Source organism: Cynocephalus volans, chromosome 13, assembly GCF_027409185.1.
Source record: "Cynocephalus volans isolate mCynVol1 chromosome 13, mCynVol1.pri, whole genome shotgun sequence".
Taxonomy (NCBI): Eukaryota; Metazoa; Chordata; class Mammalia; order Dermoptera; family Cynocephalidae; genus Cynocephalus; species Cynocephalus volans.
The window spans coordinates 75,918,591-75,990,679 of record NC_084472.1 but is presented as its reverse complement, the minus strand read 5'-3'; the positions used below and the strand labels follow the sequence as shown (position 1 = coordinate 75,990,679).

Below are 72,089 nucleotides of genomic sequence, written 5' to 3'. Positions count from 1 at the left end.
ATCTGATCTTTGACAAAGGCACCAAGCCTATTCAGTGGCGAAGGGACTGCCTCTTCAGCAAGTGGTGCTGGGATAACTGGATATCGATATGCAGGAGAATGAAACTAGATCCATACCTCTCACCGTATACTAAAATCAACTCAAAATGGATTAAGGATTTAAATATACACCCTGAGACAATAAAACTTCTTAAAGAAAACATAGGAGAAACACTTCAGGAAATAGGACTGGGCACAGACTTCATGAATACGACCCCAAAAGCACGGGCAACCAAAGGAAAAATAAACAAATGGGATTATATCAAACTAAAAAGCTTCTGCACAGCAAAAGAAACAATTAAAAGAGTTAAAAGACAACCAACAGAGTGGGAGAAAATATTTGCAAAATATACATCTGACAAAGGATTAATATCCAGAATATATAAGGAACTCAAACAACTTTACAAGAAGAAAACAAGCAACCCAATTAAAAAATGGGCAAAAGAGCTAAGTAGGCATTTCTCTAAGGAAGATATCCAAATGGCCAACAGACATATGAAAAAATGCTCAACATCACTCAGCATCCGGGAAATGCAAATCAAAACCACATTGAGATACCATCTAACCCCAGTTAGGATGGCTAAAATCCAAAAGACTATGAACGATAAATGCTGGCGAGGCTGCGGAGAAAAAGGAACTCTCATACATTGTTGGTGGGACTGCAAAATGGTGCAGCCTCTATGGAAAATGGTATGGAGGTTCCTCAAACAATTGCAGATAGATCTACCATACGACCCAGCCATCCCACTGTTGGGAATATACCCAGAGGAATGGAAATCATCAAGTCGAAGGTATACCTGTTCCCCGATGTTCATCGCAGCACTCTTTACAATAGCCAAGAGTTGGAACCAGCCCAAATGCCCATCATCAGATGAGTGGATACGGAAAATGTGGTACATCTACACAATGGAATACTACTCAGCTATAAAAACGAATGAAATACTGCCATTTGCAACAACATGGATGGACCTTGAGAGAATTATATTAAGTGAAACAAGTCAGGCACAGAAAGAGAAATACCACATGTTCTCACTTATTGGAGGGAGCTAAAAATTAATATATAAATTCACACACACACATACACACACACACACAAACCGGGGGGGGGGGAAGAAGATATAACAACCACAATTATTTGAAGTTGATACAACAAGCAAACAGAAAGGACATTGTCGGGGGGGAGGGGGGGAGGGAGAAGGGAGGGAGGTTTTGGTGATGGGGAGCAATAATCAGCTACAATGTATATCGACAAAATAAAATTTAAAAAAAAAAAAATAATAATGCAAAACCATATGTTCCCACTAGAATGGGCTAAAATTTAAAAGACTGATAATATTAAATATTTTTAAGAATGTAAAACAACTAGAATTCTCATAAATTGCTGATAGGAGTATAAAATGGCATAATCACTTCGGAAATCAGTCTGGTAGTTTTTCCTAAAGTTAAATTTACATCAACCTATGACCCAGCAATTTATTTATAGGTATATAACCAAGAGGAATGAAAACATAAGCCTCCAAAAGACATATATAAGAATGTTCACAGCAGCTTTATTCATAATAGCCCCAGACTGGAGACAACCCAAATTTCCAAACTGGAAAATGAAAACCCATGATATAGTTACAATATGGAGTACTGCACAGCAATTAAAGAAATGAACCACTGTTACATACAGCAACGTGGATAAATCTCCCAAACATTTTTCTGAGCAAAAGAGTTCAGATACAAAAGAATATATTAAATGGTTCCATTTATACGAATTTCTAGAACAGGCAAAGCTAATCTATGGTGATAACAGAACAGTATGTGCTTCTGGGGTGGTGGGGTGGTGGTAGGATTGAACTGGGAAGAAACACAAGGCAGCTTTCTGGGGTAATGAAAGTGCTCTGTATCTCGACAGGGGCATGGTTATTAGGTATACAGATCCTTTCATTCAATACTTCAATAAAATTGTACCTCAGTAAAAAATGATTATAGAAAAGGCAAAAGTTTTAAAGTAAATAGTATTTTAAAAATAAAAATATAGAAACCCAATGATACTTGCCACTTTCGTATAAAAGACCAAAAAAGAAACTATATATTTCTATTGCTATAAATATGTATATCTGCAGAATTAAAAACAGTATTTTTGCATTAAAAAAAAAAAAATTTAAACTTTATTTCTCAACATAAGCTCCATCAAGTTCACGACACTTTGGCAAGCCATGATACCAGCCGTTTAGCTTATCCCAAAATAACCGAGGGTCCTGGGAATTTAACCATGTCAATGCAGTTTTTTTAATATTATTAACAGAAGAAAAATTAGAACCCTTTAAAGATTTTTTAAGGTTAGGAAACAGAAGTCAGAAGGAGCCAAATGAAGACTGTAAGTTAAAAACCTAATGATTTTCTGTCAAAACTCTTGCAAAATTGCCCTGTTTGATGAGAGGAATGAGCAAGAACATCATGGTGGTGGAGAAGGACTCTCCGGTGAAGCTTTCATGGTTATTTTTGTGCTAAAGTTTTGGCTAACTTTCTCAAAACACTCTCGTATGAAGCAGGTGTTATCACCCTTTGGCCCTCCAGAAAATCAAAATGCCTGAGCATCTCAAAAACTGTTGCCATGACCTTGCTCTTGACCAGTTCACTTTTGCTTTGACTGAACTACTTCCACCTCTTGGTAGCCACAGCTTTAATTGTGCTTTGTGTTTGGGGTCACACTGGTAGAACCACGTTTCATCTCCTGTTACAATTCTCGGAAGGAATGCTTCAGGACCTTCACTCTACCTGTTTAAGATTTCCATCAAATCTCTCCTCTTATCTGCAGCTGATCTGGGCACACAGTTTTGGCACTCGTCAAGTGGAAATTTTGCTCACCTGTAATTTTTCAGTCAGAATTGTGTATCCTGAACCAACTGAGAAGGCTGTGGTGTTGGCTATTGTTTTTGCTGTTAATTAATTGTTGGTCCTCTTCAGCTAGGGCAAAAACAAGATTAATTTCTCCTCACGAGTTAATGTGGATGGTCTGTTGCTGCAGGCTTCATCTTCACATATGTCTAGTCCCTTCTTAAAACTAGTTACCCATTTGTAAACTGCTGATTTCTTTGGGGCATCGTCTCCATAAACTTTTCATAAAGCATCAGCGATTTCACCCAAGCTTCACCATAAATCTGATGTTTATTCAATTCTAGCAGAATTTATATTTCTCTGATAGGGGCTCTTTTCAAACCGTTGTATCATCCTTCTTAGTGTCTCAAACTAGATCCTGTTCAGATATAACAAGTTCATATGAGTTTATTTTGGTGCAAAACAATTTTTGCAACCCATGCACAGCAAATAATACGACAGGAGACACTCCACCAGGGCTGTTAAGCCCATGGGCTCTGAACGAGACTGTCTGGATTCAAATCTCGGCTCTGTCACATAAATATGAACTTCCTATGTTTCAATTTCCTCATTTATAAAATGAGGCTAATAATAGTACCTACCTGACAGAGTTACTTGAACCCTGATTTTTAACCACTGGATCTCAATTTTTCCACACATATAAAATGAGATCTTCTTATCTTAAAAATAAAACTCCTAATTAAAAGGAGAATAAAATTAGATGCACATTCACACATATTTTACAGTTGCAGGCTTCAAGAATCATTGATTCTCACCTTTGGGGTTTTAACTTATGCCTTGCAAAGTTACTTATGTGAATGTCTTATCTTGCTTAAACTGCTTTTTCCTTAGATTGAGGGGCAAAAGCCATTCACTGAACGACATGCAGCTTCTGTTAATTCCAGTATTCCCATGGAAGTCAGTTTATGATTTTATAATTTTTCTGACCTAACACAGCCATACTATCTACATTTTACTAAGGAGAGTTATCATTTGCCACCTCACCCCAACCTTTTATTTTTCACCTTATTGGTAGCATCACAGTGCCATTTCACCAACTCCACCTGTCCCCCTTTTTACTCCTTGGCAGTAACTACTTGTCACAACAAATGACAGGCATGGAAAACAAATGTCATTGCTATTGAAATCCATAGGTACGTGGTTCTCTCCCAAGTGCTATAAGCTTCATTCCCTCTGTTATTTTGTCAGAACTCACTGTATCAGAATTTCTCTTCTCAGATAGTTTAACATGTGGTAAGCCGCACTTTGGGCTCCATTTGTTTTGACTGAGTATTGATTTCTCTATTAAAAATTGTACCTTTTGTGGAAAGTCTTCTCCCTTGGGGGCAGTTCATGTAGACCTGTAAATCACAGTTTATGATCAAAGTTATGCCAATCAAACTCAATCTTGGGGGCTTTGCATCTTTGCTGGCATGATGCAAGCACAGAAACAACTGGAATTAATTTATTCCAGTGGTGACTCCTGGACAAGGTCATTGAATAGTTTTGTTTCTGAAGCTATCTAGTTCTTATCCTTTCTCAGACTTATTCTTCAGTGTTTCTTCATATGCTTCTAGTAAATTTCTTTTTTGTGTGTTTTTTATTTGTTTGTTTTGGGGGAATGGGTTGTTTTTTGTTTTGTTTTGTTGCTTTAAGTCCGTATTGATTTTTGTCCCTTGCAGCAAAAGGATCCTAACTGATACAATTTGTATTGGTTCTTGGCCCCACATTAAAGATAAAAATCCTCCCAGATAATGTGACTGTGCTCTTCCTCTCATGGATTTACCAAAATGAAAGCAACAATTCCAATTACGTTCCACTTAAATAAAAGGTTTACTACTTTTCATTAAAAAGGCATTTTACATGACAGAATTATGAGAGGAATCCACAACCACGCTGGTTGTTTTCCAGATTCACCCTCTCCTTGCTTTTCCCTGCTGCCCGGGCTATGGGGGCTCATCTGTTTGGACTCATCAAAAGTCTCCCTTGCACTGTGGCTTTCAGCTGGGCTCAGTCAATGGTGAGCTCCCAGGAAAAGATGAAGATAAGAGGAGAGCGAGATCAGGGCACGCAGTCCTTGGGTCCCTCTCTGCAAATTGGCCTCAGGCTGGCTGCCTCTACCCCAAGTCACAGCCCCTGCCAGGCAGCTGTTCCACACAGCCCCTATCACATCACCTCTGTAGATCTGGGGTGGTGTAGCCCCAGACTGCTAAACTGTCTTGGTGGTTCCTCCCCACTCAAGCCACACCTTTGTCAATACTGCTGATATTTGAGTGTTTCATCTGCTTCCTGAAAAAATCCTACCTGATATAGCAAAAATGGGTTCCAACTTGGCAGACTGGCCTTGTCTTCCACCTGTAAGAACATCTTTTTGTTGCCGTTGCTACACAGTAGTCAATATCCATTTCTGGGTTACTGTAACAGAACACCTGAGACTGGATAATTTATAAAGAAAAGAAGTTTATTTGGCTTGTGATTCTGGGACATCTGGTGTGGGCCTCAGAATGCTTTTACTCTTGGTGGACAGTGGCAGGGCAGCCAGTGGGTGCAAGATCACATGGCAAGAGAGGAAGCAAGAGACAGAAAGGGAGGGCAGGTGCCAGAAAAAAGGAAAAACAGACCCCAAACAAGTCCAAAACCCATCAGGGTAGACATTAAATCTTAAAGCCTCAAAATTATCTCCCATAACCCCAAGTCCAGCATCCTGGGCACAGTGGGTGGTTTGGGCCCTGACAGCACAGGGCAGCCCCATTCCCATGACTCTGCCAGGCACATCCCAGTGGGCTGCAGTGGTGCCTGCAGCTTTTCCAGGCAGGCACTGCACATTGCTAGTGACCCTACAGTTCTGGAGTCCTGGCAGCAGCCACACCCCCATGACTCTACTAGACATTGCCCTGATAGGAGCTTTCTGTAGGGGACCCAACCCCACATTTTTGCTTGGCATCTCTCTAGTAGATGCCCTCTGTGGTGGCTCCTCCCCTGCAGTAGATCTCTACCTGGGCCCCCAGGCTTTTCCATACATCCTCTGAAATCTGGGCAGAGGCTGCCACACTTCCTCTGCTCTTGCATTCTGCCTACAGACTCAACACCACATGGATGCCATCCATCTTACACTCTCCAGAGCTACAGCAAGAACAATACATGGGGCCACTTGAGGTAAAGCTGCTGCATGCAGGGAGCAGTGTCCCAAGGCAGCACAAGACAGCACCCAGGTCTGTCTCCCCAGGAACAATTTGGCCTCCTAGGCCTCTGGGCCTGTGACAGGAGGGGTGGTCCTGGAAACTTCTGAAATACCTTCAGAACCTTTCTCTTATTGTCTTGGCTATTAGCACTTGACTGCTGTCTAGCCATGCTAATGTCTTTAGCAACAAGTCCCTCTGCTCCACTCTTGGATTCTTCTCCTGAAAATGCTCTCTCATTCTATACCATAGGAGCAGACTGCTGTGAACTTTCTACTTCCTTTTCAATTATAAATTGTGCCTTTATTCATGCCTTTGCTGCCATAACTCAGCATAGGCTGTTACAAGTATCCATGCAGCTTCCTGAATACTGTGCTCCTTAGAAATTTCTTCTGCCAAATATCCTGGTTCATAACACTTAAGTCCCACCTTCTGAGGCAGGAGTTAGGGTAGGATTAACAGGAGAGACAACATGTTGTTGTCTGTGCCATGAACCCAGCAGCCATCTACGTGTCAGAAAGAGGCCCTAGGGACAGCAGACCACATCCTGTTCCAGGAAACACAGGGACAGCAATAGTTAAAGATAAATCCTAAAGACAGCAGTATGTCCCTCTCCTTAAGACACATCATTACCCAAGGTTGATTAACTCCCTTGTAGAATCATACTTTTACAGGCTTTGAAGGAACAAGACCCCAGAAACTATGAGACCCCAGCAGAAGAAAACCATCAGCCCTCACTAGCTGAAGCTGAAAATAGAACATCCTACACAATCATAAGACCAAAGACCACATCCTCTTTCCAAAGCCTCTAATCCCATTCTTTTGCCTTTGAAAACCCCTTACACTGAACACTCAGGGAGCAACACTTCCCTCTTGAGTTGGCTACCTTGTGCAAAAACTATCTTTCAACAAACTTGGTTTGCCCACTCTCACTAAGGGTTCAGTGTTCATTTCTATGACATGGATTCCCGTTGATTCCTGGCTATCGAGGTCAAGTAAGACTTCCACAAGGTCCTAGTGCAATGACACAATGCAGCCAAGTTTCTTGCTTTGGTGTAGCAAGGATGATTTTGTTCCATTTCCCAGTAAGTTTCTCATTTCTGTCTGAGACCTCATCAGCATGGCCTTTACTGTCCACATTTCTATCAACATTCTGTTCACAAGCATTTAACCAGTCTCTAAGAAGTCCCAAACTTTCTTTCATCTTTTGTCTTCTTCTTTATCCTCCAAACTTCTCCGACCTTTGCCCATTACCTAGTTCCAAAGCTGCTTCCACATTTTTACATATCTGTCTAGCAATACCCCACACCTCAGTACCAATTTTCTGTATTAGTCTGTTTTAGTGTTGCAGTAACAGAACACCTGAGACTAAGTAATTTATAAAGAAAAGAGGTTTATTTGGCTCATGATTTTGGGACAGCTGTATCTCATGCAGGGCTCAAGCTGCTCCTACACATGGTGGAAAGCAGCAGGTAGCTAGCAGGTGCAAGACCACATGGCAAGAGAAAGCAAGAGAGAGACAGAGAGAGAGGAAGTGCCAGGGTTCTTTAAATAACCAGCTCTCACAGGAACTAATGGAGTGAGAACTCACTCACTACCCCTCCCCCCTCCGGGGAGGGCTTTAATCTATTCATGAGGAATCCACCCTCATTACCCAGCACTTCCCAACACTGCCACATTGCAGATTAGATTCCAATATGAGCTTTGGGGTGAGCAAGAGGGCAACACATCCAAACTATATAAGGGTCACTTTTCAAGTCTCTCTAGGATGAAGGCCCATGCTAGGCACTGGTCACTCTTTAACACTTCATTCCAATTTTGTGATAGAATTCTCTTCTTGCTAGCAAGAGGTATAAAGCAGGGGTGGTGAAGTTGGCTCTTGGCTAGATGTCAGGCAGCAGAGAAAGCCTAGTGTTGGCTGCTGCCATATGCAACACTGATTCATATGACAAACAGGGAGTTGATGTTATAAATAAAAAAACAGTTGATGGAAGAGTCCATTCTGATCTTTTATCTGATACTCATATTTTCCCTAACATCTCTTTATGCCAAGCACCTGAGCCATTTCACCTGTTACAAAGGCAGGCTAGATGTGCCAACTTAGTCATTAAGGGCAGATGCCAAGCTCTCAGGAGTGTGCATAGGTGTCTGCCAAGCATTTCGAAAGAGGCCATTATACACTGGCCATTTACAGTTAGTTGTGGGTGTGTGATTTTATTCCCACATATACTTCTGTATTACTCTCTCCCAGAAGTTATTATCAGAAATCAAAATAAGCAGATTTGCATCCCAAATAGCAAACATGCCACTGACAAGGCTTTCTCTAGTACTGAGGCAAATACATGTGGCATAGTGAGGTATTGACTTGAATGGTGATAGGGTGAGCCTTTTCTTGAGGGATGAAGAGGCCCTGTGAAAAAACTGTACCTCTGGGTTGAGTATGAAGCTATCAGGCTGTCGTATCAAACAGACTTAGATGCTAAGACCCTACATTTACTAGCTGTAAAAGTCAAAGTATTTCACTTCACTAAGCCTCAATTTCCTCAACTACAAGAGTATCTACATAATTAAATAAAATGTATGTAAAGCACTGAGCACAAGTCTGTCATATAGTGAGCACTCCATAAATATCAGCTATTATCGTCACTACATTATAATGCCCAGCAAGAAAACCCAAAGATCAGGCCTAAAGGAGTAATTTTCACATTATAAATGCAGTGGATAACAAGAAATGCCTTAAGGGAATTCTTTTATACTTTAAACCTCTCCCAGAATAAGTGAAGATCATACGATCAATTTTATATAGATTTTACTACAAAATTCCCAAGGAAGGCAGCAAAGTTCATCTTATGCACTAGAATTGAATATCTGTGCTGATTGCATTGGAAAAGGCAGATAATGGAGATAATAAAATAACAAGAAAGGTCAGAACCCAAAGAAATAGTTCCCAGCAGATAATTTTGTTTTAACCCTTAGGTGGAAACAATAAAAAGTTAAACCTATGCTATCTGTAAAGCATGAAAAACTTGGATAAAGGAGACTTTAATCTGCATGTTAGAGTTTTCTTAGCATCAGATGTGTAATTCATGGTGGCACAGTTTGACAGGATGCTTAAAAAAAAAAAAAAGTAACATAGCATGTTGTATTTTCCAAAGATTGCCTTGACAATGTTTCCCATCCTATATGCTTTTCTGTGATGTAACTTCACACTCTCCCATCAAGAGATGTTTATTTCTTCACCCTGTTGAATCTAGGCATGCCCTGTGACTGCTTTGATTAACTGAATACAAAAGAAGTAATTCTTTGTCAATTTCAGATGTAACCATTAACTGGCCTGGCAGTTGCCACACATGAAAAAGCCCAAGCCAAACGGAGAGGCCACACATGACCTTCCATTCCACAGCTCGAGGGGGGCTTCCAGCCCACAGTCAGCCTCAACAGCCAACCATATTTGACAGCTATCCTGTATGTCCAGCCCAGTCGAGCCTTCAGATGACCCCATCCCCAGCCTCCATCAGACTATAATCTAGGAGACCTCAGGGGAGAGCTTCCCACTGAGATCAGTCAGCCCACAGAAACATGAGAGCTCATAATAAACTGTGTTAAGCCACTGTGTTTTGAATTTGTTTGTTAAATAGCAGTAGATAACCAGAGCAAGTTCCCATATTCAATTTAAGCATCGATTTTTTCCCCTCTCCCTAAATCCATCTTCCATTCTACAGACAATAGATGCTTTTGTGACTCCTTTCCTATATACTTGATTCAAAGCATGCAGTTTATTTAAAAGTCCCAATTATCTGAATGTCTTTTAGTCAAAATTGTTATCTATATTAACTAATGCATCAGCAACTTAATAAAAAAGTCTGATTTGATTAAAATTTTCCAACATTAATTGAGTGAATGAACAACAACAGACGAAACAAATAATCCCTAACTATAACAGTACAAATGGAAACACAAGTAAAATCAAATCAAATCATAAGATTTATTTGATTTAATTATTGCTATATTTACAAATTCTTAAGAATATTAGAAATATTTCCTCTCATAATAAAACCTAGTCATAATTACACTAGCATATATGACATCATTTTTAAGGCATAACTCCTTATGAGATATTTGAATAATATATTTTACAGTAAGTATAAAGTCCCAGAAAGGCAAGTAATTAGTAGGGTTTTACTTTTATGTGAGAGAGATTCCTTTCAAATCTTCAATTCAAATATTTAAATATCAAATATTTAAATGAAAATATAGATATATAAATGCATTCTAAAAATGCGTTTTGAACTACTTGCCATATGCTAAAATCAAAGACATTACAACTGAGGCATTATAAGGATTAAAAATAAAAGTCCACTTAAGAATGATCAATAAAGATGCCAAATTTAAAGTATTACATGAGGCATTTACATGGAAAAAATAGGAATTGTAACTTTTCACACTGCATGTAATAAAAAATAAAATTCAAAACATTGATTTTCAAAACTATAGTTTTGTAAATAAGAATTTTGCCAGAAACATTTTAGATACAACCAGGTAATTTCAGTGAAAGCAAAAGCATGTAGTTGATTCTACAATTTTGATTATTTTGTGAGTTAAATCCTGGCCCACTTTTCTTATTTCCATATAGTAACATCATACTTCCCTCTTTTAATATCACAAGAAGCTAGTAACTTTATATGCGGTATTCAAATGGTACATGGAAAAGAAATGCAAATTAAAACTACAAGGAGATACCATTTCCCACGCATTAAATTGGTAAATTTCCAAAAGTTTTACAATGTACTTCATTGGCAAGGCTGTGAGGAAGCAGGCATTTTAAAACTTTGTTGGGAGTAATGCAAACTGGTACAACCTCCAAGGAGGAGGATTTGGCAAATGTCTAGCCAATTACTTAGGCATTTACTTTTTGACATTTCTAAACATCTATACTGAAAGCAGGCTGACAAAAATATGAAATTATTTAAGCACAATATACTCAACATGGTATTACTTGTATTAGCAAAAGAATGGAAATAACCCAATTGTTTATCAATAGGAAGACTAGTTGAATAAACTATGAGACATCCAAACAATTGAAGCTGTATAACTATAAAATGTAATGTGAGCCATATACTATCACAGACTGGTGTTTATTACATATTTTAGTGAAAAAAGCAAGGGGCTGAAGAGTACGTATAGGATAATGTCTTTTTGTAATAAATGTGAAAATGTGAATACAAAGACAAGATTGTTCTATTTGTAAAATTAAATACTGAATCATAAACCAACATAAATGGTTACTTACAGAGAGAAGGTAGAAACAGGGAGGTTGAGACAGAGATGAATGCAAGACTTCTCTAAAAACTCTGCAATCACAGTTCTAACTTTGAAGCCATAGAGGTGTTTTAGATACTACTACTAATAATAATAACTTAAAGAGAAATCCCTAAAATTTGAAAACAGAAATGAATATATCTAATTCATACAAGCTGGCATCATACCTTTCAAATTTTTGATTGTATAACCTTAGTAGAATATTCTAAAAGGAAATAAAACTGCAAAACTGCAAAGACATCTTAAACTTCATTGAGTAGCCTTCTTTGAAATATTTTTTATGTAATACAATCAAACATTAACACTAATCTAGGTTCCACTGTGAATGTAATTAAGGTCTAATTACAGGTGTAATTAAGGTCTAATTGCAGGTGTAATTAAGGTCTCAAATCCATTGCCCTCAAAAAAAGAAGATAATGGAGTTGTGGGTCGGGGGAGGCAGTCACCTAATCACATGAACCTTTTTTTTTTTTTTTTCTTTCGGTAGCAACTTTATTGAGATGTAATTCAAATACCATACAGTACACCCATTTAAAGTATACAATTCAATGGTTTTTAGTATGTTCACAGACTTGTGCAGCCATCACTACAGTCAATTTTAGAACATTTTCATTATCTCAAAAAGTAATTTTACCCCTTAGCTATCACCCATCAATCCCCCAAAATCTCAGCCCTTCCACCAAAATCTCATTGAGATTATTGTAATTATATTGAGAAATTTATACCAAAAAGGGTACTATTAAAATCTGTACAATACTGCCTTCTCTTCTGGGAATAGGATTATGTCTCTTTTTTTTTTTTTTTTTTTTTTTTAGATTCTAAGGGATTTAATTCCATATCTTTTATGGTGACTACTTTTTAGAGTTCTTAGAGTCTCAAATCCTGTAGACTATTTAAAATGTTTATATCCATTGACAAGCAGCCATATGAATTAGAAATGTTAATATCTCATTTCTTTTTTATTTTTAATTTTATTTTGTCGATATACATTGTGGCTGATTATTGCTCCCCATCACCAAAACCTCCCTCCCTTCTCCCTCCCCCCCAACAATGTCCTTTCTGTTTGCTTGTCGTATCAACTTCAAATAATTGTGGTTGTTATATCTTCTTCCCCCCAACCCCCCGGTTTTTTTTTGTGTGTGTGTGTGTGTGTGTGTGTGTGTGTGAATTTATATATTAATTTTTAGCTCCCACCAATAAGTGAGAACATGTGGTATTTCTCTTTCTGTGCCTGACTTGTTTCACTTAATATAATTCTCTCAAGGTCCATCCATGTTGTTGCAAATGGCAGTATTTCATTTGTTTTTATAGCTGAGTAGTATTCCATTGTGTAGATGTACCACATTTTCCATATCCACTCATCTGATGATGGGCATTTGGGCTGGTTCCAACTCTTGGCTATTGTAAAGAGTGCTGCGATAAACATTGGGGAACAGGTATACCTTCGACTTGATGATTTCCATTCCTCTGGGTATATTCCCAACAGTGGGATAGCTGGGTCGTATGGTAGATCTATCTGCAATTGTTTGAGGAACCTCCATACCATTTTCCATAGAGGCTACACCATTTTGCAGTCCCACCAACAATGTATGAGAGTTCCTTTTTCTCCGCAACCATGCCAGCATTTATCGTTCATAGTCTTTTGGATTTTAGCCATCCTAACTGGGGTGAGATGGTGTCTCAGTGTGGTTTTGATTTGCATTTCCCGGATGCTGAGTGATGTTGAGCATTTTTTCATATGTCTGTTGGCCATTTGTATATCTTCCTTAGAGAAATGCCTACTTAGCTCTTTTGCCCATTTTTTAATTGGGTTGCTTGTTTTCTTCTTGTAAAGTTGTTTGAGTTCCTTATATATTCTGGATATTAATCCTTTGTCAGATGTATATTTTGCAAATATTTTCTCCCACTCTGTTGGTTGTCTTTTAACTCTTTTAATTGTTTCTTTTGCTGTGCAGAAGCTTTTTAGTTTGATATAATCCCATTTGTTTATTTTTCCTTTGGTTGCCCGTGCTTTTGGGGTCGTATTCATGAAGTCTGTGCCCAGTCCTATTTCCTGGAGTGTTTCCCCTATGTTTTCTTTAAGAAGTTTTATTGTTTCAGGGTGTATATTTAAATCTTTAATCCATTTTGAGTGGATTTTAGTATACCGTGAGAGGTATGGATCTAGTTTCATTCTCCTGCATATGGATATCCAGTTATCCCAGCACCATTTGCTGAAGAGGCAGTCCCTTCCCCAGTGAATAGGCTTGGTGCCCTTGTCAAAGATCAGATGGAAGTAAGTGTGTGGGTTGATTTCTGTATTCTCTATTCTATTCCATTGGTCAGTGTGTCTGTTTTTATGCCAGTACCATACTGTTTTGGTTATTATAGCTTTGTAGTATAGCTTAAAGTCAGGTAGTGTTATGCCACCAGCTTTATTTTTTTTGCTCAGCATTGCTTTGGCTATGCGTGGTCTTTTATTGTTCCATATAAATGTCTGAATAGTTTTTTCCATTTCTGAGAAAAATGTCTTTGGAATTTTGATGGGGATTGCATTGAATTTGTATATCACTTTGGGTAGTATGGACATTTTCACTATGTTGATTCTTCCAATCCAAGAGCATGGGATATCTTTCCATCTTCTTCTATCCTCTCTAATTTCTCTCAGCAGTGGTTTGTAGTTCTCATTATAGAGATTTTTCACCTCCTTGGTTAACTCAATTCCTAAGTATTTTTTTTTTTTTGGTGGCTATTGTAAATGGGCAGGCTTTCTTGATTTCTCGTTCTGCATGTTCACTATTGGAGAAAAGAAATGCTACTGATTTTTGTGTGTTGATTTTGTATCCTGCTACTGTGCTGAAATCATTTATCAATTCCAACAGATTTTTTGTAGAGGTTTTAGGCTGTTCGACATATAGGATCATGTCATCTGCAAACAGGGACAGTTTGACTTGATCTTTTCCAATCTGGATGCTCTTTATTTCCTTCTCTTCTCTGATTGCTCTGGCTAGTACTTCCAACACTATGTTGAATAGGAGTGGTGAGAGTGGGCATCCTTGTCTAGTTCCTGTTCTTAAAGGAAAAGCTTTCAGCTTTTCCCCATTCAGGATGATATTGGCAGTGGGTTTGGCATATATGGCTTTAATTATGTTGAGATACTTTCCCTCTATACCTAACTTATAGAGGGTCTTTGTCATGAATGAGTGCTGAACTTTATCAAATGCTTTTTCAGCATCTATAGAGATGATCATATGGTCCTTGTGTTTGAGTTTATTAATATGGTGTATCACATTTATTGATTTGCGTATGTTGAACCACCCTTGCATCCCTGGGATGAATCCCACTTGATCGTGATGAATAATTTTCCGTATGTGTTGCTGTATTCTGTTTGCTAGTATTTTAGTGAGGATTTTTGCATCTATATTCATCAAGGATATCGGCCTGTAGTTTTCTTTTTTGGTTATATCTTTACCTGGTTTTGGTATCAGGATGATGTTTGCTTCATAGAATGAGTTTGGGAGAATTGCGTCTGTTTCAATCTTTTGGAATAGTTTGTAAAGAATCAGTGTCAATTCCTCTTTGACTGTTTGGTAAAATTCTGCTGTGAATCCATCTGGTCCTGGGCTTTTCTTTGTTGGGAGCCTTCTGATAACAGCTTCAATCTCCTTTATTGTTATTGGTCTGTTCAAATTTTCTACGTCTTCACGGTTCAGTTTTGGGAGCTTGTGTGTGTCCAGAAATTTATCCATTTCCTCCAGATTTTCAAATTTGTTGGCGTATAGTTGTTTATAGTAGTCTCGAATGATTCCTTGTAGTTCACATGAATCAGTTGTAATATCGCCTTTTTCATTTCTAATTTTTGTTATTTGAGTCTTCTCTCTTCTTTTTTTTGTTAGCCATGCTAATGGTTTGTCAATTTTATTGATCTTTTCAAAAAACCAACTTTTTGATTCGTTGATCTTTTGAATTGTTTTTTGGTTTTCAATTTCATTCAGTTCTGCTCTGATCTTAATGATTTCTTTCCATCTGCTAACTTTAGGTTTGGATTGTTCTTGTTCACATGAACCTTTTTAAAGCAAAATTTTCTCTAGCTGGTGCAGAAGAGGAAGTCAGAGCACCAACTGCTTGGCTTGTCTGGAAGAAAGCAAACATCTTCGTTGTGAACTGTGGCAAGGAACTGCAGGTGGCCACTAGGAGCTATGAACCATCCCCAACCAACAGCTAGAAGGCACATGAAGATCTGAGTCTTACAACCACATGAAATAAATTCCACTAGCAACTGGTGAGCTTGGAAGAGAATCTGGAGCCCAGATAGGAACTGCAGCCGCAGCCAACACCAGTGAAATCCTGAGCAGAGAATCCAGTCACACCATGCCCTGACTTCTGATCTTCAGAAACTGAGATAATAAATATCTGTTGTTCTAAGCCACTAATTTTGTGGTCATTTGCTGCACAGCACTAGAAAACAAATATACTGAATGAGGAAATTCCTAATCTTAATTTCACTTAAATCTTTTTTGAGCCCTTACAAATTAAATTAGAGCCTTCAGAAAAGAGGCCCAAGGGAACTTGTTCACACTTCCACCATGTGAGGACACAGCTAGAAGCCTTGTCCATAATCCAGAGAGCAGGACCTCACCAGACACCGAATCTGCCTGCACCTTAATCTTGGACTTCCTAACCTCCAGAGCTGTCACAAATAAATTTCTGTTGTTTATAAGCTACCCAGTTTATGGTATTTTATTATAGCAGCCCAAACAGACTAAGACAATAGTCAGTAGAATAAGCTTATTTTTCTAAATATTTTAAACTCCAAGTTACAAACATAATATATGAAGCCAAGCTTTCATGATATAAGCTCTTTCTGCTAATTGCCTAAGATATCTCCTCATTTAGTAACTAGTTTAATTTTAATTCCCTCTTAACATTTAATGGGATATTCAAGTGATAAATGAGCTAACAAATATAGCAAAACCTGAAATAACTGTTTAAAGATACATGAACTGCACTTTCTTAAACATTTCATCTTTTAAAAGTTGTGGATGTTATCACTTACTGCTTTTTTTCCCTTCTATTTTACTTTATCAAAAAATGAAGTGAATTAAAAATTGAGAGAAAGGACAAAGTAAAAGAAGAAAATTCAGAACAGAAGGAAAAAAGATACTTAGTGACACTTTTTCTATTATCCCTTAATTTTGGCTAATGCCCCCAAACTGAAACATTGATGACTACCAAAGTTCTCTCCTGTTATGAACTGAATGTTTGTGTCCCCTCAAAATTCATATGTTGATGCCCTAACCCCCAATGTGGTAGTATTTGGATATGTGGCCTCTGGGATGTAATTAGGTCAGATGAGGTCATGAGGATGGGGTCCTCCTGATGGGACTAGTGCTCTTGAAAGAAGAGACACCAAAGAGCTTTCTCTATCTCAATCCTTGCCCACCACACTGAGAAAAGGCCATGTCATCACACAGCAAGTCAGGAACAGAGCCCTCACCAGAAAACTATTCCCATGCTGGCACCCTGACTTCAGACTTGCAGCCTCCTGAGCTATGAGAAATAAATTTCTGTTGTTTAAGTCACCAAATCTATGGTGTTTTGTTATTGCTGCCTGACCAGACAAAGATATTTTCATATTCTTAAAGAGCTGCCAGGCACACCATCTAGGCCATATTAAAAAGTGGCTGAGTCAGTACTGAGAAAATCACCCCATCATCACCTCCAGCCTATGTAAAGAAAAAGGTAAAAATTCTAGGAGTTCACTAAGGCCTCTGGACAGGAACGTGGCTTTGCCCCTCCATTTTCATGGGGGTTGCTTTATTGCCACATTGAAGGTAAGGGCCCTGAAAGAGCCCTTCTTAGAGATCAGAAGAGCCTGTTAAAAGAGGAGACTGGGATCTCGTTCTCTGGCTAGACACATGGTTATGTAGTGTATTAGTCTATTTCTGTTGCTTATAACAAAATACCTGGAACTGGGTAATTTCTAAGAAAATAAAATGTATTGCTTACAGTTTGGGAGGCTGGGAAGTCCGAAGTCCAGGGAACACATCTGGTGAAGGCCTTGGTGGTGGCAACAGTGACACAGGGGTCTCACATGGCAGAAATGGTAGAGCAGAGAAGAAGATAGCTCCTCATGCACTCTCCTTTTAAAGCCCTCAGAACCCTGCCCACAATTCCATGAATGGATCAATCCATTCATGAGGGTACAGTCCTCACAATCCAATCACCTCTTCAAGGCCCCACCTTTCAACTACAACAATAGCATTTCCCACCCTTTTAACATTGTCACAGTGGGGGTCAAGTATGGGGGGGACATTCAATTCAAAGCATGAAGAAAACTGGCTGAGCTGCTTTGTGCTCCTACACAAGCAGGAGACTGGCAGTGCAGGGCAAATAAAGAGGATAATGTATACTCCCATTTTAGCAAGACTGTGTGAGTTTCCACTGAGCCAAGTGGACATCCAGGAAGCTAGCCAGGCCTGAGCTATCCTGTCTTTTCCATTCTCCTATACTCCCCTGAAGGGAGCCCCATCAGTAAGAGGCTGTGAAGTACACTGTGAAACCATTCAATGTCATCTCTCATTGCTCACCTTGAAGAAAACCATACAGTCCATTCAGGGAGGGAAAAACATTGCTTCTGGCTTGGCATTTCCTTCTTAATCTTTCCTTCCACTCCTTGGAATTTGGATAGTCTCCAAAAGTAAAGCTCTCTAATGTTAATTTGAGGAATTCAGAAGTTATAACTCCAAGGAAGAGAGTGAAGAATGGAAGGTTCTGCCTGTGATCAGCTTCAAACTTTCTGGTGGCATTGACATGTACATGAGTAGGCTGGCCATCCAGGTAAGCAGTGCCACTTGCTACCAACAGTGCAGTAATACCTCAGTATCTGCAAGGGATTGGTTTCAGGACTACCACAGATACCAAAATCTGTGGACGCTCAAGTCCCTTATATAAAATGATATAATGCTTGCATATAACCTATGCACATCCTCCTTTATACTTTATATCAGCTCTAGATTACATATAATACATAATACAATGTAAACACTGTAAATAGTTGTTATCTCGTATTGTCTTTTATTTGTATTATTTTTATTGTTGTATTTGTTATATTTTATTGGGGGGTTTTTTTGGGGGGGTTAATATTTTCAGTCCACAGTTGATTGAATCCGTAGACGCAGAACCCACGGATATGAAGGGCCAACTGTACTTTAAAAGACTTATATTTTGTCCCACTCAGAACCACCACTCTGCCTAGGTTGGACCCACTGTATTAAAACACAGGTTTTATTGTTACTCAGGTACAGTGAGAATAGCAGATCAGAAAACTGCCATTGAAAAGACAGTTTGTTACTCAAAGAACCCAAGAGAAGGGGCATGCCATGCCACAGGGGTCACATGGAGAAGCACTAGAGTTGGTCAGGAGAAAGAGGGGGAAGGGAGAGCTGTGGCTAGAGCCTTTACTGTAGTTTCAACAGGAAGGAACAGGTGAAGTAGGGTAAGCAGGCTTAAGATTTTTAGTGGGCTCTGGGGCATAGTGGCTGTCTGTAGCTGTCTGAGACCTAGACCTAAGATAATGAGGTAGATGGTGATCCAGAGTGTGAAAGCCCAATAAAGGAGGTGACTGGGTATGAGGGCTCTGTATTGGTGGGTTTGCACATGAAGGGCATGCTCCTGGGTGAATTGTTTACTATTTCTAGGAATTGGCTAGCCCTGGGAAGGGCAACCCCTCCAGGGTTAGCAAGATCCCAAAATGTCAGTGCATCAGAATATAGAAAATAAAAGAAAATATATGGCTAATATACCCGCAACAAAAGCAATGTCTATTTCCTCACTGATCTCCATTGTTCATTTATGACAGCACCATTTAATGCTCACACTTGCAAGGTTAGGCTTTGATACCCAATCCACAGGGAACAAAGTCATTTTCACCCCTTGGTGGAATGGGGCTCAGATGGTAATAAGAATGGTTTGGGTGCAGGATCACCTGCTACCTTCTATAATTCTAAGATTAGTGAAATCCAAATCCCCTCTATCTCTGCCTCCTCTGTCATTTGGAGCCCAAATAGTCCCAGGGAACAGAAGTTCGTGTGGCAGCTTGCCTACTATGGATTGAATTGTATCCTCCAAAGTTCCATGTATTAAAAACTTAACCACCACTGTGATAGTGTTAAGAGGGTGGGAAATCCTATTATGGTAATTGAAAGGTAGGGCCTTAAACAGGTAATTAGATTGTGTGGACCATGCCATAGTGAATGGATTAATCCACTATGGTTTAATGGTGGTCATGGGTGTGCTTCTGATGGCTTTAAAAGGAGAGCACATGAGAAGCTTTCTCTGCTGAAGCAATCCACCATGTGACACCCTGCATTGCTGTCACCACCCACCAACAAGGCCCTCACCAGATGGCTCCCTGGACTTTGGACTTCCCAGCCTCTGAAACTATAAGAAATATATACTATTTCTTTATAATTATCCAGTTCCAGCTATTTTGTTATAAGCAACAGAAATGGACCAATACACTGCCCTATGCCAATTCTAGTGGGACTTGGGGGAGTCTTTTATCCCAGGACACTTTGCTATTTCCAAGATTTGTTCCAACGCACTCAAGCATTTAACATATGGTATACACATTCACATCACAGTGCCCCAGCATAGTTTCTGAACCAGGTAAGGATAATAGAGTAAGTTAAATTCTCCTCTTTGTGGGGTTTTAAAATTTCTTCACCTGATCAGATAGGCTACCAGATAGAGTATCCCCACTCTGTTTTCCAGAGGCCTTAGACTTTAAGGGGGTTAAAGAGCTCTTCTTCCAGCTGCTAGGACTTTGGCCAGCACCATGATTACACCTTTGTTCAAGAAGTGTGTCCCTGTCCCACAAGGATGGCCTCTGCTCTCCCCCTCTTTCCTTTGCCTGAACAGCTACAATAACTAGAGTTACATTAAATCTTGGATTAAGCCTAAATGGAGAGAATCTCTTGGCATATGGTTGGTCTGACTGGGAACGAAACATGTTTTCTTCATCCAAAGCCTCAAAGCCCAAAAACTTTGCACCAAACTGTCCAGCCTCAGCACACACTATTTATCCCATGTTCTTGTTGCATGCTCAAGAAGTTGATCTGCACTGCCCCTGTTCTCTACACACACTAAAGCCTCATTGCAGGTACTTATGCATTTTGTTATCATTGTTTAAGGACTGTTTGCTTTGAGAACAAGAGTTACCACTACTGGATGCTCTGACATCCCAACAACCACTCGTGTCTCTCATACTCTGATGTCTGCCATTCTAGAAGCATCCTTGTTAAATCTGCTAACTGCGGTCCTAAAGCAGCTTCTCATTATGCTAGAGAAGAAATTTCATAAAAGAGCCTAACTTTCAATGAGCATTTCCTTCTAAGAAACACCCTAGCATAGAAGTCAGCTTCTCATAAGGACCATTACAGTAAAAAGAATCCAGGGGGCTGGACAGTTAGCTCAGTTGGTTAGAGCATGGCACTATAAGACCAAGGCCAAGGGTTCGGATCCCTGGGTCAGCCAGCCATCAAAAAAATATAGAGAGAATCCCTATTCATCTCTACTTGTGCCATAAAATGACTGGCCACCAAAACCCTCCACCCCTAACGTTGAACAATCCTTCCTCTTTCGAAATGTCCCAAAATTGCTTGTTTGTCCTCTTGTAGCCAGCCAAGGATTTCCAAATGTACCCAAAGATCAATTAGAAAGTTTTCCCATTTCCAAAACCTCACGTCAGTAGAATGGCTGCCAATCAGACACTCTCTCAGAATTTTCCCTTTTTACTCTATAAAACTTTCTCTCCTTTCTAACACCTTTGAACCTCTGCTGAAACAAAAGCAACAACGTATGGGTTCCATTCCCACAAGTTTATATAAACAGCTTTTAATTTTGTCTCAGACTTAATTTGCCTTTGACACTTCATTTATAAAGGGCACTATATTCTCCACATACTTACTAAGTGATAGATTAGGATAGAAAAACCACAATAAGACTTATATTTGGAAAATGAAAGATTGGGAAACACAAAAGTCATTATTTCACAATGTCAGGAAAATCTGTCAGAAACTTAGAAATAGGCAAAAGAGATTACAGGGCGTCATCTCAATGGGAGTGGTCTAGCAGGTCCTTTGCGGAGTTATCAGAGTCTATGGGGTGGGCATCTTGAGTACTCTTTAATTAGGCTATTTCTCATCCCTCTGTAGGGATTAGAAATTAAATTGTACAAAACTGATAACAATGCAAATGTTTCCTGTCCGTGTCAATGTAAATGACTCCTATTTGTGAGAATGCAAATGAGTTGTTTTTCTGTATAAAATACAAATCCCTGTAAGTCAAATTATCTATTGAACCCATTGTAAGCTTTTACAGTTTCCCTCATAATGAACTAAACAAAATCTTTGCACTCATTGTATATGTATGAGTGTCATGACTTTTACCTTTTTGCAAATCATATTTAAACAGTAATGGAGTCCTGAGCTCACCATGGAGTATGTTCTTTGCTCAGACCTGTTACGTGTGCTGGGAGGAGCTCCTTTCCCGTTGTCCTCCCTGATCTGCAGTATGATCCTGGGAGATGCTCCCTGTTTCTTGCAGTCAATCAAATCTGAGGTGCCACATCTGTCCTCAGTGCTGTAGAGTTTTTATAGCCTATTCCCTATTGCCTCAGATTTGGGGAGTCCCAGGACTTATCTTGGCCAGTGTTGTGATTCCTTTGGCAATAAAATTCCCTTAGAAGCTTTGTGAGCTTTGTCTGTTGGCTTCTAATCAGCTCTATGTACTAGTAACCTTAACCTTGTGTCATTTTTGTTTTGTTTTGTTTTGTTTTTCTCTTACCTTATGTTATTTTTTGGAGCTAATGTTTACACCTGGTTTTCATTTACTGGCTTCTTTGCTCTGCCCAAGCATTTCTTCCTCATTTTATTGGGAGCTACCTTGAAACTATCTGAGCCAACAGGCTCAAGTTGGACAGAGATCTTCTGATTTGATTTTTTTTCTTTTTTCTTTTTTTTAAAGATGACCGGTAAGGGGATCTTAACCCTTGACTTGGTGTGGTCAGCACCACGCTCACCCAGTGAGCGAACCGGCCATCCGTATATGGGATCCGAACCCGGGGCCTTGGTGTTATTAGCACCGCACTCTCCCGAGTGAGCCACGGGCCGGCCCCTGATTTGATTTTTGCTACAGGGTAGTAACCTTTCATTTAACTAATACAGATACTGGGCAAGTTTTACCTCCCAATGTTTGAATTTCAAAGAATTTGGCTTTCCCAACCCTATAAAACCATTTTTTTTTCATCTGTATTTGCAAACTGACCAATTCTTGCCTGAGTTCATCCCACTCTGACTCTTGACAACTCTTTCCCCTAAAGAAATAAGCAATGAGCCTTACAGCTTTTTGGATAACTGTGAGGTTACTTCAAAAGTTCATAGAAAGGGCCGGCCCGTGGCTCACTCGGGAGAGTGCGGTGCTGATAACACCAAGGCCCCGGGTTCGGATCCCATATACGGATGGCCGGTTCGCTCACTGGCTGAGCGTGGTGCTGACAACACCAAGTCAAGGGTTAAGATCCCCTTACCGGTCATCTTTTAAAAAAAAAAAAAAAAAAAAAAAAAAAAAAGTTCATAGAAAGAGTCCTATTATCTTTCAATTCTATTTTTCCATGAACTTTTTGAAGCACCCTCATATAATAAGAAACTACAATAAGAAAGTATTATAAGGAAATGTAGATATAATATATATAATAAGAAAATTAAAAAATAATAAGCGAATTATAATACCATAATATTTTCCCATATTAAGATGTTACAGTCAGACTGGCCGGTTAGCTCTGTTGGTTCGAGCACGGCGCTGATAACACCAAGGTCCAGGGTTCTATCCCTGTACTGGCCAGCCACCAAAAAATAAATTAATAAATGTCATAGTCAACCACAAGGAATAAGGGAGACAGGCAGGAGACTGCATGAATATTAAGCTGTGGTCAGCCTATTCTATTCCCAATAGGTGGGCCAGTCTATCCGACGTACCCTTCTTCATGGGTCACTTATGCCACGTTCTGCTCTCCTCCCCCTTTTTTGCTTGAGTCCCCCATACCTGGTTCTATCCCCTAAAGTTAGAACCAAGCTCTGAGTCCAGCTGGTAGTCAAACAACTGCATCTGACTGACTTCCTGCCAGCTTCCTCCTCTCTTCACCTCGAGCTTCCTTTTAGTGTGTATTAGTTGTCTCTGATTTAGAACCAAACACCCACCAGAGCTGAGAACTTTCACTGTCCCCTTATAACCCACTCTATTCCGAATAATAGACTTGAGATTAGATTTTAGATTGACATAAGATTTCGATTTGGTTTGGGCCCCTCTTCTCCTAGAGGGAAGTTGTTTGCCCCACTCTATGCCTAGAAGCAATTCCGTGTTGATCCTGTTTCTCCATCATTTTCGGCAAGAGTTCCAAGCGCTGAGCACAGCTATGGCAGTGTTGTTTATGAAAATACACGTAATACAGACAATGCTGGAAAACATCTAACTTTCCTTACACAGCTGGAAATTCTCTCCCTGCTTTATTCCACCTGAAATGATAATATGTCTCTTGCAGTTGCCAGAACTCACAAATCATCCTCTACTGGGCAAGAGCCAGCCTAAGACAGCTGGACCAACATTAGACTATCACTTCTAGAAGTTAGATACAATGTAAAAGTTTGGGATCTGGTTTTCTGGGAAGGTTATGAATGAGATGAGATCTTTCAAGTAGCAACAGAACTATTGGTCAAACAATTGCAGAGGGAGGGGGTCTTGAAGGAAAGTGTAACTAGTTCACTGAAGGGGCTAAACCTAATGGAATTAACGTTTTGGAAGCAGATATATTTTTTCTCCCTCTACTGCCTTCAAACAGACTCTGTGGCATGCCCCTCCCCTGTCCCTTGACAATATCTAGGATAAATTCCAAAACCTTCTGGTCATTTTCAGCTTTAAGAAGGGCCTCATTTTCAGCTATTAAAAGCTTATCCCAGTATAAATAAAATCTTCAGTGTTGTCCAATCCAGTTAAACCAGGCCCGACCCACGGCCACCTAATATCTCAGGACTCAAAGTACCCTCTTCTCACCACTTGTGACTTACCCACCTCCACTCCATCATCCAGTGGTCCAAGCACCCACTCTTTCTGCTTGTGATCCCCTTGTCCCTTATGTTTTCAAGATTAGTTCACAATGGCTACTCTTCGCAATATCCACTTTGTCCACGTTAGTCAAGCATACGACAAAATAAATAAAATGGAAGTGTAGCTTGCTCATTTTCTGGTCTCTTTCCATACCCTGCCATCACGAGCTGTTCTAGACAGATTTCCCTCTCAAAATTCTCCAGTCACAGTAACTAGCCTATATGCTCACATTTGTCCCCAAATCCAAAAGACAAACATGAAGTTCTCCTAAGATTCTTTCATCCCACTTTACTGCCTCTCTTTGGCAGCATGAGGGTGCACAATTCTGAAATCCAGTAAATATTTATCCAGGGAATAAGGTGCCAGTATTCCCTTCTTGCAAACAGCCTCCTAGCTCCCTTGGCTCAGAGAAGGGACAGAATTTCTCCTCTCTCAATGGGAAAGAGATAGAGAAAAGCCCAAGAACTCTTCACTCTAATGAAATCTCTTCAAATAATGTTATTAAAACCTTGCATTCTTTTATATAGTCTAAATATATGGGATAGGGGTAGATGGTCAAAGAGTGAGTTTGACCCTCTTACAGTAAGTTCTGCTGGGAAGTCCTCATAGTAAGTCCAGTGGGTGTCTAGAATTGGAGGGTGTTTTTCTCTTGTTTTCTCAGATTTAAGATTGTCCAAAATTCTGAGACACCATAAAAAGTCCCATTTTAATACCCTATTGTACAAGGAAGAAACCACCACCACGGTTGCCACCCAAGCTCTGAGAGTTGGACCGTGAGGTTCTGCCTGCTACTGGCACCATTGTTGTCCACCCAGCACTGCACCGTGGTGAAAATTAATCTCACAACAGAGTGACAGGCTTCCTACTCAAGCCCCAAATGAATTATGTGCCCACTATCTTCCAGAGCCTAGGTTTTCTTACTTCACTTATAAAAAGTATGTCTTAGTCCATTCGGGCCATATAACAAAATACCTTAGACTGGGTAATTTATAAACAACGAACTTTATTGCTCACAGTTCTGGAGGCTGGAAAGTCCAAGATCAAGGTGCCAACAGACTCAGTGTCTAATGAAGTCTGCTCTCTGCTTCACAAATGTCACCTTTTTGTTGTGTCCTAACATGGCAAAGGAGCTAACAAGTTCCCTTGGGCCTCTTTTATAAGAGCACTGATGCCATTCATGAAGTTCCACCATCTTGGCTTCATCACCTCCTAAAGGCCCTACCTCTTAATTCTATAGCTTTGGGGATAAGGTTTCAGCATATACATTCGGAGGGAACACAACATTCAAACATCATAAGGGGGCTTAGAAAACACAGATTCCTAAGCAGTCTTCCTTCACACCACCAACTTCCCCAATCCTTTTCACCCCACCCCACCTCTCAGATTCTAATTAGTAAATAAGTGACAGAGGCCACAAATCTGAATTTTTCATAGGCCCCTCAATGACTCTGATGCGAGTGATATACAGACTATGCTTAAACACTGCTTCAGGGGACTTCTAATCACCAAGGTGTACATCCCTGTTTTCTTTGGTTCAAAATTAAAACCTTCTGCTTTGTTTTGTTTGTTTATTTGTTTGGCAGCTGGCTAGTACAGGGATCTGAACTCTTGCTTTTGGTGTTATAACACCACGCTCTCACCAGCTGAGCTAACCAGCCAGCCCCACCTTCTGGTTATTCACACTCTCCACCACTCTCATCACTACAATTCTTTCTTGATCAAACACCTCTTTTTCTCTCTCAAGCCTCTGGAATGACTGGGCCGTCATTAACTCCTTTAGACCTTTAAACTCTGCTCCACACCTCCCAGCTTTACCAAACTCTGGCTTTATTGAAACCTGGCTACCCAGTGAAGATACTCATTTCCCTGTAGCTCTCTCAAGTTAAAAACTGCTCATCTTCCTACCCTCCACCTAAGTCACAATTGGAAAATGAGGTTGGTATCTTCCTTTCCCCAAAAAACTGCTTCCACACCATTACTCCTACACCTTCTTGCAAAAGCTCCTGCTCCCTGAGCCTCATGTTATTTGGCTCTACACTCTATCTCCACACATGCTCTGCCTCCACCTTTCCAGACACTGTCAAATACCAACCTCCTTCATTGCCAGTGAAGACATTGACAGCCAGGTCACAATATTCTTTCCATGCCAAGTCCTGCTATCATCCTGGATAAAGTACTGGACAAATGATTTAGTTCCCTGACTTCTCACATTCTTGACTTCATCTGCTCCATCACTTTAGCTACTGCTTCCTGCACTCTGAACCTCGTCATCACCTGGAAGCTCTCTATATCTGATACCGCTAATTCAGACATCTCACTCTCTGTCCACAATCTCCCATCTTTTCAGCTCTCTCACGACTCTTACCATAAAGGTTCCTTAAATTCCAGGGCACCGTCAATCCATAGACCTCTCTACTTTCTCCTTATCTATGAACTGCTTCATTTCATCACTTCCCTCTTTATTTTTCTCAGGTGCAAGCTCAGCTCCTCTTCCTAATGTTCTAAACTCTCTTGCTCCACAGATGTCTCATTGCATCCACATGCAACAATCCCAGTCCTAGATGTAACTATCCTCCTTATTTGTTTCTGTACCCTAATTGCTAAATGTAGCTAAAAACAAATATTACAACAGTGTAGATTTGTCCTGACCTCAACAGGGCCTGTAACACTGAGCAGCAATGCTACAAAGCTTCTCTATTCTCCACAATAAATATTTCAAATATTTTCCCTCATCATCAAACCCCCAATCCTTCCATATCTCCCTTCTCTCTCAGCACAGGACCTCCTACTTCTCTAGAAAAATAGACAACCCTCCTATACCTGCATCAACATTTTCCTCCTATTTCCACCCCCATTTACAAAATAAAAATGTATCACTGTTTCCTGGGCAGCCAGACTGCATGGGCGAAGTTAAAAGGGCCACCTAGGGAAGAGATAAGTGCATGGTTTCAAGGTTGTCAAGAACAAATAACAGGCTCAAGTGGTACAGCGTTTACTAGCAGCTTTGCATGTGTCAGTCCCCCATGGCCAGCAGATCTGATCTGCAGCTGACATGGACAGTGCAACAGCACATAGCCTACTCAGTGCTGCGGTGGAAGGAACCCAATTTCCCCCCTGTGGGGTAAGAAATTTTAAAAGCTGGGCTTATGCCTGAGGGCAGTTGACACAATATGAACAGGGAAAGATATTTCCTCCCAAAGTGATTCCTCACAGGCTATGAGGACTCTTCATCTCTTTGCAAGAAAATGTTCCAGGCCCAATGCCACTCTTATGGGACCACGCTTTCTCATCAACTCTTTCTTACCTCCTAAAGCTCAAGACACTTTTAGTTATGTACTTAATATTGTTAAAATAATAAATTTAGGCAAATTAAATTTAACAAAGTTTAATATGAAGAAGAGAAGAAAAGAAATAAAAACAATTCTTGAATTGGGCAGCCCCTAGAGTCAGAACAGATTCAGAGGGACTACAGCTGAAAACACACGGTCAGTTAAATTTATAGACAGGAAGGGCCGGCCCGTGGCTCACTTGGGAGAGTGTGGTGCTGATAACACCAAGGCCACGGATGTGAATCCCTATATAGGGATGGCCAGTTAGCTCACTTGGGAGAGCCTGGTGCTGACAACACCAAATCAAGGGTTAAGATCCCATTACCGGTCATCTTTAAAAAAAAAAAAAAAATTTATAGACAGGAAAAAAGGAAGCGATGGTACAGAACAGTTGATTGCCTGCAATTGGCTGAGATTCAGCTATTGCCTCAAAAGCATACTTCTAAGTTAGGTTTTCAATTTGCACATGTGCTTGCAACATGTAAGAGATCTATTTAAGAATTCAAGCTCTGTATAAGAGTTCAAGAGAGTACGAAGGCTTTCCCAGGCCAAAATTGTTTAGTTTAATTTAACAATACGCAAGCTCCACGAAGCATGAACGGCACTTGTCATATTTGCTAGTGTACCCTAGTGCCCAATGTACCTAGAGAATATAGTGCTCAGTAAACACTTTTTGAAATAATGACACAGAATACAATCAAATTTTCTTGAGTTGCACAAAACCAAACTTGATCAGATATATTTTTCCATGAATCCAAGTTTCAACTGCAAATGCATTTTAATAGAAATAATGTATAAAAAATTCAGTCACCATTTATAATGTTGTTCCTATAGGAATGAAATATTAAGTTTAATCCAACCTACCTACAATGCACGTTTTATCCACAATCTGTTTGAAAATTAGGAACTCTTTCCACTCAAAGTGCTATCATTAATCATTACTGCCTCAACTTATCATTCAAGCCAAGTCTTCAAGCTAAACATGTACATATACATGTTCTAGCCGTGCCAAGTAGAACCATAGGTCTTAACCCTTTCTGGAGAGGCTATCACTACCTAGAGAGTTCAAATATAATAAAGAAGGACAAGAGAAATGAAGTCAATATTTCTCAGCCTGACTGGGGACCACACTGCTCCATTTCTCTTTCCTTCCATTCAACCGAGTGTTCCACACAATCACTAATATTTGCTGGTAGTTTGGAAGAGAAGTTAATCTCTGTAAATAAATATGGTATGTTTGCTTACTTCTCCCTTTTTGCCACCATTTTATTACTTGCCAAAACCAGCAAGAAAAACTAATGCAAATTCTGCTCTACATTCTCACCCAATCCATTTGATATATTTGTGCTTACAATAATCATCATTCTTTACCCTGGTATCCTGTTTCATGTAAAACTAATAGGAGCATTGTCATTTCTCCTAATTCAAAATAGCGCTACCCACATCTAAGCCTCTTTCCATGATCCCTAACTCAGTAAATAGTATCACCATTGTATTAGTCTGCTTTTGTAGCTTATAACAGAATACTTAGAAGTGGGTAATTTGTTTTAAAAAAAAAATTATTGCTTATAGTTCTGGAGGCTGGAAGTTCAAAGTCCAGGGAACACATCTGGTGAGGGTCTTCTTTGGTGATGGTTTTACAGCAATACAGGGGTCTCACAAGGCAGAAAATGGTAGAGCAGAGAGCAAGAGAGACTAACCTCCTCATTCACTCGCTTTTTAAAACTCTCAGAACTACAGCCCTGATCACCATTATTAATCCATTCACTACAGCATGATCCTACGATCTAATCACCTCTTCAAGGCCCCACCTTTCAATTACCATAATAGAATTTCCCACCCTCAACAGTTACAATGGGAATTAAGCTTCTAATACACAAACTTTGGGGGACACAATAGAATCCAACCACAGCAACCATCCACCCAGATCATTTCTACCAACCAGAAGCCTAGAAATCATTTTTGCAACTTCCTTCTCCCTTCTCCATTTCCAACCCCCCAAGTAGTGTCAATTTTACTTCTTAATCCATCCATTTCCCTCAGTTTCCACCATCATAACCAATTCTCATCCAAAATAAAGTCAACCCTTGTCCGTACTACTATAGAAATCTCCTAACTGAGCTCCCTTCATTCACTTTTTCCTCCTCTAATCCATCCTGCACGTTGAAGGCAAAACACAACTCGCACGGCGTTGCCCCTGCAAACCCCCTTTACCTCTCATACCACCTCCATCCCTACCTCCACCTCCCAACTTGACCTTCTCAGTTGTTTCCTTTACTGTTGGGACAAGGACCAAAACCTTAACAATAGTCTGCAAGGACCAGCACGATTTTACCTCTGGCTATCCCCCTAATTTCATCTCTTACCACTCATCTCTTCCATTTCTAGCCTCCTTTCACTTCCTTGAATACACCATGTTCATTCGCTTAGGAAAACTTTGCATATTCTGCTCCTGCTGCTGGGGGTGCTCTCCCACCCTCCCACCCCACCCCCATCCACTCTATCTTTGCCAACTCCTACTCAGTCTTAAGATCTTAGTGAGATCATCACTTCCTCAGAAGACCATGTCCTTTCAACCCCCCAAATTACATCATTACACCATTATGTAATCTCATAGCACTACGTACGTTTTTCCTCAGCCCTTATCAGTGCTGGCAACAGGAAATGTGAAATAAGTGTTTACCAAATCAATCCTTGCTCTGGGAGATTTGACCTGCCAAAAGGAACAATACCCATTTTTAATATTGTTTGAGCTGCCACCTGCATACTTCTTTTAGAAAGAGAAAGGAAGAAAGAATGAGAGAGAGAAAGAAAGAGAGGAAAGGAAGGAGAAAAAATGTAAAAAGCCAAGAGGCCATAAATTTCTCTTTCTTTTCTGAGTTCGTGCTAGGTCTAACAGCTGTCTAGAAAAAATAACATTGCATATCTTTCTTACCATAGATTATAATCCCAGAATGCTCCCTAATAAATTTGGTTGTCTGAAACTTCAGTCTCTCTCAGATCATGGATAGATTCATGTGTTGAGTGAGGGACGAGTGTCTTCTTTAAAACTAATCACTCCCATCTCTGTGCTTTGTTTTATGTCCTATGCTCATGTACTTTATACTTTTCATATTGTTCTACCATTATTTTTTGCCTTTTAGTTCCCACTGAATATACACACACATATACTTGCTCATCAAGAATAGATGATGTTCACTACAGGGAAGGAGGAAAGAAAGGGAAGGAGGGAGAAAGGGAGAAAAAAGGAAAGAGGGAGAAAAGAAGAAAGGAAAAAGAAAATAAAATTTAAAGCTCAGAAAAGTGAACAAAAGCCCACAGAAACTGTAGGGAATCTACACATGGATGAAGAGAGCCCCATTTTTACAGCCTCCACCAAGAGAACAGGCCGAAATCAACACCTCGTGGGACAGCTAACTTCAATAGAAAGCCTGTAGTTTCTCTGGCATAAAGGATGAAAGGCAAGAGTTCAGGGCAACCACTGGTAAATGGAGGGAGAAATCCCAGAAAGGAAAGAGCCTGAGAGAGGACATCCAAAATCTGAGTGTAAACTCTGCCCAATTCCCTGGCTGACCCTTGAACCAAGCATGCACAGGAAGGACTCAAAGCAGCCCAACTAAAGATGAAAGAGCTGAACTGAGACTTGAGGGGCTGTCCAAGAGATAGAAATTACACTTTGATTTCAACCAAGCTAATTACCTGCTAAAACAAAACCTCACCACTCTTTGGAGGAATATAACAGGATTCAGAGTCTCTACAGCATAACACTCATGATATCATGGTAAATTCAAAATTACTCAGCATATAAAGGACCAAGAAAATGTGACTTTTAGTCTCAAGAAAAAAGATAAAGAAAATAAACTCTGAGGTGACCCAAATGTTTGAATTAGTAGGCAAGGATTTAAATGCAACTATTATAACTGTTAAGCCAAAAGCTACCCCTTAGTGTTTTCCTTGGTCAGGAACACACACTCATAATGAATAAAAAAATGGTAAATTTCAACAGGAAAATAGAAACTTTATAGAATACCAAGTGGAAATTATAGAACTAAAAAATATCATATCTAAAATTAAAAAGACAGCCTTGCTGGGCCGGCCTGTGGCTCACTCGGGAGAGTGCGGTGCTGATAACACCAAGGCCCCGGGTTCGGATCCCATATACGGATGGCCGGTTCGCTCACTGGCTGAGCGTGGTGCTGACAACACCAAGTCAAGGGTTAAGATCCCCTTACCGGTCATCTTTAAAAAAAAAAAAAAAAAAGACAGCCTTGCTGAGACAACTTTCTTCCCCAGAAGAATTCTTTCTGTTTTTATTTGTAGTAACTTCTGTTCAGTGTCCTTGATAACTGACCTCAGCTAACTAACTACTTAATTCCTCCTTTCTTGAGTGTTTCAGTGCCTGAGTCTAGTATTTACAACAGGTAAGATCTCTATGACTTGATTCATATCTTAATCTCATTCCACTGCCCTGACCAATATTTCTGCCTAATTTGACCTAATCCTGATTCTCTTCTGTGATGGTGTTAAACTATATCCACAAAATATGTGACATTCCTTTGTGGAGGATACCAACATTAATAAAACAAATGTATTTCAGAGGGCCTAACACACAGAAATGTTAAGCTTGGGAAAGACAGAAAACTTTCCCAGAGCTAAAGTCTCTGTTGTAGATTTTTTTAAAAAATTGTAACACAGCAAAACTTCTGGCTCTAAGGGCAGATGTCCTTGGTGCAGCTAAACCTAATGATTGTTGCCATGACAAATATCTTAGTGTTCTTTTTGTGACCACCTATATTCCTTTTCTGTAACTTTCTTGCCTGGAGAATAAAAACGGAGAGAAAACTGGATTTGGGGTGATTCCCAGGATCTTTCTTCTCTTGAAAGAATTATTCCTGGGGGCAACTGTTTCAGACCTCTCACTGCTCAGAAGAAATGGGCTTTGAGTAATCCTTTGCATCTCTGTCACCCTGGGGGAGAGATGATATTCCTTCCTTCGAAAGGTACAGTCTTTTTCCCTTTAGTGTGGACTAAACTAAGGGACTCACTTCCAATGAGTAAAATATGACAGGAGTGGTGGTGTGTGACTTTTGAGAGTAGGTCTCAAAATGTATTGAGTCCTCTTTCTCTTTCTCTTGGGCCACTCACTTTGGGGGAAACCAGATGTCCATGTCATTAGGACATTGAGACAACCCTATGGAGAGGTATACATGGAAAGCAGCTGAGGCCTCCTATTCATAGCCAGCAAGCAGTTTCTGTCAATAGTCTTGTGTTATGAGTTAAATTGTATCTTCCACAAAAAAAGGTAAGTTAGAGTCCTAACCCCTAGTACCTCAGAATGTGACCTTGTATGAAGATAGGGTTATTACAGAGGAAATCAAGTTAAAACAAGATCATTAAGGTGGGCTCTAATCCAATATGACTGGTGTCCTTATAAGGAGGGGAAATTTGGACACAGACACACACACAAGGGAGAACAGTATGTGAAGATGAAGGCAGAGATCAGAGGTGCAACTACAGGAAAAGGAATGCCAAAGACTGCCAACAAACCACCAAAATCTAGGAGAGAAGCATCGAAGAGATACTCCCTCACAGCTCTCAGGAAGAACCAACCCTACTGACACCTTGATATTGTACTTCCAGCCTCCAGAACTGTGAAATGATAAGTATCTGCTGTTCTGAGCCACTCAGTTTTTCGTACTTTGCAATGGCAGCTGTAGGAAACTAATACATCATGTGAATGGGCCACTTTGGAAGCAGATCTTCCAGTCCCAGTCAAGCGTTCAGATGATTGCAGCCTTGACCGTTATCTTGACTGCAACTTCTTGAGAAACCCTGAGCCAGAACCACCAGCTAAGTGGCTTCTGAATTCCTGACCCACAGAAATTATGAGATAAATATTTGATCTTTTAGCCACTTTATGAACTGAATTGTATCCCTTTTCTCCCACCTAAAAAAAAAATTTTACTGTGTTGAAGCCCTAACCCCCCAATGTGACTGTATTTGGAGATAGGAATTATAAAGGTAATTAGGGTTAAGTGAGGTCATAAGTGTGGGGACTTAACCAAATATGACTAGTGTCCTTATAAGAAGAGAAAGAGACACCAGGGATGCAGATGCCCAGAGAAAATGCCATGGGTGCACACCGGGAGATGGCAGCATCTGCAAGCAAGAAGAATGGCCTCAGGAGAAACCAAACCTGCTGTCACCTTAATCTTGGACTTTCAGCTTCCACAACTGTGAGGAAATAAATTCCATTGTTTAAACCACTCAGTCTGTGGTATTTTGTTATGGCAGCCCTGGAAGACTAATTCAGCTGCTAAGTCTTGGGATCACTTCTCACATAACTATAGATAACATACCTTCCCACCCCACCCCGCAATAAACGTACATACTTTCCATTTCATTCATTGCCCAAAACTGTCTCAACCGTCTAGACCCAAAGTACGCAAATTAGGAACTTGAGCAAAATTCCTTTGAACTAATTTGGTGTTCTGAAGCTTGGGTCCCTTACAGATTATGCTAAAGGCTCTGTGACAAATCTGTCAATTGAGAAACCAGGCTTCCCATGAGTGACCTCTAAGTTTTAAGCAAAAGTAGTAGAGGGTGACAATTAGCTTCTGTATGGCCCTGTTTGATTTTCAACTGTGATCATGACCAAGATCAGAAGAGGAAGATGGGAGGAAAAGTAACTTATGTTTCTAGCCCAACTGAGAATTTCTGTCCCTTAGAAATAATCACTGCCTTCTCTCTGCTTTCTCAGCCACTTGTACCTACCTCTACTACAGACATTGCATTATATGAAGTTGATGACCCTTCAATGTACAAAAACACTTGCTTTTCAAAAGCAGTGACTTGTCTCAGTTATCTTTTAAATTCATTACAGTTCCTAGCAGAGAGTAAGAATTCAATAAATGTTTATAGAAAGGATTTGGCACCTTAATTCTATCCTCAGGCAGTGCTAAGCCAAGTCCTTAAACAGGCTGCACTGAGCTGTGAACCTTTACTCATCTTACTCTCTGAAAAGACTCCTTCTGCTATCCCACCTAACAAATCCGAAGTCTGATTTTTCTGGCAATAAATTTCACCTTCAATTTTCAGCTTCTAATTGACTGGTAAGCTCTTCCCAACTTAACCCTTGCCTGCCCCTTTCCCACCACTGTAACTATATTCTGCCTTGCATCTTCTAATCATGACCCCCAGGTCCCCTGCATTACATGAGCCTGCCCTGATAGGCTGCTTCTCTGCCTCTCTACCTGTCCTGAATCATCAACCAGCTTATGATCATTCAGCACCCCCAGCCATCTCACCTATCCTATTCCAGGACAAGCCAAATAAAAAATTCAGCAAACTGTTTAAGGGTTGAGAGCCTGCATCATATCATTTGATGCTCTTAAATCTCTTTAATTTGGTTCCTTGAATTGTGGTGCCTTTGACTGGAAAGAAAAAAAAATTAGTTCTGCATTTTAAAAAATGCTTGTATATAATAAATATTACAAGAATCACAGACCTGAGCATGAATGTGGTTGTAAAGACTAACCTTTAGTGTTTTCCTTGTCCCAGACTTCAAACTCCCTTCACCAAACAGGCTCCTGCTACCACAGGGAAGAATTTGGAACTTGTGTTAAGTACCTGAAGGAATAATACTAGTTAGAGCAAAAAAAAAAAAAAAACCCTGTAGTCTCCAGTAACATCAATATTTGTATTTTTAATTACATTTCATAATTAATATTGATCTATACCTTATTTCGATTCATTTAGAAATTCAGGGGCAACTCTTTTTAGAATGGACAATCTCAAAAAAATACTTAATTGTATACATGAATTCATTAAGAACACAATTTGCCTTAGAAGTTGCCAAATAGCTTCTCTAGCCAAAAACATCTGGAGGCTGAGTCCTTAAGTTTTGCTAAAAGCACTCTTCCTACTCATAAAAACAGCTAACATTTATTGAATGTTTCTACAATGTGCTGGCCACTGTGCTGATGAGTCTAATATAGATTATCTCATTTAATCCTGCCAATGGGCCTGTGAGAAAACTGATGCACCGAGAGGTTGAGTAACTTGTCCAAAGATACCCAGCTGGTAAGTCATCAATTGAGATTTAAACCAGTTGAAGTCTCTGAATCCAGAACTATATTGCCTCTTGGGTTTCCAATAGCTTTACTAATGATATTCCCTTCTGTTATCGAGCTGCTGGCATAAAGATTTTACTAGGTTATCTCATCCTTTCATTGCCAGGACCTATATAAGAGAAAAGTGTCTCTTCGACCAACCTACTTATGTCTAAAAGAGAAGCATTTAGCAGTGTGTCAGTACTCATCCAGGAACTACTCAGGAAATGTTTACTGAACTCATGCATCCAATTTGGAATTTGTTAAAACAAATGACTCTTTCATATCCATTAAAGAATTTAAAAACAGAGAAAGTGAAATTGTCTCAAAATTTTATCTCATTAAGTGCTCAGATAGAACCTTGGACCTTCCATTTTGGTGATTCCGTTGGAGTGGGCAAGACTGAAGCAATGTTGGGACCTATAACCACATGGGCTGTAGGCAAATTTTTAAAAGACTTTTTTTTTCCTTGGCATATATTTTTCTGAGTTCCCTCTTTTTGCATGACTATTTCATATTCTGAACTTTGGTTATAGCGTGAAGTGACATTATTTACATGGATGTAAAGTTGTTTTCCAGTCAGCCTGGAGCTGCAGACTTGCACGTACTATCTAAGGTAACCAAGGAAGACATCAATAAAGTTATGCTGATTCCACCCCTCCAGCAGGACCATGATAACAACAAGGACAGAAGCAGAAACCAGAAAGCAGGCGTCTTGGCGAGACTGCACCTGCCTCTTGCAAGTCCCCCTCCCTCCTGCTTTTCATTTCCCACGTTCCATTCCCTCAACTCCTCTTTAAAACCCTCCTGAGTCTCTAAAGCTGGACGACAGTTCTATCTGTCTTTTCAGACATGTGATAATAGACTTCCTGCCTCGCACCAGCATCTGGGACTGAGAAGTCTTTTGTTTCTGAGCTGAGAACAACAGTACCTGGACACAGGTAACAGTTCAGGAAGAAGAAACCACAGAGAAAATTTACATGGTTGGGGTATGGAGGTTATTCTGTAAGAAAAGAGAGCAAGGTGCTCTATCGAAAGAGAGTTGGATATGCAATTCCAACCTTATTCTTACCTCATGAAAGGTCAGAAAATCGAAGGGGAGGGCGACACTAAAATTGAGACTCTGACAGTAATTCCTCAAAGTTTGTATCAACACCCCACCCGCACTCTAAAATGCTCGGATCTTGGAGAAAGTGACGTTGGAATTCACCTGGGTCACCTTGGTGACTTCCCAGGATAGTGCCTACAGTTTCATTAAGGACAGGTGAGAATTTAGCACAGCAACGGTCCCAGTGGGTAGAACGCCCAGCCCACGTGGCCAGGGGCGGCCAAGAGAGGGAGGCGCCGCGCACAGAAACGCCTGGTGCAGCGCCAGGCTCGGCGCAGCCTTGAGAGCCGCTGCAATGGACCAGAGCAGCCGCCAGATGGTATCCAAGGATTAGGATGGCGGTGAACGTCCTGTCCCCTCCCGCAGACCCTCAGCGAGACCCGAGGCCGGCGCCTGGGGGCAGTGTGCTGCGGCCACTCCGCGCTGCTAGGGTCGTTCTAGCTTTGAATTAATCCAGGCTCCGATCCATGGCTGCAAATGCCTCGCGCCCGGGCCGTCGTCGTCACGCCTGGCGCCCCAGGTCGATGACCCAGGACGGGGAAGGGCGAGCGGCCGGCCGCCATAGGCCGCGGCGCGGGGCGGGAGGTGGCGCGGCGAGGCCGCCTGCAGGGTGGGACCCGCCCGGGCCTCTGCATTGGCCGAGCGCGTGCGGCGCGGGCGCGGAAAAAGGAGGGGACCCTCCCTCCCCGCGTGGACTTTGCTAGTCTTGCCACCGCCCCCGGCCCTTTTAGGACAAAGAGACCCAGCGCAGCCTCCGGGCAATGCACTTGGGACCCAGACGCAGCGGGGAGACAGTTCAAAGTGGTTGTGCCGGAGGGAGGAGTCAGGAGGCCGCCTCTAGCAGGGCTGTCTGGTTTCTCTAGTCCTCGGCAACGGGAGACCGCACTTGGCGCTTGGCTACTGGGGACATGAATTACTCACGGTTCATCACCGCCACGAGCGCGGCCAGAAAGCCTTCTCCCATCCGAGTGACGGGTGAGAAGCGGGACTGGCGCCTCTCCTCCCGGGGTGCGTGCGGCTCTCCTCGCACAGCCTCTGGGAACGGAGCCCTGGAGTCATCGCTCGGTGGCGTGGGGCGTTCATTCATTCAACTGTGGACGCTCTCCGCGAGCCAGGCGCTGCGTGCACAAATGAAATGGGCACAGCCCTTGTTCTCAAAGAGCTCGGGCTGGAAAGGCGGGTAGTTGGGCATCTCTGCCGGAGTGTAGTGGCAGCAGCAATTGAGAAAGGCACAGGCTGCTGGGGGACCTGGCCTTGGAAGGGAGCGGTCGTGCTGTCAAGGAAGGCCCTCTCGGGGAAGAAGTGTAGGGGTGGGCACAGTGCGCAGATGTGCAGATTCCAGTAAATGGGAGAGAAAGGGGTGAGCCATGAATTTCAACAGGCAGGCAGGGACTCAGCGGAGGAGGATCTTCTGTTTTTATGGTTCTTTGAGATCCTCCTTATCCCTCTGCCTTCTCCTTGGTCATCTCCATACTTTAGTCTCTCCGGAAAAGAGAACGCCCAGAAAAAAGTTATTCTATAATGTTTACTTTAGACAAGAGTTCTTAGTCCATCCAGGCTGCTGCAACAAAATACCACAAACTGGGTAATTTCTAAACAACAGAAACTTATTCTCACAGTTCTGGAGGCTAAGTAAGATCAAGGCACCAGCGGATTCCATGTCGGGTGAGGGCTGTGTCCTTATTGACAGAGACTTCTCCTGCATACTCACTTGGCAGAAGGGAACAAGGGCCTCCCTCAGGTCTCTATTATAAGGTCACTAATCCCATTCATGAGGTGGAGACCTCATTACCTAATCGACTCCTTAAGGTCCCACCTCTTAATACCATCACACTAGATATGAGGTTCAACATAGAAATTTGTTTGTACACCAACATTCAGACCATAGCATATTCTATCACTAAAAATTGTTACACTTTACTTTTGTTGGCTGTAATGCATACTGAGCCATCACTGTTTATAAAAATCTTCAATGAAAGTGTTTTTTCTTCTCTTCTATGTTTGTTGTAGCTGAGATTTTGAGCAGAAAATCACTCATTTCCTTAGCTGCTGGATCACCAAATCCAAACACATTCCCCTTTAAGACTGCTACTATCACTGTAGAAAATGGAAAGACAATCCAATTTGGAGAAGAGCTGATGAAGAGAGCACTTCAGTATTCTCCAACTACTGGGTAGGTATCAATAGATGGCTCATTTTCATGGGCAATATTCTTAGGCCTATTGATAAAGTGACTTGTGCAATATACTTAAGAAAGGTTTGGGGAACTTTTCAAAGGGCAGGAGGGATAGTGAATGTTTACCACTCCTCGGTGATTGTTTCTCAACCTTCAATGGTTGGGAGAGTCAGAGAAGGCTTATGGAAGGGAGGACCATTTAAGCTGGTCTGAAAAATGAGAAGATAGCTAGGTGAAGAAGCATATTGGAAGAAAGGAGGAAATGGATGATCCAAGGAGCAGCAATTTTAGGTCCCTGGGCAATCTTCTAATCAATATGTTCCCTTTCTAAATAGGCAGTTATGTAAATACACTGCCCTCATAGGTTTAGATATCTTTAATTTCTTTAAAGCAAACTGAAACACATACCTTAAGACTGTCTCTAACTGGTCTACTTCCAGTGACAAAGGACAAATTTATTGAGAATCTATAAATTATACATTATTAAAAACTTCTATGTTCTATGATTGAAATATGTTATTCATATGTATATATGAATTATATGTAATATATGCATGGGCTTTTCTTTACTTGATACGAAGAACTTACTGAGCCTGAACTACTAGGAAGCCTATTTAGATCTTCCTAAGGAGAACAGATTATGCAATGAATGCTCTAGTGTAAAAGAAAGACTTCAGGCTTTAGAATAAGAAGGATGGAAATTCAAATCTCAGCCCATTGATTAAATGATTGACTTTATGTGAATTTCTGTCTCATTGATTTAATGTGAATTTCCTAATCTATTGCTTCATCATTTTTTTTTTCCACGACGGGTGGCTGGTATGGGGATCTGAACCCTTGATCTTGGTGTTACAACACCATGCTCTTACCAACTGAGCTAATAGGTCAGCCCTATTGCTTCATCGTTTAAATGAGAATACTAATAATGGCAAAAAGCTTCTGAAGTTTTTTTAAGTGAATGCATAAAGCACTTGGCATAATGCTACCATTTATTTCCTGTCTACTCTTACTATGATTTTTATTTTGATAAATTAAAAATACATTTTATGCTTTAGAATTCCAGAGCTTTTGTCCTGGATAAAACACTTACAAGTAAGACTTCATAATCCTCCCACCATCCATTATCCACCCAGTCAAGGACAAATGGACGTATGTGTCACATGTGGCAGTCAAGAAGGTCTTTGTAAGGTAAGACTGAAAGGAAAAGGTAGTATACGTGTAGAATTTAATATGTTCATAACTACAAGTATAGTCATCTCTCGCTTAACCACAAGAGGATCACGTTTTGTGGATTGCTGGTAGTCTTCCTTGTCTTCACTTAGAAATATAAACAGAGAACTCAAAGACAAGACGTAGGATGAGAGACGTGTATGTATGTGGGGGATGGGGCGGTGGGGAGTTTGTTCGCAAAAGCCAGGTAGAAATACTTTAGGTTAATTTATTGATATTTCCCTTTAATTTCCCTTATTGTGAGCACAAGGACTTTCAAAAATTATCTGCTTTTAGTATCATTTGCCTGGATGATTTTTCATAAATGCAGAGCATGTGGTCAATGACCCAGGGCTGTGAGTCATTAAAACAAGATTCCCGTTAAGGGACTACTCAACTCCTATCAAAAGCTTAGTGAGCGTTGCTTTATTTCATCTGGCTCAAAGGTGCAGGTTACATATGATTACTGCTTGTAGTTATGATATTTCTGTATGGTTTTTAAATTCTTTAGAAAACATATCCTCATACTTCTGAGATGAAAATGTTATTCCTTTGCATGTCTGTTTATGTAATCTCTGTGCTCACCACTGCTTGTGTCTTGTCTCTCTCTAGACTGTACTCCTCTAGATCTATAAATATGTCTGTGTCTCTGACTTCTCTCTCTGGGCTATTTCCCTCTCACTCCCTCTCTGTCTCTCTCTCTTTCATTTTACACCTCCCCACCCCCCATTAGTTATTTCATCAGCTTCCCACCTGTATTCCAGGAACTCCACAAATGTAACCACCTCCGGGTAGTTCCCACAATGGGGGTCGTACCTACGGTCCTCAATTTCATCTGTTTGTTTTTTTCGTTTTCACGAATAATTAATCCTGAATAAAGATTCTCTATATTCCATCTCACATGTAGGTTAAAATGTGACTTATTTATCTTTATCTTAAGCCAAAGTAGCTTTCTTTTTCTTCCTTTTCATGGAAATGGGAAAGCTGTAATCGAGTTTGCTTTAATGAATTTTAATTACATTATTATTACAAAATAACGGATTGTAGTAACAAAAATATTTTGTAAAGATTTTTTTAAATTTTTTTCAAGTTTTTCTTCCTGTTTTTGTATTTAATTAGGAAAAATAAAAGGGTTAGCTACTGTTTGAGTTTGTGCTTAAAAAGAAACATTTGTGATTCTATGGAGTTTATTTGTTTATTCATTTATTCATTTATTTATTTATTTTTATTTTTTTATTTATTTTATTTATTGAATCAAAATCAATTATACATATTTAGGGGGTTGAACATTGAGATATGTTGATCAAATCAATATTACTAGCATATATATTGTTACAGATCGTAATTATTCTTTATGCCCCTTGTCCAACCTCTCCCCTTCCCCCATTCCCTCCCCTCCCCCCTCTAATTGCCCTAGATTTCTTCTCTCCTTCTGAAAGAATCATGGTTACTCTGTTAATATGTTGCCTAGATGATCCGTCCAATGCTGAGACATGTGTTCAGGTCCCCCACTATTATCATAGAACAGATGCTGCTTCTGTCACTCTGAAATGGGCTTTGTGGAAAGAGACATCCTCTTCTTTTCTTTGACTCTGCTGGTGACTCTCCTTGTGTGAATGCACTCCAGTGGTTGGTGGACCATTTGCATGGTGCTTGTGGTGTCTGGTCGCTTTTGCAGCAGCCATGGTTATAGTGGGCCACCTACATGGAGGTGCTGTTTCTGGTATGCTCCTTGGCACTGGCAGTATGCCTGTTTGCGGGGTGTGTCTGGTCCCCTTCTCCATGTCTCTGGTCCCTGGGCAGGCCCCAAGTCACTGGTGCCATGTGCCAGGTTGTGGGAGGTGTGTCCAGTCCCCTTCTCCATGCCTTGGGTCACCAGGTGAGACCCAAGGAACTGGCACGGTGTGCCTGGTTGAGGGAAGGCAGTCTGGTCCCCTTCTCCATGACCCAGGTCTCTGGGCGGGCCCCGAGGCATTGGCGTGGCATGCCTGGTTGTGGGAGGAGGGTCCAGTCCCCGTCTCCATGCCCCGGATGGGCCCTGAGGCACTGGCATGGTGTGCCTGGTTGTGGGAGGGCAGTCTAGTCCCCTTCTCCATGCTCCAGGTCCCTGGGTGGGCCCCAAGGTGCGGGCACAGTGTGCCTGGTTGTGGGAGAGAGGTATGGTCCCCTTCTCCATGCTTCGGGACCCTGGGTGGGCCCCGAGGTGCTGGTGTGGTGTGCCGGGTTGTAGGAGGGTGGTCTGGTCCCCTTCTCCATGCCCCGGGTCCCTGGGCAGGCCTCAAGACACTGGTTTGGTGTGCCTTGTTGCGGGAGGAGGGTCTGGTCCCTGGCTCCATACCTCGGGTCACTGGGCAGGACCCAAGGTGCTGGCTAGGTGTGCCTGGTTGTGGGAGAGGGGTCCAGTCCGCTTCTCCATGCCTTGGGTCCCTGGAAAGGCCCCCTATGGAGTGATATTTTAAAAACTCTTTCAATGAAATTTTTTTCTTCAGAAAGTATACTATGAACTTTTTCTTTCAGAAAGATGCTCAAGACAGTTTCTCCTTAATCTGTCACAACATCAGTCATATCAGTGAAGGAAGATAGCATAGATGGCCAAATACATCAATAACTCATTAGTTATAGATATGTTTATTGCAGGGACTTTAGTAGGAATCTGGTTTAATATTTCTTCCACTTTATTAGCCAGAGTAGATATTATTTTAGGCTCTTATGTTTCTGTCTGCATCTATTAAACAGTGCTGCCAGGTGATATACAGCCTTCTCTTTTAATTTAGGACATTTGACATTTGTATGTCACCTAATTGACATGGAAAATGTATATAATTAGGTTTTCATTTGTTCTATTGATAATGCACATGCCACCCGAGTGATTTCTTTGGTCTTAGGATGTTCTAGAAAGCCCAAGTTAATTAGAAACTTCTCGGAGGAGGATACTGTTTGTCATAAGATAACAAAAGCTCATAAGGCCAAGGTGAGGAGCAAAAATCAAATCTACTAACTCAGTTGATAATGGCCCTACTGGTTGTTGTGAGATGCAGGTCGTTAAAATGATAGGAAGAAGAGCTTGAATTGGGGATTATGAAACATCAGAAGGTAAGGATTATTCTGTGACTTATATGCAATTTAGTTATAATAGATCATTTTGATTTAGGCTGGAAGAATCTATTGCCTGACTCTAATGATGTCAGTAGGCATCATATTGTCCACAAAATCTCCTAAGATTTGTCAGACCTTGCTTACTTGACCTCTAGATGTCCTTTAGCACTGTTGCCCTCTCCATCCTTTTTTGAAACGCTGTCTTCCTCTGGCTGTCCCAGCACGACACTTTGTGACTCTCCTCCAGCCTACTTGCAGCGGCCTCCTCTGCCTTTGGCAGCGGCCTCCCCTCCCTTGCCATGATTTATTAGAGCTCCGTGAGGCTCAGTCCCTGAGCATCTTTCCCCCTTAATCCATACACTCTACTGGTACCTCCCTTCACACCCATGTGATCGGCCATAATATGCTAGTTACTGCCAGGCTCCTTCCAAATCCATCTGTCCGTCTGTTCACCTGACACCATCACAGGATATTTCAAAGGCACTTCAAACCAAAACAACTCACCTCAGATGTGGGCGACTTAGTTCTGTATTTCAGTGAATGGCACTACCCCACCCTCTATGTAGTTGCAGAGGCTGAAAGCTACGAGTCATTCTGGACACCTCCTCTTCCTCACTCCCCTGTAGTCCATAATCATTTTCATGGGCTAAATATTTTTTCAGTTCTTCTCTACAATTCCACCATCACCACTCTAGTTCAGACTACCTTATCTGTCCAATAACTTCCCAAACAATCCCAAAAACTTCCCAAACTTTCCACGCATATACTCGCTCTTCTTTCATTCTTTCATACTGTAGCCAGGAGGATCTTTTAAAAAGGCATATCTGATAATGTGGCTCCCTCTCTACACCTCCTTCTTAAAATTCTTACTTGCCTCCCTTGGCTCGAATGCCCACGTGGTATGGTCTCTGCCCACTTCTGTCTGATCTCACTCCACTCTCCTCTTCACACTCTTTACTCTTTACAAATCACTGAATTCTTCTAGTTTCTCAAACTGTACCTATTGTCACCCCCTATACCAACTCATCACTTCCTCAGGGAAGCTTTCCCTGAATTCCCTGAATGCCCAGGGCCTCCTACAATGAGCTCTTCTTATAACATTGTGCATCCATACTTAATTGCACTCACTACTATTTTAAATTGTACGCTTTTGGGGTAATTATCTGGTTAGTGTCTAGTTCTCACAGTGGACTGGTAGCTCCATGAGAGTGAGAACCATGTCACTTTGCTCATCATTTTATGTCCAGTACTTTACACAGGCCTGGCTTATAGTAGACATTTAATATATTTTCAAAGAAGCATAAAAGGAATAAGTGAGTTTTAGGAGTGTGATATTATGATATTTACATATTGGTTTTCATCCACAGTTCCTGGCTCATGCTGCTCTATGACCTTCTCCTGCCCTTCTTTCACCTGCTCCTTTTTCTCCCCAAGGCAAGAACTTCTCTGACCTACCTTATCTGATTATAGGTCATAAGACCCCCATTCCAAAGGGGTCCTTCCCCCACCTCGGGAGGAAGGAATGCTACAGAGAGGCCAAGAAGAATCTGGACAAACACCTTGCTGGGTTTCCCCACCCAGTCTGTTAATGTGGATCATACCCTCTTTGTCCAATCGCATTTCCGCATGGTTGTCCATGCTTCCATCATGCCTATGTAATGAAGTTTCCGTAAAAACCCAAGAGCACAGGGTTCAGAGGCTTACAGATAGCTGAACACATGTAGGTTCCTGAGGGTGGCGTGCCTGGTGAGGGCGTGGGAGCTCCATACCCCCTCTCCGATCCCTCACCCTGTGCATCTCTCCATCTGTCTCCTTTGTAATATCCTTGATAATAAACAGGCAAATGATAAATACTTGTTTCCCTGAGTTCTGTGAACCGCTCAAGCAAATTAATTGAGCCTAAAGAGGGAAGAGGGGATTATGGGAACTTGATTTATAGCTGGTCAGTCAGAAGTTCCAGGGGCCTGAACTTGTAACTGGCGTCTAAAATGAGGGCAGTCTTGGGGACTGAGCCCTCAACCTGTGAAATCTGACACTGTCTCCAGGTAGATAGTGTCAGAATTAAATCGAATTAGAGGACACCAAGGGGGTGTTTGCTGATTGACTGCTTGGTGTGGGGGGGGTGTGGGAGGGAACCCACACATTTGGTCACAGAAGTCTTCTGTGTTGATTATTGTGGTGTAAAAGAATAGAGAAAACTGTTTGTTTGTTTTTTTCCACTTGGAGGAGCCAAACCAGTTATGCTCTTTCTCACCTTATCCTAGAACAGGGGTTGGCAGACTATGGCTTGAGAGCCAAATCCAGCCCTTCTTCTAGTTTTGTAAATAAAGTTTTATTGTAATTCAGTTATACCCATTCATTTATAAACTGTCTACAGCTGCTTTCCCACTATCGAGGCAGAGATGAGTAGTTGCAACAGAGACACAGTGGCCCACAAAATACTTACTATCCAGCCCCTTACAGAAAATGTGCCAACTTCTACTCTAGAATCCTGTGAGCTCAAATTAAAAAAAAAAAAAAATAGGTTCTATGAATGGAAACAATACTATCAAGCTAACTTGTGCCTCTTTTCTTAGGTATTTGAAATGATCATTAATCCCGGAGATAATGTCCTCCTAAGTGAACCTGTTTATTCAGGAACACTTCACATTGTGAGTACATATTTTTACAATTCTCCTAATAAATAAGAAGAAACCATTGCACCTTTAGAATTATCTGTCCAATGGGGCTGCCCATTAGCTCAGTTGGTTAGAGTGCGGTGTTGTAACACCAAGGTCAAGTGTTCGGATCCCCTTACTGGCCAGCCACAAAAACAAACAAACATTGGCTTTTAAAAAAAAAAAAAGAAAGAAAGAATTATCTGTCCACTGGAAAAAAAATAGCATTTTTGATCTATAAACAGGAGGATCTTAAATGATATATGCCAAATATGTTAAACGTACCCTCTGCTTTATAAATTTCTTTAAAATCCAAATGTATGTGTGCTAAAATTAGGTTGTGCAAAATCATATCGTTTTCTTAATATTTCACTTGAAATGTGACTCAAACTACAAAAACTTACTTTTTCATTGTCATCTTTTATTACCATATGCCTAAGTATAACCATGGTATGTGTCAATTTAATATATCTCTAAACTAACATGGTATAATTACGGATTTCTGCTCCAGTGTTAAATCAATGACACCATAATATCCAGAATGAGGAAGCTGATCATATGACTCTGCTGCGCACTGGCCAGAACACACCACTGAGAATTATATTTGTTTGGGGCACACTGTGATAGAAATATCCACAAACTGGAGCACATTCAGTCAAAGTGAATAGGGAATTGGAAACCACTGCGTATGATGAATGGTTAGAGGAACTGCAGCTGCTTTATCCAAAAAGAGAAGATTCAACAGAGACATGAGAATTGTTCTCAAATATACAATAGTTAACCATGTGGCAGAAGAATTAGATTTATTTGTTCATGTCCTTAGCTTGACAAAACTGGAACCAAAGAATGGTAACCACAGGGAAACAATTTCAACTCAGTATAAGAACTTTCTAACCATGGGCCACCCTTGACTGTCTAAGGAGGAAAAGCACTGCCCATCACCGCAGGTGCTCAAAGTTACTCTCGATCACCACCAAACACAAATATTGTAAAAGTAATTTTAGCTTAGTGTAGGGGAATTGAATGAGATGACCTTTATGCTGTATTGATTCTAACTTCATGGATTCTTTTTTTTTCTTTTTTCCGAATTTAATGTTATTTTTGTAGAAATCAATATATAAAGCAATATACAAAATAATTCCATTTATAATAGCACCCAAAAGAATAAAACACCTAGGAATAAATCTAAAAAAGGAGGTGAACGACTCGTACATTAAAAACTATAAAACTTTGATTAAAGAAGACCTAAAGAAGTGGAAAGATATCCCCGGTTCATGGCTCGGAAGACTTAAAATTGTTAAGATGTCTATACTACCCAAAGAAACGTACAGATTCAATGTAATCCCTATCAAAATTCCCACAGACTTTTTTGCAGAAATAGAAAAGCTGATCCTCAAATCATGTGGGATTTTAGGGAGTTGTAAGATAGCCAAAACGATCTTGAAAATAAAGAGCAAATTTGGAGGACTCACGCTTCCCAATTTTGTATTTTTCTTTTTTTTTTTTTTTTTTTTTTTTTTGTCTTTTTCGTGACCAGTACTCAGCCAGTGAGTGCACCAGCCATTCCTATATAGGATCCGATATAAGGATCCGAACCCGCGGCGGGAGTGTCGCTAAGCTCCCAGCGCCGCACTCTCCCGAGTGCGCCACCAGCTCGGCCCACACTTCCCAATTTTGAAACCTACTACAAAAGCTACAATAATCAGGATAGTATAGTACTGGCATATGGATAGACATATAGACTAATGGAGCAGAACAGAGAGTCCAGAAATAAACCCTTGATCCAATTGATTTCGGCAAGGTGCCAAGACCATTCAAACGGTGCTGGGGCAACTGGATTTCCACATAAGCAAAAGAAAGAAACTGGACCATTACCTCACGCCATATAAAAATTTAACACAAAGTGGACCAAAGACCTAAATGTAAGAGCTAAAACTATAAACTTTTAGAAGAAAAAACATAAGGGCAAATCCTCATGACCTTAGCTTTGGCAATGGATTCTTTTAGATATGATACCAAAAACACAAGCATCAGCAACAGTGACAATAAAAATAGATAAACTGAGGGCTGGCTGGTTAGCTCAGTTGGTTAGAGCATAGCTTTATAACACCAAGGTCATGGGTTCGGATCCTCTTACCAGACAGTGTCCCCAAATAAATAAATAAAGATTATTCTTTAAAAAAAAATAGATAAATTGGACTTCAGAATTAAAAATCTTTGTATGTCAAAAAATGTTATTAGGAAAGTGAAATAACAGCCTGCAGAATGGTAGAAACTATTTACAAATCATAAATCGGATAAGGGTTTAATATTCCAAATATATAAAGAACTCTTACAACTTGACAACAAAAAGACAAACAGCCCAATTAAAAAGTGCTCTAAAGGGCCGGCCCGTGGCTCACCCGGGAGAGTGCGGTGCTGATAACACCAAGGCTGTGGGTTCGGATCCCATATAGGGATGGCCGGTTCGCTCACTGGGTGAGCGTGGTGCTGACAAGACCAAGTCAAGGGTTAAGATCCTCTTACTGGTCATCTTTTAAAAAATAAAAATAAAAATAAATAAATAAATAGATAATGCACTGAAGTCTTGAATAGCCATTTCTCCAAAGAAGATATGCAGATGTCCAATACGCCCATGAGAAGATGCTCAACATTATTAGTCATTAGAGAAATGCAAATCAAAACCACAGTGAGATATTACTCCACACCTATGAGGATGGCTAATATCAAAGACAAAAACAAAATAATAAGTATTAGTGAATATGTGAAGAAATTAGAACCCTTGTACGTTGCTGGTAGAAATATAAAATGGTGCAGCCCCTATGGAAAACAGTTGGTCCATTCCTCAAAAAGTTTAAAATAGAATTTCCACGTGACCCACAATTCTACTCCTAAGTATATGCCCAAAAAGAATTAAAATCTAGGGCTGAACTGTTAGCTCCGTTGGTTAGCATGTGGTGTTATAACACCAAGGTCAAGGGTGCAGATCCCTGTATCTACCAGCTGCCAAAAAATAAAAAAATTAAAATTTGTCAAAAATGGAGTCTGGATTATTCCCACTTCATACATAATAATTCATGATTATTCCCACTAGATTTGACTACTAAAAATAGTGTTTGCTTTTCTTGTGCATTTTTTTCCCAAGGATCCTCACTCAATTACTGCTATTTCCTAAGTTCCAATTTTTTTTTCTTCACGTTCATCCATGAATAAGATTGCACAAGATTTTTATGAAACTATCTCTATAAGGAATGCCAAAATGTGCCAGTTCAGCCTTAGCAATTGGTAAAATATTGAAATACTTCTACACTGATTGGCACGCCACTCATCCCCTAAAGTGCCCCGACACCACCCTGGCTTCCCTGGCCCTTCACCTAGGACCACCCTGAATTTCCCATGATCAAAAGTTAATGCTGGCATAGCAGGGGCCCTCCTGGACCCCATTCCAGCCCACACCTGTATCTGATGTGCCCATGCTAAATAAACCACTTGCTAAATTGATTTTTTTTTTTTTTTTTAAAGATGACTGGTAAGGGGACCTTGACTTGGTGTTGTCAGCACCACACTTAGCCAGTGAGCTAACCGGCCATCCCTACATAGGATCCAAACCCATGACCTTGGTGTTATCAGAACCACACTCTCCTGAGTGAGCCACGGGCCGGCCCCACTTACTAAGTATTTTGAATATCACCCTTGTTTGCAACTAGTTTATGTATAAGCACAGCAGATGCTTTGTGTGATTCACTTACACTGTCAAAAAACATTCATTAATAAACACCTACTTTACGGATCAGTTCTAATTCTAATTATAAAGATAATTCAGTCAGAAGAGTCTAGGTTATGCTGCAGAACAAGTGATCCCAATGTCTCAGTGGCTTACAGCCACCACAAAGGTTCATTTCTCTCTCATACTACATATCCACCACAAGATCGCTGCAGCTCTGTTCCATTGCATCTTCATTTCAGCCCCAAGCTGACAGAAGCAGCCTCTATCTGGAATACTGCCAATCCCAGAGCAGAGGGAGAAGAGTCACAGAGAACCATAAGCTACATTTTAGTGCTTCTGCCTGGAAGGAACACACATCATTACTGCTCACAGTTTATTGGCTACAGCAAGACACATGGCCAAGCCTGACATAAGTGGGGCAAGAGGTATAATCCTTCTCCTGAGAAGGGACAGCAGATATTTTTGAACAATAATGGAATCAACCCCATGGGAACAATAGAATTAAAATATACAGTCTCAACCCTCAGAAGATTATAACTGAGGTTTATAGGCTTAAGGATATAAATGGGAACATTCTTGACTAGTATAAAAATAAAAATAAAAAATAAATAAAACAATAGCACTTACATTTTGTCACCATGTCTAACTCTTGGGCTTTTTTGTGTGTGCTCAATAGCTACAACCGCTGGGCTGCAACATTCTTAATGTTTCCAGTGATGAATATGGGATTATTCCAGACTCCCTCAGAGAAGTACTTTCCAGATGGAAACCAGAAGATTCAAAGGATTCCAAGAAAAACACCCCCAAATTACTTTATACTGTCCCAACTGGAAACAACCCTACTGGAAGCACATTAAGAAGTGACCGAAAAAAGGAAATCTATGAGGTATTTTAAAAGAATGTGTTAATGTAGTTATGTTCCTGCTTCTTCTTGACTTTTTAGAAGTATACTGTGCAAGTTCCCTTTCTTCTTAGCCTTTTGCTTTCAAGGAAGATAATTTTTAATAAAAGGGAGTCGTCTATACCAGGGGTCCTAATAAATTTAGACACAATATGTGACTACTTCCGTTGTTAATTGTAAGATTTTTCTTTTCCCTTAGTTGATATTTTGATACAAAAGAAATAATATTCTTGGTCTGATGTTAAATTTTATATGGTTCTTTAATATTTGACCCCAAATTTCATTTTCATTACTTTATATTTGTGTTAACTTGTGTATTCTGCTTCCTACTCCTTATCATTTGAGGTTACAAAGAATTCTTTAAAAATAAGAGGCATGCTCCTGTTTTGTAAAATCTCTTTTAGGTACCTATGATGCCAAGCTGTTCACTATAAACATTTCTTTTAAGTATCAAACATATATTGAGCTATGCAGAAATCTTTGACATGTAGGAAATAATGTGCCTTTTGTAAAGTCTCTTTTACGTACCCGATTGTGCTCTCTAACGTTTCACTACAAATAGCTTTTTAAAATGAGTATCAAGCCCCTGTGAATCTGTTTAATCATGTGGAGTGGAATCATAAGAAAGATTTCAACCAGTTCCTTTTACTTAGAAAATATATATAGTAGTCTCCCCTTGTCCACGGTTTCGCTTTCTGCGAGTCAAGTTACTAGCGGTCAACCACAATCAGGAAAATTGTCATGGCTCATCATGACTCAGTGATCCACGATCACTTAAAGCAAATGATCATCTTTCTGGTCTATCATCAGAAGTCAGCAGTAGCCTAATGCTACAACACACGCCGACGTCATTCACCTCCCTTCGTCTCATCACGTGGGCATCGTGTCACCTCACATCATCACAGAAGAATGAGTACAACAGAATACTCTGAGAGGGAGGGAGACCATGCTGTGTTATAGGACGTTGTTATAATAGTTCTATTGTATTATTAGTTATTATTGTTAATTTCTTACTGTGCCTAAATTTATAAATGAAACTTAATCGTAGGCATGTACATCTAGGAAGAAACAGTATGTATAGGGTTCAATGTCATCTGCAGTTTCAGGCATCCAGTGGGTGTTTTGGAACATATACCCCATGGATAAGGGGGGATTGCTGGAGGTTTAAAATACTGTCTTTTTCTTTTTCTGTATGCCCTCCCTGGCTCTGTCCTGAGTTCTTCTCTCCTCTGTTCACATACTGCCCCCCAGACAGCCTCATCCAGTTCCCTGGCTATAAATTCTAGTCTGCATATGATGACTCCCCGACCTCTTCCCTGAACACCAGCCTTTTGTATCCAGCTTTCAACTTGGTATCTCCATGTAGATGTCCAATAGGCATTTCAAACTCAGCATGATCAAAACAGAACTCCTGATTTTCCCCAGCCCCCGCCCCAAGCCCCTCATCCAGAGCCCCTCACATTCTCCATCCCCATAAGCAGCATGACCATGCAGTTACCCTTTATTCCTCTTTCCCTTCTCCCAGGCCCTGCCCCCGCCATAGCTAGTCCATCCTGCGGACTCCACCATACATTTAGCCAAATCCATCCATTTTTCTCCACTTCCTTTCCAATCCACACCTTCTAAGCCACTGCTTGCCTTCGCTGGGCTACCACAAGGACTTCTTTGTTGCACCCTGCTGCAGGTCACTCTTGGTCTCCAACCAGTCTTTCCTCACACAGCAGCCAGTCACATGCCTCCCCTCCAGAGATATACATGTAAAGCTGGTCTCACGGTTCTCCTGGTACAATCCTCCAGTGGCTTGCCCTTGCAGTTAAAATAGAAACCAAATTCCTTTATCTGCCTTGCAAATAGATGTGACATGGTCAGTCTGTTCTCAAGCCATATCTCTTATCATCCTCCTTGCTGCAGCCACACAGGCCTTCTTTCTATCTCTTAAACATGCCAAGTTTTTTCTCACCCAAGGGCCTTTACCCTCACTCATGCCTCAGTCTAGAATCTTTTTCTCTGGTATGTGCAAAACTGACTTCTTCCTGTCATTCTGAGCTCTAGTGTGACCTTGTCAGGAAGGGCTTCCCAATGATTCCAATTGAAATAACTACCCTATCATTTGCTTTCTCAAATGTCACCTGCTTTAATGCCCTGCCTAGCACTTTGAAACCATCCATCTAATAATTCCTTCTTTCCATTATCCACTGGCTTATAGCTATTCTGTCTCTTCCTCTAGAATGTAAGTTCCTTGAGAATAAAAGCATTTAGTGCCTTGTTCATCCCTTTATCCTCACTGTCTAATACAAAGACACTCAATAGCTTCTTGAATGAATGAATGAGCACAAAGAATTATGATTCCAAATGATTTTAATTTTAGATAGCTCTTAAATAAACATATTACTTTAACCTATTTTTAGCTTGCAAGAAAATATGATTTCCTCATAATAGAAGATGACCCTTACTATTTCCTCCAGTATGACAAGGTAAGTGACAATGAGAACTTATTTCACTATTAGAAGATAAGTTGTTATAAGTCATAGCACTGCATTTGATATTTGGCTGGCTGCCGAGTCAGCGCTAATTCACTTTTACACTGAAATTAAATGAATTATTATTAATTTGCTGCCACTTCAATTTTCAGTCTTCCACTTTTATCATGGGATTACTACTTTCATTTTTTGTATTACTGCTCTTGCCAGAAATTACTTACCTTCAAAATAGCAGCTGTCTTTCTGTACCATGCATTTGGGCAGAGTGAGTCAGGGCTGATGGTCTTCTCGAACTCTAGATCCTAGTTCACAGTTCCTTAAGCATCATACCAGGGATGTGAAGTGGGTTTCATCTCGGATGTCAACTTCAGTCCCTTGGTAGTGGCTGACTGGATGACATCAGAGAAGGATCAGGAAGTTGTGTTCAAGCTGAAGGAGATAAAGGGTTGTGCTCAATTCGTGATGTCTGTTATGGGCACAGGAGAAGGTGTTACAGGCAGCTTGCCACATATTTGCCATCCCTGTCATTTATGTCCCGAATCTTATCTGCAGAATAATGGGCTTTTAGATTCATTCTGACTATAGCTGTATGCTACTTTTCATGATTACTCTTTTCTAATAGACAATAGTAGTGATAGAGACAACCAGTTCCTGATTTCTCAAAATCCAACACTTTCTTTACTCTCAGGGCTGCAAAGAACATATACTTAAATTCAGCTCTCTCTTTAAACATACTGAGAAGAAATAAAAACTCTTGATTTCTCTCTAGGATTTGCCAGAACATCACTTCTGCCTGCCTACCTTCCACCCTCAGCCTGGCCATGGCCCCCCTTTCTCATTTGTACCTATTTTTGAAGTACAAAGTCAATATTTCATACTGACTACATTTATCATCTTCGTTCTCATCTTTTTTATCTTTCTAGTTGGTTCTAAGGATCAACATTTTCTCTCTAAACAGCCCTGAATGCTCTGGCCCTTGTCATTTTGATCTTGTCCAAACTAGTTTTTCTTAAGTCCTTCCTCTAAATCTGTTTATCCTGGATTACAACCATTGGGCAGGGAAGGCCTGTTAGAGGTTTCCCGAAATTCATAATAATGGCATTGCTGTGGGTCACCTGTGTTCCCCAAATGCTCATGTACTGGAAACTGTTAAGAGGGTGGGAAATCCAATTATGATATTTGAAAGGTGGGGCCTTGAGAGTTGATTGGATCATGAGGACTGTGCCCTCATGAATGGACTAATCCATTCATGAAGTAATGAGTTATCATGGGTGCAGTTCTGATGGCTTTATAAAGAGAGCGAGTGAGAAGGTTAGCATTCTTGCTCAGCCCATTGTCACCATGTGACACCCTGGTCACCATGGCACCTGTAGAGCGTTCCCATCCAGATGAAAGCCCTAACCAGATGTATTTCCTAGACCTTGGACTTCCCAGCCTCCAAACTATAAGAAATAAATTTAATTTCTTATAAATTACTCAGTTTCACGTATTCTGTTATAAGCAACAGAAACGGACTAATACAGGCATCTTGGGCAAATAAGGAAGCCCTTGTGTGTGTGTTTGACAGAAAAACCATGAAGACAGTCAGATGCTAGTAATAAAAGACCATGCATCTCTGTTTCTTATTCCATGTTAAAGGGTTGAGATAAAGGTAAGTGATACTTGTGCTATTTGTTATCTAATTCCATGCCCTCTGCACTCTATGCAACATAATCATACAGTGACTAACAGAGTTCTCAAGCCAACAGTTTTTTGATTTGGGGTTTTTGTTGTTTTCGTTTTAAGTCCCGGCCACCAACATTTCTTTCCATGGATGTTGATGGGCGTGTGATCAGAGCTGACAGTTTTTCGAAAGTCATCTCCTCTGGGTAAGGCCTTCTGTCTCTAACTTGAGGGTAAATCTAAAAGAGCCAGAGACTGCACATCAGTATCGTTTAGTCCACACAATTTTTTTCATTTAAGGTACTTGTATTCCACTTGCCTTAAAACACAGGTTTCATTGTTATTATTCACACAGGCCTTTATTCATCTCCAGTAGTCAAAGATACTTGGCCATTAATCTAAAGTTGTAGTGGGACTGGTCAGGTTTTGGTATCATTACAAAATAGTACATTTGGAAATACTTGGTTATACTTGCATTTATTTTAAATGCACCCTTAAATTTAAATATGTATTTGAAATGAGAAGTACTTAGTTTTATTAGAATGCTTTGATTCTCCAGGTCCATTTGTCCCCAAGTCACAACTCTCTTCCTAATTAAATCATTAAAATGATATGTATTAATTGTTAATATGGGAATGATATCATGCCTTTTCTCTTTTTGTGTAGATTGAGAATAGGGTTTATAACTGGTCCACAACCCTTGATAGAGAGAGTTGTTTTACACATACAAGTTTCATCACTACAGCCCAGTACTTTTAATCAGGTAAGGACAATTCAGGATACAGGATTTTTTTTTTTTTTTAATTAGATCAGAACAGAAAATAGATGATAAAGAGCAAAAATTCCAAACCTGTTTAGTGACTCATTATTTGCCTTCCTTACACATGTGCTAACTTGTCCTGGACACATTGGTTAGAATGCATTTTAATTAAAATAAAGTAAAATTAATTTTGGAGAATATATAAATGTCCTGACAAACTTTGAGAAATTATTGGATCTATCCCTAAATACTACCTTGAGAATTGCTACTTAAGAATTCAAAATGAATAGAAAAGTTTGTACAGAATAGGATGTTTGTTTGACATTGTACATTCCATAAAGTGCAGATGTCCCTATGTTTTACCAAGTTGCAGGCTTTTTTCCATATTTTTGTATCTGTTATCAACAGAAGTTCACTATTCATTTATAATATTTAAAACTTCCATTTTAGGTAGGAAATCTCCAAATACATTACATAACCTTATCTACTACGTATTTTTTTAAATCTTTTGAGAGGCAGGACGGTATGTCAGTTAATAGCATGGATCTGGAGCTGGATAGTCTGACTCTGAATCTGGGCTCTGTGACTAGCTGTTGACTTAAAGTTAGCAGGAAAGTTAACTTAACCCTTGTGCCTCAGTTTCCTCATCAGTAAAATAGAAATTTATGATGATTGAATTACCTAAAATATATTAATATGTTACAATAGTGCCTGGCACATAACAAGAATTATATAAATACTTGTTATTTTTACTGTTGTTGTCATTCTTTAACATTTAACATTTACTATAAATCACTAACTATATAAGCCAGGTTCAGCTTGTTATATCTTCTTATGGTTGTTTACATGTAAATCAAGAGTGATTTGCTTTCGCATTTGACCAAAGAACACATTTTTAGGAGATGAACTGTGACATTTCTTATTGTTTCGTCTCTTTTAGTTTATGATATTACAGCTTCTACAACAGTGGGGAGAAGAGGGCTTCCTGGCTCATGTTAACAGGTATTGAATCATTTGCTAAAATGTTTATAAACTAAATGGGAGCCCAGTGGATATTATATTATAGAGCACCCAGAGAGTTGATTCGTTATTCTTCCTTCGTAATCCTAAGATAAACCACAGGAGCAGTCTATTAGAATTGGAAAGTCGACTAGTTCTATTAGATCAACTAGAAAGTCTTCTCAGGAGCATCCAAGGTATGGTTTGAAAGCAGCATCCACACACACCTAAGGTAATCTAAAATTCCCACCAGTTTAGGATTCACTTATTTAACTGATTAAGAGACTAAAGTACTCATACACATAAATATTTTATTTAATAATAGATTAACTATGAGGGACACAGGAATTGGCTTAAGTATAGATGAGTGAGAACATAATTCGCCTAAATAATCAGTATATTGGTTAAAGTTATTAATTACTCTAGTTATATAAATGTGGTACTCGTAGGCAATTTAGAAATAAGGAGAAACAGGGTATCTTCATTCCCAGACCAGTGATTCGTCATTTCAATATTATTTTCTTGATCCTGAGCATTCTCCTACCCTGCAAATGATCATCGTTATTGCAGACAACTAAACACAAAGATTGGTGCTGCTACCTCTGCTACTTCTAAGTTCCATGTTTTACATAGAAATAGACTTTGCTTTATTAATTTTCATTTTCGGATTATTCCACAATAAAGAAAAAAAACACAATGGTAAAAAGTTTATCACCAGACAAGTCAAACAAATATGCTCAATATTTTAATCAAAATAGAAAACAAATTCTTATAGCCTGGACTCCAGACCCTTTTTCATCCTGCAATCAGTGTTCTGAACACATCCTTTTCCTTGTTTTCTTATTTTAGAGTTATTGATTTCTATAGGAAACAGAAGGATGCAATGCTGGCAGCTGCAGACAAGTGGTTAGGTGGTGAGTGAAACGTACAACCTCCCTTGTGATAAACAGTCACACCAGTGTGAGTGGGTGATAAACACCACATAGTATTAGAAATCCTGACGGAAAAGAAACCGCAGTGCAGGAGTATTCTTGCCAAGGAAATGTTACCGTATAAATTATCTCAGTAGTGACATTCTACAACCCAGGCACAGTTCTACCAATCTCTACTTTACCCGTCTGCTGCAAAGAATTTCTGATTTAAAAAAAAAAAAAAAAGATAGTCTAAAAATCAATCAGAATAACTTGCTGAAAGCTAAATAATGTCTAGATTCAAAAAATTTTAGTTATTTTTAAATGTGGATCCAGATAGAAGAGGAATTGTCACACTCCTTTTCTAACTAAACTATATAAAGACAAAATAGTGCAATCTTAGGCAGATCTCTCATTACAAATTATTTGCCTTCTAATCATTAACTTCATTTAACTGTCTAATATTATCTGTGGCTAATATGTGTTTTAGATTTACTTTTCCATTATAGAAGAAAGTCAAATGAATTACATGGTTTTAATTATACTATTTCAAATGCCTTTAATATCAATTCCTTATTTCATTCATAGGTCGTTCTTTACAAAGTCTTGATAAAAATATAATTACAGTATTATCTTTTTAAAAATAAAAGTACCATTCTGCAACTTTGCATAGTAGTGCTAAAGAAAAAATTTTAATCAACAGCAAGTTTTTCTTAAAAAAAGTTAGTAATTAAAATCAAAATAATTATCCTTTCTTCTTGATTTCTCTATCCTAATACTCAATGAAACATAAAACCTACAAATGCCTCTGGAATTCTTGAATTTTAAGCACTTCCTTTCATGATTAATTACATTCTGATAAGAACTCTAATCCACTGGGCTTCCAAACTATTACATAAATGATAGGACTTATTAAAATGCTTGAATTGAAACAGCTGTATTTGTCCTAGGTATGGTTCTAATTCCATGAAGGAGAGAGAGGCCCTAGACCTGCACCACTGGAGACTGCCATTGTAGATACTGCACACGTGGCTATTATTCAGTCTTCCTTTCACCCCTCCCTCACCCGCACTTGACTCTGAAATAAAATCCAGGACATCAATTTTCAGGACTTATTAAGTTATATTTGTAAAAATGCTATCCCTGAAGGAACTTACAAACACTAGTTTATAGTTACTGCACTTAGGCCATTTAACGATATGTTTGATGTAATCGAAAAACTCCTTCCTTTGGAAAACATTTATTCTCTTTTTTGTAGATTTGGCAGAATGGCATGCTCCTACTGCTGGAATGTTTCTATGGGTTAAAATTAAAGGCGTGCATGATATAAAACAACTGGTTGGAAAAGAAGACTTTAAGAAAGAGGTAAAACTGGGGGGAGGGGTGCTAAAGAAAAGTAGTGCTTTTTCTGTAAAGTAATTTTTTACTTGAATAAAAGTAGAAAGATGTTTTTTGTTGCTTGCCACCCAACTCATAATGTTCTAATAATAGATATGTTATCTCATTATTAAAATCGTAACAGGCTTTTAAGTTATGTAATTATCCAGCTGGTCTAAATTATTGGAAATCTAGTCATTGATCTCAGCTACTGGTTAGCTTAGTGGATAGAGACGTCTCTGGAGCCACACTCCTTGAGTTTGAATCCCAGTTACACCCCTTAGTGAATGTGTGGCATTAGATAAATTACTCTCTCTGTGCTTCCTCTGTAAGATAGAGATAAGAATCCCCCCTCAGAGGGATGCTATGATGATAAATGAGTTAATATATGTAAAGCACTTAGGCTAATACTTGCACGTGGTAAATGCTCAGTAAGTATTAGCCATTAGTATTTAAAACAGAGGGATTTTTTTCCTGACAATGGAAGTAAAGTATACTCATGGTAGGAAATTTGTAAAATACATAAAAGCATAACGAAAACTTTTTAAATAGCCCATAATTTCACCACCCAGATTTTGTGACCATTTATGGTGTATTTTCTAGATTATATATATTCTAGTATTTTGGCTGTGCAATTATTTTACATGGTTAAAATTACACAGAAAAGTTTGTATCCTGATTTTTTCACTTAAAATTAGTTCATGAGAATGTCTTCTAGGTTCCTGGGTTGTTGGGGTTTTTTTCTCCTTTAATACTTAAATCATTAAGTCTACTTAGATTTCATTTGGGGGCATTGATTAAGCTGAAAATTCTAAATATTTTTCTGTGTAGCTTTCCAATTTACCAAATAAATTATCCCTTTCCATTAATTGATTGCATTATTATGTTTGCAAATTTTTAATCACTGAGTTCTGTTTCTAGAGTCACTTTTGTCTTGAAGCAATAAGTACAAAGGAATAGATTGGGTTGACAACAGCAAAAGTACCATGCTCGTGCATAAGAGACAAGGTACTCTAACAGTTAGATCTAAAGACACATGGCCTGGACTTCAGTCTTAGCTCCAGTGTCTTGGAAAAGTCATTATCCTTTCTAACCATCTTATTTGAGGGCCAGGCTCATGCTTAATTAATTGTTATAATCCTAGTAACAACATGTAGTAGGTACCAAATATTTAACTGACCTATTTCAAATAAACGCATTTTAGTATACTAAATCAATTTGATGTTTTCTTTGCTTTTCTGTCAATGCCATTATCAAATACATTTAGTAATAGTTGCTTGTGTGCCTCTCTGTACTAGGTGCTATGGACATAGACTTCATGTTTCACTGCACTTTTTTCAGTCCTCCTCATTTATTCCCTATATTTTGCTGCATGTTCCTTTACCTTTCCTAAATAATCTCCAACTTTATCACCACCACCTTAGCCCAGATTTTGGTCATCTTGCAAAGAGATTATTACCACTCCCTCCTTCTCTTACAGATCCTTGCTTCTAGTACAACTCAAAACTTTTCCACTACATTGGAGAAAATGACAGCTTTCATTTTATTGTTAATTAGGACAAAGAAACCTATATTCTGCTTGAAATCTTTTCCCCAGAGCACCCCAGATCATTTCACCCCCAACTCATCTTGCTTTAGCAGACAGTGCCCAGATTTATACCACGTAGCAACAAGCAGTTACTTAATTCTTTTGAAGATCATGATTGTACTAGTTAATGCTAATTGCTATAAAAGATAAACTCCAAAATCTCCAAGACATAACACAATAGAAGCTTATTTCTGACTCACATGAAATTCAAAGATGTGATCTGCCCACACCTCTGCTTCAACAGTGATTCAGAGACACTGGCTTTTTCTGTCTTGTTGCTCTTCAGTGTTCAACACATGGAGTCGAAGATTGCTACGAAACGGAAAGAGCATAGTGGATCACACATGGGAAGATGTGTATGAGCCAGACCTTGAAGTAGCATATATGACTTTGGCTCACATCCATTGGTTAGGATTCGCTCACACGGCCACACATAACTGGAAAGAGGCCAGGCAGTAAAGTGTATTTGTATGCCCAAGAGGAAGAGGAAATGGAGTTGACAGTCAGTGAGCTGTCTCTGCCATAGTCCCAGTGATAGCAGTGTTCACACCACTCCATCTACACACACATACTTAACATTTTTATTCCTTTACTTTATATATTAAATTTTCTACCTCCCTTCAGTTCTTTGCACCAATTTTCTTCTGATTTCAGGGCCTTTATGCTGTGTGTCTTCTCCCTGAAATGCTGTTCCCCTCTTTTTGCCTGGCCAACACCTACATTTCAGGCCCCTGTTTAAAAGTCCCTTCAAATTTGATAACTTAGAAATGGTATCTTATTGTTTGGGTTTATATTACTTTTCTAGTTAGGCCCAACATTCATTGGTATTTATTACTGTCTTTATTTCTTTAGTAAGTTGTCCTTTGTACATTAAAGCTAGAATTTTAGTTTTTCCCCTCTGTTTCTGTGCATTCTTTATATAGAGAGAAGAGATAGCATTTGCCATATTTAATGTAAATATTTGTTCCAGTTTTTATGTGTTTTGTTATTGCATGACATACACCTTTTTCTTTTTCTTTTTTTTACATTTTTCTATAAATTGTTTTTTCTCTCGTGATTTCTTTAACTGTTTAAACTTAAAACGTTCCTTCTCACACTGAGATTAGGTTATTTCTATATTCTTTTAATTTTTCTTAACAGTACATCACCTATTTTCCACAAACTCTCTTAGATATTAATGTTTCCTGGAAACGATTTCCAAATCGATAGCTCAATTCCTAGCTCCTACTTGAGAATGTCCTTCTCTTCAGCTTCTCCAGAACAGATGGATGTGGTGAGTACAATATTCTTTTCCAAGTAACACTAGCTGTCAGTTCTTTTTTCTATTTTTGATGCATGTGTTTTCTTTGTTAGAATATTACTTAATGTCTTCTTGGGTTTCTAAAATCCAGATGTTAGCTGACTAGTCAAGAACTACCATTGAAAGACTTATTTTACTTTGTCGACAGACCTCTATAGACAAATGAGACTAAGTTGGAGTTAAAGTTTGTTGTCTTTATGAATAATTTTTCAGAATTTACTGACAGTGTTGGGAAATTACCAACATGTTATGAGAAAAACCTCTTTTCTTCCTTCATAGTATTAACATGAGCCCAAAGTACAAATTCATGATAGCCATTGGTCTCTTTCTCTGACCAAAAAAGTATCAGCGAGGATCAAATAGAAAAATATTCTTAAAGTAATCATAGTCTAGCTTTAACCAAAATAACAAGAAGCAGGGCAACAAAATCCTAAGGATTGTATGTCTGGAAATCCAAACAGAAGACCTGTAAATTAAACAGTACCATTAACCATGAGAAGAGTCTGTACTTATCCTTGGAGATGAACACTTTTGGCATGTTCTTTATTTACTTGCTTTCTCATGTCATTAAATATGCTTTTCATAAGTTCTCTCTGCTTTTATGAATGAGAAGAGTTGGACAATTGAAACTATATAGAATGAGTATGCAGGAGAGATATTATACGAAAACATAAAATTATTTGTGTTATTATGTTATGGATTAAATAGAAAATGATGATCCTGAGGGCTATAAGGCCAAAAAAAAAAAAAAAAAATCCTGAAAATCTGATGTGCGTGTACCTATATGGTTTGATAAACATTGATGGCATCCTGTCCACATAAAGCTGATGTTAAACTTGACTTTTCATTACCTTATCTTAACCTTAGATGATTACTGTGTTTGAATTTTTTAAGTTATGACATACTTTTCCAAAGTAGCATTCAATTTCTTCATTTCCTCTCTTTTTTCTACTTTAGGCCCTCCAGAAATTAGCCCAACTTATAAAAGAATCATTATGAAGAATCTTTATGAAGAAATCATACTATTTGCGGATTTTTCAGATAGATAATATGTTCTGGCAGGAAGAAATGATCACTGGGTATTAGACTTACAGATTAGATTTCATCAAACGTGGATATCTGTAGTAGTTTAACTGGACAACTTTTAAAGTGCCTTTAAATCCATCAGCTTGCCAAAATATGCGTGTAATCTGCTTATGCCTTTTGATAAATTTTCAACCTACAAAAAATTATTTTTACCTTGGCTTTTATTGTAAAGAACTCTGTAGTTGCTTTATAATTTCCCATAAATTGTCTTTGAAAATGACATGTTACACTAAATTATTTGGAAAATCTGAGGAAATAATCAAGTTCAAAATGATATAATGTGTGCTTTTTCTATTTTTAGGAAAATTTAATGAGAGGTTGTTGTAAAAATTGTTTTAATTTGACCATTATAAATGATTTTTAGTAAGAACATCATAGACATTATGTTCTGCCACAGAAATCCTTTTAAAATAAAATTCTGATGGAAATCATCATGTCAAAAGGATACCTGCACTCCCATGTTTATAGCAGCTCTATTTACAATAGCTAAAAGTTGGAACCAACCTAAATGTCTATCAACAAATGAATAGGTAAGGCAAATGTGATAGATATAAATGATGGAATATTATTATGCCATAAAAAGGAATGAACTTCTGCATTCACAGCAACATAAATGAACTTAGAGAAAATTATGTTAAGAGAAGTAAGCCAGGCACAGAAAGAGAAATACTGCATGTCCTCACTCATAAGTGGGAGCTGAAAAAAATAATAATAAATAAACAAAAAAAAGAAAGAAAGATATAACGATCACACTAATTTGTTAAACTTTCAGAAAGAACGGGAACTGAGACCACCAGAGATGGGAAGGGGGGGAGGGTTAGTGAGAAATTGGTAAAGGGCCACAAAAAATTATTACATTGTGTAATGACAAATATGGCAATAATAAAATAAAGACCTGAAACCTGAAAAAAATAAAATGAAATAAAAATTCTGAAACTAAACATACCTAAAGACATTAAATCTATTAATTCTAAGTAAGGAGGGGAGATCATGGGCTTAGGAAAATTTGCTATGTTGTGTTTCCATAATACTATATAATTAACAGAAGCACATTTTTATCAATTATGTAATTGAAATCTACTACAACCCTTTGAAGTATTAGGATATACTTTTTAAATGATTTTCTTTCTCACCTTTTAAAATCTTTACTTTCCCATCTGATTATTAAAGTATGTTAGGCTCATTTTTTAATTTTCAAACAATCCACAAAGTATAAGGAATAAGGTTTAAAAGGCACTCACTAACACCCCCCAGTGATAACTGCTGTCAACATTTATGTGTCTTCCTTTGACATGTTGTTCTATGGATACATATGTAATATGTAAAAGAATAAGGTCTCATGTGACAGTGTATCATAAATACTCTGTATTAGTTTTGTATCACTGTTTAACAAATTACCACAATGTTCCAAGGCCCAGTAAGTATAAAGTTATAGGTTTCTCTGAGGCCTTAGGAAGTTTGTGTCATTATTATTTATGCCATCCCTTGTGTATATAAACATCTCCGTCATAGGTATTATTTTCCTGGGATCTGGATGAGATGTTACATCTTCTAACAGCTAAAGTTCTTAGCAAAACTCTCAATTTCAAAGGTCAAAACTGCTGTCCCAAACCCAAATCCCTATTTCTAAGGCAACTGGTGGTAGTTATTTAGGAGAGATCAGAGACACGGGGCCTGGAAGAGGGCAGAGGAGGAGCCCAACCAATCCATTAACTGTGAGAAAAGGAAATTACAGAGACTTATAAAAAGTGAAATAAGCTTTCCACTTACTTTATTCAATAGCTTTCAGCAATACCAAAATTGCCTAGCCCAGCACTACATAAATGAATGCCTTACTTTGTTTTTGGTTTTTAAGTCACCATCATAGAGTAGTTGATTTATAATTCCCAGCTTTCAAGCAGTGGATTCCCCTTCACCACAATCTTTAGGAATTTGTTTCTTCAAAGAAAACAAGAGTGAGAGAAAGGGAGAGAGAGAACACACAGGAGATTAGACTGTCCCTTATCGTTCAATATTTATTTTTGTCCAGTAGGATTACTTTTCCCTCACTAGGACACCTTAAAGTATTAGAAAAATGGAGCTTAATTCATTGTTATTGCCATTGTGAATTTTTTCATCCTTTTGGAAAAGCACTTTGGTAGTGTGTATCAAGAAGTATTAAAATGTTTATACCCTTTAACACTATGTGTTAGATACTGTGGATTGGCTCACTTGACATGAATTGTAATTTTCTTCTTGTGTCTTTGAGCATGATACAAGGAAACTACTACATTTCCAGATGCTCCTGCAGCTACAATTCCACATGTGGTTTAGTGTCTGTCATTCTGATGCCTGGATTAAGAACTGAGTTAAAAGAGGAGCAAGGCAAGATGCAAGGCATGCATTTTGCTGGCATGGATTGCAGCTAAGGCAGTACAATTTTACAGAAAGCAGCTTCTTAGTTGGTGGCTTTCTGATTCTGGCAGAAGCAATGAAATGCTGGGGCTAGAAATGGTTCCTGGAAGTTCTGTCCACTTTTTCAGCCATTCTAACAATTCTAAAAACCACAGAATACATGATAATAAACATTCCTTGATTAAACCAGCTAGAGTAGTCCCCAATATCTGCAACTGAATTCAAACCAGTATAGCCAGGCATGTCAGGAGTCTCCAAGACCACCCTCAGGCTTGATGGTTTGCTGAATGGATTCACATACACCCAGAAGTTGTTATACTCACATTCACAGTTTATTACAGCCAAAGGATAGAGTAAAATCTCAAAAGGAAAAAGTGCATGGAGCAAGTCTGGAGGAAACCAGACACAAGCTTTCAAGAGTCCCCTTCCAGCAGACTCATACAGGATATGCTTATTTCCTCCAGCCATGATATGTAACAACACATTCAAAGTGTTGTCAACCAGAGAAGCCCACCTGAGCCTGGTTTTCCATAGTTTTTATTGGGGCCGGTCACATGCATACACTGCCTGCATGACTGACCCCAATTACTGACGCTCAAACCCACAGAGGGAAAGCAGGTATTTGCCATAAATCACATAGTGTAATCTATCTGGGAAAACTCATACAGTATGGCCCAAGACCTCAGGAATGCAAAGCACTCTTATCAAGCAGAATATTCCAAGGGCTCAGTTTCCAGGAGCCACCTAAGGGCCAGTCATGAAAACAGCCATTTAGAGGGAGTGTGCATGATTTGAGTGATTCAGAGCTGCTCAGTTAACCCTCTCCTTCCCACTAAGGATCCCACTTTTAAACATTTATAGCAAAGAATTATCCAAAATATGGAAGAAACTAAAAAAAAAAATGAAGATAATAATTGTAGTTTAAAATAACAAAAAGCCAGGAGAAGGAGTAGAGGTTTTGTGACTAAAGGCCTCATAATAGGAAAATGGTTATCAATTGTTCATCCACTTAACTAAACTTTAGGCAACCACTAAAATACCATCCTGAAGGAGTATTATTCATTTTATGAAGAATTGTGGTAAAATGATTATATAATATGGAATAAAAAATCAGGGTATAAAAAGTACATACATAGTCTAATGTATACTTTTTCTATGTGAAAACTAAGAACACATCTTAGATAATTTTTTCTACACTTTCAAAATATTGCATAACATGGCTTTTTACTTTTATAGTTTAAAAATAATACCTTCAGAGATAGGTGCCACCAGGGGACTCCCAGCCTAGGCCAGTGCGCAGCACCCAGAGAGGCCTGAGAGCTGCCAGGGCCCTGTGGGCCCTGAACCACCTGCGTCAAAAACAGGTAGACGCCTCCATGGAACTCCCAATCCAGGCCAGTCCCCATGACCCAGAGAGGCCTGAGCCTCCAGCCCATGGGCACTGAGGCAGCCATGCCAAGTTGGCAGTCCCTGCAGGGTCCTAGCCAGACATTAGGGTCAAATGAGTGGACTGTGAAATCCCCTGCCACAATGACTAAACACCAAAGGAAAGATACCAGAAATATGAAAAATCAAGAGACTACAGCACTACCAAAGGATAATAATAACTCTCAAGCTCTAGATCCTATACAGCAGGAAGTCCTTGAAATGACTGACAAGGAATTTAGAGCAACAATTCTAGAGAAACTAAGTGAGATACAAGAAAACTCAGTTAAACAACACAATGAAATGAGAAAAAGTATGCAGGACCTGAAAGAAGAAATGTACAAAGAAATCAATGCCCTGAAAAAGAATATAGCAGAGCTTGCAGAGCTGAAGAATTCATTCAACGAAATAAAAAACACAACAGAGAGTTTAACCAGCAGGATGGAACAAGCAGAAGAGAGAATTTCTGACCTTGAAGATGGACCGTTTGAAATAACACAAGAATTTTAAAAATTGAGGAAGATCTAAGAGAAATAACAGACAACCTTTAGCATTCAAATATTCGAATCATGGGTATTCCAGAAGGGGAAGAAAAAGGAAATGGTATTGAAAACATATTCAATGAAATAATGGCAGAAAACTTCCCAGGTATAGGAAAAGACACAGATCTTCAGACTCGGGAGGCCCAAAGATCCTCAAACATATTCAACCCAAAAAGGTCCTCTCCAAGAGATGTTATAGTCAAATTGGCAAAACTCAAAGACAGAGAGAGAATTTTAAAAGCTGCAAGAGAGAAGCATCAAGTTACCAATCAGACTAACATCAGACCTGTCATCAGAAACCCTAAAAGCCGGAAAAGAATGGGATGATATATTCAAAATACTAAAGGACAAAAATTGCCAGCCAAGAATACGTCATCCAGCAAGGCTACCCTTCCAAGATGAAGGACAAGTAGTATATTTCTCAGACAAACAAAAACTGAAGGAATTCACTACCACACGACCAGCCTTACAAGATATTCTCAAGGGAGTACTGGTTTGGTACCTGAAAAAACAACCACCACTGCCATAAATACTAAAGAAAGAACAAAACCCACTAGTAAAATAAAAATGCTAACAATAAAGAAAAAAAAAAGTTTATCTACCACCCCAAGAAACCAACAATTACAGAAGACAAAAAGTAAATCAGAGAGAAAGGAACAAAAGATACTTAAGACATCTAAACAAAAATCAATAAAATGCTATGAGTAAATCAACACCTTTCAATAACAACTCTTAATGTAAAAGGATTAAATTTCCCACTCAAAAGACACAGACTGACTTACTGGATTAATAAGGTGGACCCAACTATATGCTCCCTTCAAGAGATTCACCTCACCAGTAAAGACACACATACACTAAGAGTGAAAGGATGGGAAAAGATATACCATGCAAACAGAAATGAAAAACAAGCTAGAGCAGCTATTCTTATATCAGATAACATAGACTTTAAACCAAAAACCATAAAAAGAGATAAAAAAAAGGCCACTGTTTAATGATAAAAGGATTTATCCATCAAGAAGACATAACAATCATAAATATATACTCACTCAATGTCAGAGCAAACACTATTAGACCTAAGGAATGAGATAGACACTGATACCGTAATAGCAGGGGACCTGAACACCCCACTGTCAATACTGGACAGATCATCTAGGCAAAGAATCAACAGAGAAACACAAAATCTAAACAACACTTTAGACCAATTAGACTTGGCAGATATCTACAGAACATTCCATCCAACAACCTCAGAACATTCATTCTTCTTATCAGCACATGGACATTCTTCAGGATAGATCACATGCTCGGTCACAAATCAAGTCTCAAAAAATTCATGAAAATTGGAATTATTCCATGTATTTTTTCAGATCACAAGGGATTAAAACTAGAAATCAATAACAAATGAAATTCTGGAAACTGTACAAACACATGGAAATTAAACAGCATTCTACTTAATGACATATGGGTCCAAGAAGAAATAAAACAGGAAATCAAAAAAATTATTGAAACTAATGAAAATAATGACACATCATACCAAAACCTGTGGGATACTGCAAAAGCAGTACTAAGGGGGAAATTTATCGCATTAAATGCTTACTTCAGAAGAACAGAAAGATGGCAAGTGAACAACCTATTACTTCACCTTAAAGAACTAGAAGAACAAGAACAATTCAAACCCAAAGATAGGAAGAAATAATTAAGATCAGAGCAGAACTTAATGAAATAGAAACCCAAAAAACAATACAAAAGATCAACGAATCAAAAAGTTGGTTTTTTGAAAAGATAAATGAAATTGACAAACCATTAGCAAGGTTTGCTAAAAAAACAAGAGAGAAGGTCCAAATAACAAAAATTAGAAATGAAAAAGGTGATATTACAACTGATGCATCTGAAATACAAGGAATCATTTGAGACTACTATAAACAACTATATGCCAACAAATTTGAAAATCTGGAGGAAATGGATAAATTTCTGGACACACACAAACCACCTAAATTGAGCCAAGAAGATATAGAAAATCTGAACAGACTAATAACAACAAAAGAGATTGAAGCTGTTATCAGAAGGCTCCCAACAAAGAAAGCCCAGGATCAGATGGGTTCACTGCAGAATTCTACCAAACCTTCAAAGAAGAATTGACACCAATTCTCTACAAACTATTCCAAAACATTGAAACAGAGGCAATTCTCCCAAACTCATCTATGAGGTAAACATCACCCTGATACCAGAACCAGACAAAGATACAGCAAAAACAGAAAAGAAAAAAACTACAAGCCAATATCCTTGATGAATATAGATGCAAAACTCCTCAATAAAATGCTAGTCAACAGAATACAGCAACACATACACAAAATTATACACCATGATCAAGTGGGATTCATCCCAAGGATGCAAGGTTGGTTCAACATATGCAAATCAATAAATGTGATACACCACATCCATAAAATCAAAGACAAAGACCATATGATCTTCTCTATAGACACTCAAAAACTATTTGACAAAATTCAACATTCATTCATGATAAGGACTCTCTGCAAGTTAGGTATAGATGGAAAGTATCTCAACATAATTAAAGCCATATATGATAAGCCCACTGCCAATATCATTCCTGAATGCGGAAAAGCTTAAAGCTTTTCCCTTAAGAACAGGAACTAGACAAGTATGTCCACTCTCACCACTCCTATTCAACGTAGTGTTGGAAGTACTAGCCAGAGCAATCAGAGAAGAGAAGGAAATAAAGGGCATCCAGATTGGAAAAGATGAAGTCAAACTGTCCCTGTTTGCAGATGATATGAGCCTACATATTGAACAGCCTAAAGCCTCTACAAAAAAACTCTTAGAGTTGATAAACGATTTCAGCAAAGTTGCAGGACACAAAATCAACACAAAAAAATCAGTAACATTTCTGTACTCCAACAGTGAACATGCAGAAAAAGAAATCAAGAAAGGTAGCCCATTTACAAGTGACCAAAAAATAAAATAGTTAGGAATAAAGTTAACCAAGGATTTGAAAAATCTCTATGATGAGAACTATAAACCACTGTTGAGAGAAATTAAAGAGGACACAGAAGATGGAAAGGTATCCCATGCTCTTGAATTGGAAGAATTAACATTGTAAAAGTGTCCATAGTACCTAAAGTGATCTACAGGTTCAATGCAATCCCCATTAAAATTCCAATGACATTTTTCTCTGAAATGGAAAAAACTGTCCTAACATTTATATGGAATAACAAAAGACCATGAATAGCCAAAGCAATTCTGAGCAAAAAAAAATTAAGCCAGAGGCATAACACTACCTGACTTTAAACTATACTACAAAGCTATAATAACCAAATCAGCATGGTACTGGCATAAAAACAGATACACAGATCAATGGAATAGAATAGAGAATTCCTAAGTCAACCCATATACCTACAGCCATATGATCTTTGATAAAGGCACCAAGTCTACACACTGGGGAAGAGACTGCCTCTTCAGCAAATGTGCTGAGAAAACTGGATAACCATATGCAGGAGAATGAAACTAGACTTGTACCTCTCACCTCATACCAAAATCAATTCAAAATAGATTAAAGAATTAAATATACACCCTGAAACAATAAAACTCCTTAAAGAAAACATATGGGAAACACTCCAGGAAGTAGGATTGGGTACAGACTTCATGAATACAACCCCATAAGCACAGGCAACCAAAGGAAAAATAAACAAATGGTATTATATTAAACTAAAAAGCTTCTACACAGCAAAAGAAACAATTAACAGAGTGAAAAGACAACCAACAGAGTGGGAGAAAATATTTGGAAAATATACATCTGACAAAGGATTAATATCCAGAATATACAAGGGACTCAAACAACTTTACAGCAAAAAACAAGTAACCCAATTAAAAAATGGACAAAGGAGCTGAATAGACATTTCTCAAAGGAAGATATACAAATGGCCAACAGACACATGAAAAAATGCTCAACATCACTCAGCATTCGAGAAATGCAAGTTAAAACCACTTTGAGATACCATCTCACTCCAGTTAGGATGGCTCATATCCAAAAGACCGAGAATGATAAATGCTGGCGAGGTTGTGGAGAAAAAGGAATCCTCATACACTATTGGTGGGATTGCAGAATGGTGCAGCCTTTATGGAAAATGGTAAGGAAGTTCCTCAAACTATTACCCATAGATCTACCATATGACCCAGCTATTCCACTGCTGGGAATATACCCAGAGGAATGGAAATCATCATGTTGAAGGGATAACTGTACTCCCCTGTTTATTGCAGCACTGTGTACAATAACCAAGAGCTGGAACCAGCCCAAATGTCCATCATCAGGTGAGTGGATAAGGAAACTGTAGTATATCTACACAATGGAATACTACTCTCCTATAAAAAAGAATGAAATACTACCATTCGCAGCAACATGGAAGGAAAAATATATATTAAGTGAAATAAGTCAGGCACAGAAAGAGAAATACCACATGTTCTCCTTATTTGTGGGAGCTAAAAATAAATAAATAAATATACAAACAAATGGTGCAGGGGTGGGGTAGAAGACACAACAATCACAACAATTTCTTGAACTTGTTAAGACAAGTGAACAGATATGATATTGGTGGGTGAGAGGGGGGAGAGGGAGGTGGGAAAGAGGAATTGGTAAAGAGACACAAAAATCAACTACATTGTATATTGATAAATTAAAATAAAAAATAAGTAAAT

General features: G+C 39.2%; 1 protein-coding gene across 2 annotated transcripts; it reads left to right on the top strand.

Moving 5' to 3' along the window:
• The first annotated feature begins 38,000 nt into the window (after positions 1 to 38,000).
• AADAT (aminoadipate aminotransferase) lies at positions 38,001 to 62,934 on the top strand. Of its 2 annotated transcripts, none has more exons than XM_063077435.1 (13): positions 38,001 to 38,067; positions 39,103 to 39,265; positions 40,324 to 40,456; positions 46,150 to 46,224; positions 50,634 to 50,843; positions 53,267 to 53,332; positions 55,124 to 55,206; positions 55,667 to 55,763; positions 56,701 to 56,762; positions 57,609 to 57,673; positions 58,929 to 59,035; positions 61,807 to 61,908; positions 62,893 to 62,934. In XM_063077435.1, exons 1-13 carry the CDS (start codon positions 38,001 to 38,003, stop codon positions 62,932 to 62,934), a joined length of 1,272 nt encoding a protein of 423 aa, XP_062933505.1. The 2 variants fall into 2 exon arrangements, with proteins under 2 accessions (XP_062933505.1, XP_062933504.1); XM_063077434.1 differs by having other exon boundaries at positions 38,001 to 38,104; positions 39,119 to 39,265.
• The last annotated feature ends 9,155 nt before the right edge of the window (positions 62,935 to 72,089 follow it).

Coding starts and splice junctions, on each gene's coding strand:
- AADAT (XM_063077434.1), top strand. CDS start 38,001: ATGAATTACTCACGGTTCATCACCGCCACGAGCGCGGCCAGAAAGCCT. Junction 55,207..55,666: donor TCGAAAGTCATCTCCTCTGG/GTAAGGCCTTCT, acceptor CTTTTTGTGTAG/ATTGAGAATAGGGTTTATAA. Junction 56,763..57,608: donor TTCCTGGCTCATGTTAACAG/GTATTGAATCAT, acceptor TTCTTATTTTAG/AGTTATTGATTTCTATAGGA.